The sequence below is a fragment of the Corylus avellana genome, chromosome 5 (assembly GCF_965113065.1).
Source record: "Corylus avellana chromosome 5, dhCorAvel1.hap1.2, whole genome shotgun sequence".
Classification (NCBI taxonomy): Eukaryota; Viridiplantae; Streptophyta; class Magnoliopsida; order Fagales; family Betulaceae; genus Corylus; species Corylus avellana.
Genome location: NC_142494.1, coordinates 15112701 through 15184480, shown reverse-complemented (window position 1 = coordinate 15184480; position 71780 = coordinate 15112701). Strand labels below are relative to the sequence as shown.

At 35.8% G+C, this 71780-nt stretch overlaps 6 protein-coding genes across 10 annotated transcripts in view; 5 read left to right on the top strand and 1 right to left on the bottom strand.

Annotated features, from left to right (window-relative positions):
* The window catches only part of LOC132181886 (uncharacterized), a 6321-nt gene extending 2711 nt beyond the window's left edge, over window positions 1-3610 (top strand). Inside the window, exons 4-5 of the mRNA XM_088516779.1 lie at window positions 2471-2907; window positions 2993-3610. Of these exons, the coding sequence (XP_088372905.1) occupies window positions 2471-2907; window positions 2993-3610 (1055 nt within the window). The remainder of the gene's footprint in view (window positions 1-2470; window positions 2908-2992) is intronic.
* Window positions 3611-20432: 16822 nt separating this feature from the next.
* On the top strand, window positions 20433-32826 carry LOC148585831 (uncharacterized). Its single transcript, XM_088516778.1, has 9 exons — window positions 20433-20595; window positions 22149-22322; window positions 28870-28934; window positions 28985-29210; window positions 30572-30700; window positions 30785-31026; window positions 31232-31375; window positions 31426-32482; window positions 32567-32826. Exons 1-9 carry the CDS (start codon window positions 20433-20435, stop codon window positions 32824-32826), a joined length of 2460 nt encoding a protein of 819 aa, XP_088372904.1.
* A 108-nt stretch (window positions 32827-32934) lies between these two features.
* LOC148585830 (uncharacterized) lies at window positions 32935-34749 on the top strand. Its single transcript, XM_088516777.1, has 4 exons — window positions 32935-33268; window positions 33481-33680; window positions 33783-33984; window positions 34502-34749. The coding sequence occupies exons 1-4, from the start codon at window positions 32935-32937 to the stop codon at window positions 34747-34749; spliced, it is 984 nt and encodes a 327-aa protein (XP_088372903.1).
* A 1026-nt stretch (window positions 34750-35775) lies between these two features.
* LOC132181028 (Phosphoribosyltransferase family protein) lies at window positions 35776-40867 on the top strand. Of its 2 annotated transcripts, none has more exons than XM_059594071.2 (7): window positions 35776-36006; window positions 37997-38312; window positions 39172-39267; window positions 39371-39439; window positions 39530-39658; window positions 40400-40496; window positions 40581-40867. In XM_059594071.2, exons 1-7 carry the CDS (start codon window positions 35879-35881, stop codon window positions 40709-40711), a joined length of 966 nt encoding a protein of 321 aa, XP_059450054.2. In that variant the 5' UTR covers window positions 35776-35878; the 3' UTR covers window positions 40712-40867. The 2 variants fall into 2 exon arrangements, with proteins under 2 accessions (XP_059450054.2, XP_059450052.2); XM_059594069.2 differs by having other exon boundaries at window positions 35777-36006; window positions 40578-40867.
* A 283-nt stretch (window positions 40868-41150) lies between these two features.
* LOC132180774 (protein MEI2-like 2) lies at window positions 41151-53980 on the bottom strand. 4 transcript variants are annotated; one of them, XM_059593716.2, is made up of 14 exons: window positions 53649-53980; window positions 52503-52559; window positions 52232-52378; window positions 51684-52153; window positions 49140-49298; window positions 48851-48967; window positions 48571-48722; window positions 44568-44659; window positions 43488-44433; window positions 43292-43376; window positions 43136-43204; window positions 42674-42853; window positions 41820-41928; window positions 41151-41675 (listed from the first exon to the last, which is right to left on the bottom strand). In XM_059593716.2, exons 2-13 carry the CDS (start codon window positions 52543-52545, stop codon window positions 41824-41826), a joined length of 2565 nt encoding a protein of 854 aa, XP_059449699.2. In that variant the 5' UTR covers window positions 52546-52559; window positions 53649-53980; the 3' UTR covers window positions 41151-41675; window positions 41820-41823. The 4 variants fall into 4 exon arrangements, with proteins under 4 accessions (XP_059449699.2, XP_059449697.2, XP_059449700.2 ...); XM_059593714.2 differs by having other exon boundaries at window positions 41151-41928; XM_059593717.2 differs by having other exon boundaries at window positions 41151-41928; window positions 52238-52378; window positions 53649-53979.
* Window positions 53981-57278: 3298 nt separating this feature from the next.
* Window positions 57279-61426, top strand: LOC148585829 (uncharacterized). Its single transcript, XM_088516776.1, has 4 exons — window positions 57279-57875; window positions 58176-58818; window positions 61143-61279; window positions 61391-61426. The coding sequence occupies exons 1-4, from the start codon at window positions 57279-57281 to the stop codon at window positions 61424-61426; spliced, it is 1413 nt and encodes a 470-aa protein (XP_088372902.1).
* Window positions 61427-71780: the final 10354 nt, after the last annotated feature.

Sequence of the window (71780 nt, the reverse complement as noted above, 5' to 3'; positions counted from 1 at the left end):
AGCAGTGCTGCCACCAAGAAGAAAACTAAACTACCCAAGAATCGAAACAAGCTTTGATACCATGTTATAGTTTGTATGAACGGTTTAAACATAAAAGGCGGAGGCTATTATATTATTCAACTTACGTTAACCTAATACAGGCATCCTATTATATAGGATTAGGGAAATACCATAAAGACTAAAATACCCCTAAAACCCTAATGACTCAAACCCTAACTCTTCTAACACTGTCAAAGTATCAAACATTCATTATTGATGTCGAACAATCGGCATCACTCGCAGAAACCCATCTAAGACCAAATCCTTAACCCAACCTTAATCTAGTAAGATCTGTTGTTGCAACACTATTCCTCAGCACAAATATAGCATTCATAGACATCTAATTAAGTACATCCTTTTTCCTTAAATCCCCAACCCTTCATTAAATCTATCACAAATCCTCAGCATAACCCATAAGTCTACATTTTAAGGTTTTAAAGAGTAACTAATCATGCAAGCTACAAAATATCATAAGCTTACTCATAATGTAAACTACCCCATACTTTAAACAAAACTAGATCCTAGATATAAATTCTAGGAACTCATAACAATAACCCAAAACCTTAATCTACGAGATTAACTCCTAGACAGTAGCTAAAAAGTGGCTTAATTAAAAGACTAAAACATCACTAGACCAACATTTAAGTAAATAGGTTACATTCTTTCAAACATGAAACCCAAAAGAAGAGTGAATTTAAATAGGTTACATTCACTTACATTCCTTCAGTAACTCACTCTAGGGTTTACTGAAGCTAAGGGGTGTCCAAAATGAGGCAAAGAGCAATAAGAGTGAATTTAAAGACTACATGCACACGCCATAGGGCTAAGGTGTTGAATTTTCATTGCATGCAAAGTCATTGACAATTCAGGCTTTCGCATCGAATGTTCGTAGTTAGTATTGTATCGATCGATCGATCTTTCTTCTTGATCATTCAGCCTTTCCTCTCGATCGTTTGGTAGCCAACTTTGATTGTTTGTTTTCCAACTTCGATCATTCACTATCCAACTTCAAATGTTCAGCAAACACAAAAAATCCTTAAAAGTCCAAAACTCCCCATCCTTTCCCTTGGATCCAACTCTAACGTCCTAGAATTTAGTTTAAGGAACTCTTAACCCTAATTAATACTTGGGGTATTACAAAAGTTGTTAAATAAGGTTTAGGTTTTTAAGGATGTTTTGACAACTTTTAATCTAGTTGCCCTATTTACTTCATTAGAATTTAAAAGAAGATTTGTATTTGGGAAAGGGGGTATGTCAAATTCTCCATTTGGAAAATTCCTAAGGGGTGAGCCGATGACTGTCCGTGCAAGGAAGCCAGGAAGGTAAAGTAGACTTTCCAGATTTTGGAGGTTCTAAATGGACCTGCTATTAAAAAAAATATGTGCATCTCACATGTTTAAATGACACATGTCATTTTTATAGATTGTTCGTTGGAAGAACTTACTTTAACCCAGTTTGAAAAAAAAAAAAAAAAAAAAAAAAAAAAAAAAAAAAAACTCTGTCCGTTCTAAAAAAATGTAAGTAAATTTTGTTTTTTTTTTGTTTTTTTTTTTTTAAAATAAAACCTTTGTATATTTTCAAAATTTCAAATATTCTTTTTAAATTATTTAAAGAATCTCAAGCGAGATGTAGAGAATTGAGCTCCTCCCTAGGTACCACGCCAAACCTTCAATCCTTAAACCAAAAGTTATTTTTGAAATAAATTTGGAAAAAATGAATTTTGAGTCTAAGGGTTCTGAAGTTAATATAGACCCTCATAGAAGGGCATGCACACTCTATGCCCAAGAGATGATTGGGCTCACTTAAGGCCCAACCTAATTCTAAAATAGGGGGTTGTTAGATTATACAAAGTAAATATCATAATTATTTATACTTTTTAGTAAATATGTGTTAATCATTATTTATTTAATTATTGTTAAGATTTAATTGTTCAAGTTAACTAGATAAATTGGTTTTTATTTATGACATTATAAAAATTAGGAATAAATGCAAAATTAGTCCTTCAAGCCTAAATTTAGAAGAATATTTTCTTGCGTATTTTTAAACACTTAAAATGTTATGATTATAAAGATAAGAATAATACAATTAAAAATAATAAACATGAAGTTATATTTGTTTGTGTAAGTCGAATCAAGTTTATATGAGCTTGAGTTTATACAAGTTTGATTCGACTCATATCATATAAACAACAATACTAGAACTTGTTGCATTCGATATGGACAAAACTTATCCAAAAGAGTTCACAACTAGCTAGCTAGCTAGAACACAAATTAACCACGTTAAAGCATTTCATTATCTCCATTTTCTTTTATTCAAATTTCAATATTATTTCTTTTTATGGATGTTGCAAGACAGTGAGAGTAATATATAGATATAGATTTAATAATTTTTTACCAAATGATCTTTGAATAGATTATTTTCCTCATCCTAGGGCACAAAGGGGTCTGGAACAAAGCGTTCATGCAGGCGTTAGCCCATCAATTAATTGAAGACCTTTGGAAAAATATTCAAATATTGCCAGATGAGCAATTCTCAAGCCTGGTTGAGAAACATTCCTCTTTTCTTTTTGATGCTGCTGAATTAGGGAGTGTTGAATTTCTAACCATACTTTTACGCTCTCATCCTGATCTCATGTTCAAGTTTGATAAACAGAATCGAAGTTTATTTCACATTTCTGTCTTATATCGACAAGAGAGTGTATTCAAGCTAATATACGAGATCGGCGCTCTCAAGGATTTCATTGTACTCTTTTGTGACAATAATAATAACAATTTGCTACATTTGGCTGGACAATTGGCTCCTTCAAATAGGCTAAATATCGTATCAGGGGCAGCTCTTCAAATGCAACGAGAATTGTTGTGGTTTAAGGTGTGCATTGATGTTATTCCAAATTCGTTAATTTCTTTTGGTTGCACTTTCTCTATATATAAAATTTACACCTTGGTTATTGTAGGAGATTGAAAAGATTATGCCCCCTGCAATATTCTTGCATGCGAAAAATTCAAATGGCCAAACACCTGAGGATATATTTACAGAGACACATAGACATTTACAAAGGGATGGTGAAAATTGGATGAAGGAGACAGCAAACTACTGCATGCTTGTGGCAACATTAATTGCTACTGTGGTTTTTGCTGCAGCCTTCACTGTTCCAGGTGGGAACCATCAAGAAGAAGGCACTCCAATCTTATTGAAAAGTAACTGGTTTATGACATTCTTCATATCAGATGCAATTGCATTGTTATCTTCTTCGACTTCAATATTAATTTTCCTATCAATTCTTACATCTCGTTACAAGGAAGAGGATTTCCTCAAATCATTACCTGCAAGGTTAGTGTTTGGACTCACTGGACTCTTCATCTCCATAGTAGGAATGGTGGTCGCCTTCAGTGCAACTTTCTTCTTGGTCTATAAGTGCAAAACGACAAGTATTCCAATTGCCATAATTGTTTCGGCTGGTGTCCCAATTATTTCATTTGTTCTGCTACATTATGATCTTTGGTTCGATATAATCCGCTCAACATACTGGTCTAGATATCTTTTTCGGCCACGTAAACATAGTCTTTTCTAGAAAATGGAAGATGCCAACCCCAAAAATTGATCAGTCAAAAAGGGAAGCCAATCGAGGAATTTAGCTAAAATCAAGACTTTTCAATTTTTGTCAATCTAAACTTTAATTTAATCTTCATTGGAATTATTCTTGTTTGTTGAATTTTTATTTTTGTAAACTCAATCATGATTGGGTTTTGACTAAAGTCATTAAGTCAATGTACCATTTAAACGTAGTCATTTGTATATGGCAAAGTAGTTTGTAAAGTGTCTATAACAGGCCCGCAGAAAACAAAAAATACCATTTAAAATTGAATTATTCAATATACAAATAAAATTACTTCACTGGGTATGTAATGGAAACATTCGTTTGTAAATGTTGCAAATAAAGGTGTTGATAGACGACACTTGTGGAATAGTTTGTCTTTGGTTAAGGCTACCAATCAATCAGATCCTTGTTTCATAGTGGGAGGTTTTAATGTTGTTTTATGAGCCAAGGAGAAGTGGGGGGCAAGGGAATTTAAATGTGTATAAAGCTGAGTTCAAGGATTGCTTAAGAAAAATTGAAGTTGCAAATTTGAATTTCTTTTGAAATTTTTTTTGTACTTGGTGTAAAATTTAACTTAATTATTTCTTTTGTTTTGTTTAGTGTGGATTTAGTTTTCCTGTATGGATTTAGTTGTCGAGTGTTGAAACATGTTATGGTTCTTTGTAATGTGTTGTATCCTCTTGGTCTTTTTCTGTAGCAAGATTTGATTTATGTGAAAAATAAAAAAATAAATAAGAATATTTGGTATAGAAGGGTGAAAAAAATTTGTTTTGTAGTATTATTTTTATTTGAATAAATGTAAAAAGTAATTGATGTGATATAAGAGCAACTCCAACAAAATAGTTAAAGGGTTCAATTTAGCTATTATGAGCATTTTTTCGTCTCTAGTGCATAGTTTTTTTGTTTTTTGTTTTCCTATTCAAAGTGGGGGGAGAGAAAGGGGAAATTATAAGAACACAAACAAAAAGAGCAGAGATATCCTAGTAACAGTCGAGAATTGGTCAAATAAGTGACCCGGTCCATCAAGCGAACCAAAAAAAAAGGTTCTTATATATGGTGACATTCCGTACCAACACAACCATTAGTGGTCAGAAAATAAGAACAAGTCCAACCAACAATAGTCGGAAAAGAGAGGACAAATTCTGACAAAAATAGAAAACTAGGCCAGTTCAAGGATCTAGCAAAAAAAAAGAAACACAGAGAATAGAAAATCATATGAAAAAATAAAAAGACAACAAATACTATAAAGGGACAACAGCACTAGTGGTGGACACTGCGGTGGAAGGCAGGCCAAACCCTGCAAGCATGCCGAGGGCTAAAGACGACGGAGAAAGCCACCCGCCGGCAATGATTGCCGAGAGGATACTGAGGAGAGACAGAAGAAGTCTCCGGTGCATAGTTACTTCTTGCTATTCATTTTATCATAATATTCAAATTTTTTAACATTTTCTCTCTCTCTCTCTCCCTTAATGGTTCTCTCTCTTCTCTTCTCTTCCTCCCTCAATGGCTTGGTTCAACACAGCCTTCCTCAATCCTTTGGAGACTAATTTATTGTTATTGTTTTGATGTCGTCCTTGTTGCCCTCATTGGATTTTAGACCAAGAGAGTATGACCCAAGAAGACATGGATTTCTCAACTACTTTGCTATTCCCTTATCAACATGACCCAAAAGGGCATGGCTGGTGATAAAAATCATACTGAGGAGTAGAGGAAGGGGGTCATATAATAGGAGCTAAGAATTTGGAAATGCTTCAAAATGATGAATGAAGACTAGAAAAAGAAAATAATAAAGAAAGATTAAAAAATAATATTTTAAAAATGTAGAGAATGAAATAAATCACTACAAAAAACCTGATGGTTTTTGACGTGACAAACAGTAACCAAATTTTGCCACGTCAGTAATTATTGACGTGCCACTCAACAAATTTTTTTTTTACGTGCTAAAAGTGGCACGTCAATATTTATTGACGTGTTAGATTCAATACGTCAGGATTTCTTGACGTGTCAATATTTGACATGTCAGTAAATTTAAATTCAATTTAATTTTTAAACATTTTATTTAAATAACTTAATATTTAAATATTTATTGACGTGGTAAAATTAGACACGTCAAAATTTCTTGACGTGTCAAAAAGCCACGTCAAGAAATATATATATCAAGTTTATTTATATTATATATATTTCATCTAATTTTTGTTTTTTATTAGGAAGGATTTCTATTTTCTGTTCTATTTCTTTTTTTTTCTTTTTTTTTTTCACGCAAAAACACTATTTATTTGCAAATAAAACAAAGAAACATGAAATGAAATTGTCGTTGTATGTACTAGATTTACTTCTTCTTTCTTCCTCGTCTTCTTCTTCTTCTTCTTCTTCTTTTATCGTCAATCAATCGGTCCATTTTACAAAGCTGTTTTGGCTTAATTAAAAATAAATAAACCATTAACTCTCTTTAGAGCTGCTTGCCTATGTTGCAGGAAAATAAATGAAAAAAATAATAATAAAATCTTATAAACAAATGCCGTGTTTTTTTAATTATCACACTCCATCATAGTCTCCCCAAATCAATAAATTTAAAGAGAAAATTTTGTTTCCAATAATGCCCCTAGTCAAAAGGCACGTTTATACATATAATGACAATAATAAAAAAACAAATTGTCCTAAACTTTCCCACCCTTATGGAGAATAAATCAAGAGAAATGCTATACATACTTCTAGTTATTCACTGTTTGACGTAACAATGAAAATTTTCATTTATTATTTTATCTAATAGTAATTTTCATTGTCATATCAGGAAGTGAGCAGCACTTGAAATGGAACACTTGATAGTATATGTAGCACTCCTCATAAATCAATGTCACCACAGACCTATGGCTACAACATCTCAAGAAAAGTTCATGGGCTTCTTCGAGAGAAAAAGTGGAATTCATCTTCAATGGGCGAATTATTCAAAGTTCAAATGTAGAAACTTTAGATGTAAAGCTATTTGTAGCTTGGTAAATTAATCGAAACAACAAATTTCTGTAGGGATCTTTTTCTCTTTTTTCCTTCAAATAATCAATTAACGCATCTCGCAACCTCAAACTTGACTTCTAAATATAATTTTTAAGATTTGTCCTTGTCTCTTAATTCCTGCTTCCTCCCTTCAAAACATAATTCAGATTAATCACTGTGTAGCTTACTTATAAAAAATAAAAAAATAAAAAAGAATTGGCATTGAGAATTCTATTAAATCACAACTTATTTCAAAAGCTTAAACTGATAAAAAATGATTGACTTAATTATTTAAATTACATTCTAACATATACTCACAAAAGCTCAAAACTATCAATGACTGTTGCTCAAGTGAAAGCACAGTTTACCATTGTTCTAAGATTCAGGAAGGACACAATGGACTTGAAGAAGGGGGCTGGGGTTGAGAAGAGTACCTACATCAGCTAATGTGCCTCACGGCATCTGCTCACTAAATACCCTCTACCATATATCTCGTTTTATACTTAGGTAGGGCATGATGTAGTGATTTATAAGAACATATGTTTCATGTTTCCCAATGGGACGATATTATAATAGTGAAGGTTTTAGAGAAGAGAAAGAACTCAATGATTGTCATTAGAGATTATTTTTCTCAGCTTAGATGACTTCTTAGGAAGTTTGATTTAGGGGAGTCAAAAGCGGATAATATTATGTTATTGGGGTGGAGTGTTACATTAGAGACATCTAGCGTGGACAAAAGGGGCACCCGTATTTTAAATTTAAAGTAAAAAATTAACCATACCTTCTGTTTCAATGGGTTTCCCGAAGTAATAATAAAATCGACCAGGAAATTTTGGTAGAATTTCGGGAAGGTGTACATCTTGGTTGGCCACCTTCCCAGAATTTATAGAACATTATGTCAATTTTAATCATTCCTTTCAATCATTTGACCTTCTAATAATCACATGTAGTGGTGAATTATAGAGACTTAATTTAAGACTTTGTTTAATTAATATGCAAATATAAAAAGTCTTAATATTGAAAGGAATGATTAATATTCAAACATCATAAACGTACATTGATCCCTTATTTGTAAGTTATAAATTCACACAACAAGAGGATTCAATCCGAATTCCATGGATTTAATGGGAAAAAGAGTTGGCAAAAGTGGAAACCTTGTCAAACTTCAAGAGAATCCAAATGAATAAGTAAAAAGTCATGACTTTATTTGTTAGACTATTTTTTCTTTCACACTTTTGTTTTCAGTTTTTAAAACAAATTTAATCATAATTAAACACATAACCTAAAACACAAAATATATTCAAAACGATTTTTACTTAATTCTATCCCACATAAAATATTTTTTCAAACAAAAAAAACATCCAAAAAGGATTAAACTTTTGGTTTAAGGAACTTAGATTTTTCTAGTTGAAATATAACGCATTAAAATTAATATTACCTAAAAACAAATTGGAATTTTCTTAAAATTCTGATTAATATGAAAGAAATTAATCTAATGTGTCAATAACCCAAGAAACATCCCAACCAAAAACAAAAGTTATACTCCAAAAAAAAAAGGGTAAATGAATAATAAATCCCTGAGTCAACCATCCAAAATTTAAATCTCCCTAAGTTTTTTTTTTTTTTTTTTTGGTCAATTGAAATGACAATAAAATCTCTACCGTTAAAATTTTTTAACAGATGTTAAGGCAACTCAAAACACACAATTTTACCCGATTAAAATATTAATTTTTTATTAATTTAATTTAAAAAATTAAATCTAAAAATTAAAAAAAATTGAAGGGTGGCCAGTTGCCACCCCTGGCCACCACCCAACCCCTATGGGGTGGCCGCAAGCCACCCCAGAGGGGGTTTGGGGTGGCCCGCAAGCCACCCCTCCACCCATGGGGTGGCTCGCGGCCACCCCAAACCACCCATGGGCGGGCCACCCCTCCACCCATAGAGCCACCCCATGGGTGGTTGGGGTGGCCTGCGGGCCATCCCAAACCCCCTGGGGGTGGCCGCAAGCCACCCCAGGGGTGGTTTGGTGGTGGCCAAGGGTGGCGCCACCCTTCAATTTTTTTTTTTTTTTTTTAATTTTTAGATAAATTAAATTAATAAAAATTAATATTTTAATCGGGTAAAACTGTGCGTTTTGAGTTGCCATAACGTTTGTTAAAAATTTTAACGGCAGAGATTTTATTGTCATTTCAATTGACCTATAGACTAAATTTTCAAAAAAAAAATAAAAAAATAAAAAATAAAAAATAAAAACTCAGGGAGATTTAAATTTTGGAGGATTGACTCAGGGATTTATTATACATTTACCCAAAAAAAAAAAAAAAAAAAAAAAAGAAAAAAAACTTCATTTATTGGATGTTTCGTTCTTGATTTTCCTCTTTTCAACTACGTTCTTTATTAATATCTTCTTATTTATAAGAATAACAAAAAATATTAAGAAACCATTTAAAATATTTGCAAAACACTCAAAATTATTTTAACCTTTATATATATCATATAAAAAATAAATAAATAAAAATAAACCAAACAAAAAAATCCAATATATTCTATACTGCAAATGACATAATAATAATACAAGCTGGCAACAACAATCCAAATTCAATGCAAAAAGAAACAAGGAAAGATTGTTTACAAAGAAATGATCATATTGATGCAACTAATTATTGAATTAGTAGATATGTCATGATATTATGGATTTTAAAGCTGTTATATTATTCTATATTCAGAAGTTGTATGACCCATGTCATTACCTACTAATGCCAAAGAGTGACATTTAACCTAGATTTATTGTATTTAGGGTCCCCGTAACGAACCTAGCTAGGTAGATGTTATAGAAAAACCTTATAAAATAACGTAGCTATAATTATTTTGTTTAGGGTCTCCACCAAACAAAATGTTTAAATTTGGATCGATTTTTTTTTTTTTTTTTTTTGGTTTTTCAAGATTAATTATATTAGATAAGTGTTAAAAATACACACTTTGGTACTATCCCCTTATATAACAAATTCAGATCCATGAATACTGGATATATTTGTTAATTAAATAACTAACCTAGTTTTGTTTTATTTTAGGGTCCCCATATATAACAAATGCATATATATATATATATATATATACACATGAATATTTATTATATTTGTTAATTAACAGAGAGTTATATTTTCACATAAAAAATTTAAACCTATATGAGAATATATAGTTTATATTTTTTATGTGGTTGAAATATTTAGGTTTATATATATGCATGTGCTTGAAATTAGGTTTATATTTTTTAAGTCTTATATATTTATTCCTAATTTATAACGAACCTAGCTAGGTAGATGTTATAGAAAAACCTTATAAAATAACGTAGCTAGAATTATTTTGTTTAGGGTCTCTGCCAAACAAAATGTTTAAATTTGGATCGATTTTTTTTTTTTTTTTCGGTTTTTCAAGATTAATTATATTAGATAAGTGTTAAAAATACACACTTTGGTACTATCCCCTTATATAACAAATTCATATCCATGAATACTGGATATATTTGTTAATTAAATAACTAACCTAGTTTTGTTTTGTTTTAGGGTCCCCATATATAACAAATGCAAGAATTACCCTTTCACCCATGTTTTTGACAAGAACAGTAGGAATATGGAAATGAATATTATTAAAACAGACATAAACATTGTTTAATTCAAAATCAATGTGTAATTTGTTTCCACTTGCAGAGTCAAGTTTCTGAGTGGATTTTTCAAAATATTTGCTAGGAATGAATCCTTCTTGAATGCAATTCAAATCAGAACCAGAATCAATCAAAGCAAAAACATCAAAAGCATAATCAGGAGAAATGGTAATTCTGACTTTCGAATACCATCTCGGAGGGACAACCTTACTGATTATACTGACAATCTTAACTTCATTGGACAAAGATTTATGACTGGATTCAGCCTCATCATCATGCTCAGTTGTTTCGTTATCAGAAACACTTCCAGGAAAACATTGGTTAAGATTTAAAAGCAAAAGCTTTTGTTGTAAATTTTTGTTTTCAGTATTAACATCTTGCAAGACAGTTTGCATGTTGACAATGTCTTTCTTGATGATACTAATCTCATGCTGCAAATCTGAGATAGTAACTACCTTGGATTTTTGTTTTGAAAATTGTTTCAAGGTGTCTTCAAGAGAGATTTGAGTGCTAAGAGGTTTTTCAACAACATCTTTAATCATGAGTTTCTTAAGTTTTTTAAGATACTCTTCTTTCAAATCAGGGTTTTCAATTTTTGAAATCAGGGTCAGAAGCAAATCTTCTTGTTCTTCTGATTTGGTCAGGACAGAACAAGTTTTTGGATTGCAGCAAGATTCAGTACAACCAAAATTGACACAATTTGCAGAAATATCAGAAGTAGAGTGATAATCAGAATCAGAGGAGGAAAGAAAATCATTATCAGAAGAATAATCAGAAAAAGCATTGTTTTGGAAAATTCTAAAGATTTTTTGCTTATCATCGTCATTGATGTTTAAAGCATTAATCTCTTTTTTAATCTTTTTGGGAGGCTTTGGGCACTTGTCAGCATAGTGTCGAGTTTCTCCACAATTGAAACATTTATTTTTTGAAAAATATTTTTCAAATTTAGATTCTTTACCCCATTTAGGAGGTTTAGAAAATTTAGGTTTATTAAATTTTCTTTTCTTGTGGCTATTGTAATATGGAGGGGGTGATTTCATGAAAGCTTTAGATTTCTTCCTTTGCTTTCTAGAGGGAGCAATAGGAGGTAATCCAAACTGTTTACAGAAATTTCTCATTTCATACTTAGCTTTCTTGGCGTTTTTAAGCTGTTGTCTGATCATCTTTTGATCGATGCACATCTTAATACCAAGTTTTTTGACAGTTGAAAACAAATCACCATAAGTCAAGTTTTCAAAATCAATGAGACCAGTGTCAGAACTGATCAATTCATCTTTCACTTTGTGAGCAAATAATGAGGGCAATCCATCAGTAAATTTTTCTTTCCAATAAGGTTTTTGACTATCAGGTCTAACCATGACACGGGAAAGAAAGGCATCTTGATACCATCTATAGTTAGACATAGTAGGGCATCGAAGATTGTTCAAATAATCAGAAAAATGGGAAGTGATATTGGAAGGAGTTCCGACAAAATGTTTGATAATTGTATAGATCAAGGAGTTAACACCATCAGGTTCACCCATACCAATTTGTTTATTGAAAATGGGTAATCCTTCTTCGTCACTCTTTACTGCTTTCCTGATCTGATCTCTTCTTAGTTCAGTGAGATAATTGTCCCACTAATTTCTAAGAGTACCAGAAAACCCAGTAGTAAGTAAATCCACAATATCAGCTTGGCTTTTATTGTGATTAGTGAGACAGGCATTAGCAACCATAGACATGTGATTCATCTTATTAAGCAGTTCTTGCTCAGACAAACCGTCAATATTCCATTCATACAATTTATCAGCAGAGACAGAGAATTGGGATTGGAGAAACCTTTCCTCAAATTGTAAATCAGGAGGAGTGGGTTTTGAATAAAAATTCTTTGTAAGATTGAAAGGTTTAGATCCGTCAAAGATCCTTTGGAGTTTTGGCTCCATTTCAATCTTGCCAAAGTTTTGTTCAAGAACTGTGATGTCAGAATCAGTAGATTCTTGAGAAGAAGTTTCAGAATCAGAAGAAAAAATTTTTTTGATGCCAAAGTTCCTAGCAAATATTTTGAAAAATCCACTCAGAAACTTGACTCTGCAAGTGGAAACAAATTACACATTGATTTTGAATTAAACAATGCTTATGTCTGTTTTAATAATATTCATTTCCATATTCCTACTGTTCTTGTCAAAAACATGGGTGAAAGGGTAATTGTTGGGATGCCTTTTCTTGTTTTACTTTATCCATTCTCTGTTGACGAGATTGGTGTTTCAACTGTTAAATTTGGTGTTAATATTCAAATACCTTTTGCTTCAAAATTTGAAATTAATGTTAATAGGTTGGATATTAAGTTTAGGCAGTCCTCAGACCTAAAGTTGGATAAGGACCCTATTACCACCAGAGTTTTGTCTTGTCTAAACACCCCCCTGAAGGTCGTGTTTTCCCAGAATTTTTTGTTCATACCTATCCCCAACACATGGCGCATATTATTATTTCTGCTTTGCTAAAAATAATTTTGACATTATTTTGCATATATTTTATAAAAGTTTTAACCATTTTGGTTTTAATTACTTTCCTTTTGAATTTTTGCAGTGCCACTATGGCTAGCAAAAAGGATAAAGAAAAAATTGGTTCAAAAGCTCTGACTATAAAATCAGAGTCCTCTCTTGCCTCTTCCCTGCCAATTTCCTCTGTTGCCATAACCAACAGATTTTCTCCCTTCTATCCTGATTCCCAAATGTCGTACTCAAGTACACTTGCCTCCTCTTATGATCGCTTTTCTGATAAAACAAAAAATCCCTTCATAAGGTATGATAAAACGTCTGCCTATATGACTCTCCCTTATTTCCAGAACTTGTTCTTTGTCGAACTCAATCGTTCTGCTTCTTCTAAATCTGCCGGAGATATTGCCCTCTCCTATTTTCCTCCAAATTTTCATTGGATCCCTGAACATCCTCAGAAAAATTTGACTTTCTATTCTGCTGTCTTAAAGCAAACTGATTCTGTCTCCTTCAAATCTATTCCTGATAAGAATAATCCACACAAGATACTTTATCATAGTGTCTATTTCAAACAGATTATCTCTGAAAAGGAATGGGGTAACCATCCTTCTGTCGCAAAATCCCTTAACGAATTTTCTATCCCTTGCACTTATTATGATTATGTCGATGCTTGGTTCAAATTCTTACTTTATCAAACCTCTGTCTTTGATCATTCCTGGTTTGTTAATTTTGACAAGAATTTTACCGGTATCCTTCCCCTCTGGTTCTCCAGATGGTGGAACCAATTTGGCCTTATCCCTGACATTCTCCCTCTCCAATTAGTTGAAGCTTTCCATTTATTCAAGAACAACTACAAAGTTGATTCTTATGGTTCTAAGTTTCCAACTATGGTTTATTTTGTCATTAAATACAAAATTCCATGGATTCTGAAATGGAAATATCACCTTTCAGAAGACAAGATCCAACGACAATGGTTTGTCAAATGGTGGGATAAATGCTCACTAGTTGATGACATTGTTATCTCTGTCAAAAATATGTCTCAGGCCCTCAAGGCCCCTGCTTTGCCACTAACGGCTAAATCCCCACTCTTGATTACTCCCAGCATATTTTCCTCCCCAAAAGAAGAAAAGTAAATATCCCCTGTTTCTTCCCCTTCTACTGCATCTAGCTCTTCCAAGAAGAAATCTTCTTCTAAAAAAGAGAAGATCAAAGCCCTTCTTGCTACCCTTGAAGATGATTCTGACAACGACGAAGAAGACGAAAAATCTGCATCGTCCTAGAAGCCTCTCCAGAAGCCCCTTCAAAATCCTTACTATGAAGACACACAAGAATACTATCCTTACCCAGGGATCGAAGACTTGTAAAAAGCCTCATGACGGCTCTTGTTTGGTCCTTAACGACCGCAATGTTTTCGAGAAAAAGAACTGCTACCATTCTATTGACGGTTCGTTCTCAGTTCACTGACCATGACGTCAGTAAAGAAAATTTGTGATCTTCAACGGGTCACTGTTCTTCATGTTTTGAAGTCACTATGATATATATATATATACACGCATGAATATTTATTATATTTGTTAAGTAACAGAGAGTTATATTTTCACATAAAAAATTTAAACTTATATGAGAATATATAGGTTTATATTTTTTATGTGGTTGAAATATTTAGGTTTATATATATGCATGTGCTTGAAATTAGGTTTATATTTTTTAAGTCTTATATATTTATTCCTAATTTATGTACGTAGAGAAAAATGGACATGAGTTGGATGACAAAGTCTAAGGGTACGAGAGAATACAGAGATGGGTGTAGAGTGTTCGTGGAGTTTGCAGTTAGTAACTGTAGAACCTCTGATGGATTCATCCATTGCCCTTGTAAGATTTGTCGAAATAACCGGCGCCACCTGCTAGGTTTCGTATTCAACCACTTGACAAAGAGAAAAGGAATGATGCTGGAATACACACTCTGGTACTATCATGGTGAAAAGCATATACAGGGTCCTGGTACAAGGTCTAATTCGAATCACCCGGCCTCAGATGCAAGTGCAAGCACAAATCAGGTTGGAGACATGCACGCAATGTTGCATGATTTATTCGGCATGCATGAAGTAGTCAGAGAAGACAAATGTGAGCCTCAGGTCATGGTGCAAGGGGGTGAAGAAATTGTGAACCAAGAAGCCGCTGAAGGTGACGCACTAAAGTATTACGACCTTCTTAAAAAGGTGGAGAAACCACTTCATATTGGGACCAAACATAGCAAACTAAGTACGACTATACACCTGTACAACTTGAAGTGCGTTGGTGGACTTTGTAACGCGATATTCTCGTCTTTCCTAGAGTTCATCAATCAATTGCTGCCTGAGAGTAATGAAACTCTACCAATTAATACATATGAGGCGAAAACGTTTTTACGGGACATGGGACTCGGGTATGAGAAGATTTTGGCGTGTCGTAATGACTATATGTTATTCTGGAAGGGCAATAAGGAGTTGGATTCATGTACCGTCTATAGAAAATCTAAATGGATGGATGCAATCAATTTAGAAGAGGATGGTCAACCCATATCGCCAGGCAAGAAACGTCCGGTGAAGGTGTTGTGGTGGTTTTCACTCATACCACGACTACAGAGGTTGTTTATGTCAGAGCATACTGCACCCTTTATGAGGTGGCATGCAAAAGGCTGCACTAAGGACCGCGTATTGAGGCATCCAGCCGACGGCGAAGCATAGAAGTCATTCAACAATTTACATCCGGAGTTTTCAGCGGACAGCAGGAACATAAGGCTCGGACTAACCTCAGATGGATTTAATCCATTTAGGAACATGAGCACATCTCACAGCACTTGGCCTGTAATGCATGTGCCGTACAACTTGCCTCATTGAATGTGCATCAAACAGACATCTTTCATACTATTCTTGATTATCCCGAGCTCAAGTTCACTTCGAATGGATATAAATGTCTACCTTCAACCCTTAATTGAGGAGTTACAGAACTATGGAATGTAGGGATACGCACATATGACGTCTCAAAGAAAAATAATTTTGTTATGCGAGCACAGTTGATATGGACAATTAATAACTTCCCAGCATACGCAGATTTGTTTGGATGGTCTACCAGGGGTAAGGAGGCATGTCCTTGCTGTATGCACTGGACAAGATCGAAATGATTAAAACATGGCCATAAATGGTGTTTTATGGGGTACAGGCGATACTTGCCCATGTATCATCCGTGGAGGCGGAACAAAAGAACATTTGCCGGCAACGTAGAACTAGAATGTGCCCCTGATGTGCCAATTGGAGATGAAATTATGAGCCAATTTGAAGGGATGGTGTTTGGGGATGAGAACGCAGGTCAGGCAAGGCCGGATAATAAAGAAAAAGGAAAGAAGCTGAAGACGAATATTTCTAATGTAGTGTGGAAGAAGAAAATTATTTTCTTTAGGTTGCCGTATTAGAAAGATAATTTATTGCGACACAACCTTGATGTCATGCACATAAAGAAAAATGTGATGGACAACATACTTGGTACAATACTGGAAATTCCCGGGAAAACGAAGGATAACCTCGCCTCCCGCTTAGGTTTGCAAGAAATGGGTTTAAGACATACACTTCATCCCTACACTGGCGAGGATGGTAAGATCTATATGCAACAAGCTACCCACACGATGTCCACCACACGATGTCCAAGGATGATAAAACATATTTTTTGAAAGTGCTAAGAAATGTAAGGATGCCCGACGGATATGCTTCGAACATTTTCCATTATGTACGACTTAACGACCGTACGATATCGGGGTTAAAGAGTCATGACAGTCACGTATTGATGCAACAGCTTCTACCTATTACATTGCGTGGATCACTTCCAAGCAACTTGGTTAAACCTCTTGTTGAGATGTCTGTATTCTTCAGGGGCCTATGTTCAACAACATTGACACAAGAGGATATTGACCGACTATAGGGTGACATCTGTATCACGTTGTGTAAGATGGAACAGGTTTTTTCCCTCAACTTTTTACTAGCATGGTTCATGTAGTCGTGCATCTTGTCCGTGAATGCCAACTCGGTGGACCGGTACAATATAGGTGGATGTATCCAGCAGAGAGGTAAAATTTATTTACGGATATTTCTGATTTCTACTTTTCACTCCAATACAAGACAAGTATTAACTGAACTGATTGATTGTATTGGTTCATATTTAGGAGCCTTGGAGTGTTCAAATCTAATGTGTGCAACAAAGCGGCTCCTGAGGGCTACATACCAACTGAGTTGGTGACGTTCTGTTCGAGATATTTAGATAACACACCAACCTTTCATAATATGATACAAAGAAATTCGGATGGTTCAAAGGGACATGGAACACGAGTCCGACTCGACCGAATCACAATGACATAGATTCACCGATATATTATGTTCAACTCGGACAAGTTCCTTCAATTGCGGACGTAAGTCGAGGTCCTTCACTGGCATATTGTATGTTCAATGAACTTGTACCATTAGTTTTGAATTATAATGAACCTAATTTCAAATTGTAGGATGCACATGGATATGCTTAGACGATCATGCAATAGGGGGCGAACAGCAAAGAATCAGTTGAAAACCTAACATTATGAGCTGTTCTGCGAGTGGTACCGTAACTACGTAAGAATAGTGTGATGTTTAACAAAAGAATTGTTGGAGTATATTTGCATGCTATTTTTCAAATCAACTAAAGCAACTAACCTTGCGTTTTCATTGTACGTAATATATTCACAAGTCGATCGATTGGACGATCGATCCAGGAAGGAACTTGGTGACAAATTGGTAATTGTAGAGGGCCAAGGGAATCAGCAATCAGATACAATAGATATGTGGTTAACGCCAAACTGTTTCGCACTATTGCATATAATGCCGGAAAGAGGACTCAAAACAGCAGGGTGTGTATACCGACTCTTGATGGTGAAACGTACTACGGGAAGTTAACGGAAGTATTTGAGATTGAGTACTATGACAGGACTAAGGACGTTATGTTCAGATGTAATTGGGCGGACAACACGAGGGACAAGAGGTACAAGGTGGACGAATATGGCATAATACTTGTCAATTTCAAAAACCTTGTCCACACGGGAGAGCTGATTATTGATGAGCGGTATGTGCTAACTTTACAAGTTGACCAAGTATTTTACGTACAAGATGATAGGGACCCAGATTGGGCTTGCGCTGTAAGGACTAAACCTAGAAATGTATACGACGTTAGTCAGGGTGAAGGGCCTCACGATGTATATGCTAACGACCATGAGTATGAGCCGCTCCTATCAACGAGAAATATTAATTACGATCCGCAGGATCATATCGAATACGTCAGACCCGACTTAGATCCAACCCAAGCGTATGTGATTGAATAAAAGTTGAATATATATATTGATTGGTAGATGTTCATTACATACACATTACATCAACACACTTAATTAAGCTGTGCATTGGGTAAAATCTGGTATATATCTTATTTTTAATATGTGAGTCATGTACACATAAGGTAGTGAATATTTCATACATTGTATACGTAATTAATAGCATGCGTGCTATTTTTTGCATGTTACCATGAGCGGTAGGGGGAAGACAAGAGCACGGAGGGGCTCGTCTTTAATGCGGCAGTCTATGTCGCATGAGTCTCCATCATACGACCTTGATGACAATGAGCAACAAGACGTTGCTTAGCTTATGGGGCTACAGGACGGGTATTGACCAGTATTTCCAGGTGATAAGGAAGGGGAGATCCCTCTCCTTAATCCACACGGTCGGGCAAGCATGGCCCAGATGGGGTATTAGCCCGATTCGTATCCGTATAGCGAGTTAGGACAGAGTTCTCAGGGCCATGTGGAGCGGCTATTCAGCCAGCATAGCATAGGTACGGACGAAAGTTTTTTTGAAAGATTGAAAGTTTTGAAAGTTTCTAATTATATTGGTGCGATATCAATTATATTTAACTACAACTACAACTTCATAAAATTCTAAACATTCTAAAAAAATACAAAGCAGGTGCCGAGGACAGTAGAAAGACATGACTGGTGGGATAGGTGCCACGGATGACCTGTAGCCCACCGACCCTACTCCCGCCGACCGGTCAGGCCCTCGACAGGTCTGGACGATAAGTAAGTGTATTTGCTCAAATGTCATCCATATAAGTCTTAATTACTTGTAGTTAGTATTCAATTCTAAAAAACTTACATCGGTAATTTTTAATTTGTTAGGTACAAATCAAGATGGAAACACCGTTATTGAGGTGGTCACCATTCGTGACTCGCATAGGTTGCTGGGGGCCCCCGCCGGCAAAATGATCATACTTGAGTTTAATGCTTCATGGCAGCCCGTCAGCTTTAGCGCCGCGAGGTTTAGACGAATGGCCGAACACGTCATTAGGAGCGTCAATTATGTCCGAATACCGGACGACTAGACGAAGGTACCATTGCGTACCAAGGAGGATATATGGGACGCCTTGATGGTATGTGTTATGTCAAACAATCCTAATGTATGTATATATACGATCTAAGTTGTACATATATATGTGTGTTTATATCTATATACATATACACATATATTTTAGGTTTTTTTAATTTATCAATTTTGAACTTGTGCAGGTAGATTTTTTCATCCTGCCCGAGTGCAACTTGGAAGCCATAAAGAATGACGTATTCCGAGATATGGACACCAAGCTGAGGACTTAGAGACACGAACTAAAAAAATATATTGCCATTACAACGGATGATACTCCCGCCACCGTACGGGTGAGAGTGGGGCAAGATAGGCTCTCGGAGTACAACGCCGTCGACTTAGAGATATTGTTGGAGAGATGATGTAGCAAGAAGAACAAGGTAGGTCATGAGTTATACTATAATTTTGTGCAGTGTCAGTAATTGTAATTGTGTTAGTATTAACATATTAAGAATATTAATTGTGTAGGATTATGCGGCGTATATGAAGAGCTTGCGAGCATTGAATAATACGTCCCATTGCATTGGGTCAAAGAGCTACGCGAGGGTGACACATGAGGAGGTCAGTGTGTAATTTACCCTATACTTATAGATGTAAACATTTTATCTATAGATATATTTAAACATATCTGTATGTTCTATTTTTTTCGTCAGGCCATACGTCTGGGCACCCCTCCTACTCATGCACAGAATTACATCCACACCTACAAGATGAAAGATAGTGCATATCCGAATGACATAGTGAAGGAGAGATGTGTATACTACTCACCTTTCATATGTTTTGCTTATTATATATATGATAATTTATTTGTCATTAACTATTATATGACCCACTGACCCAATAATTAATGTAACATACAGGAGAGGATGGAGGAGCTTATACCCACTGACCCTGCAGCATCGTCTTGCATGACAGAGGGGACGGTCAGGTGGGCGTCGAGCGACGCGTACGCCCAGGCACTTGGAAATAAGCCTGAGTACGCTGGTAAGGTTCGGCAGGCTGGACCAAATATTCTGCCTATGCGGGGCTACATACACTCATACTATACACCGTCACAGGCACAGTCACAAAACACCGGGCACTCCATGATCTCACAAGAAACACTTGACAGAGCGTTTGAGGCAGAAAGGGCAAAGCACAAGGAAGAGATAGATGCCTTGTTGACCGAGAATAATGCACGGGTAGCTTAGCAAGTGGCAGAGTAGATGGCGGCGAGCAATGCGTGGTTGGCTCAACAGGAGGCTCAAATGACGGCATTGTTTGACACCCGTTTTCGCCAGCTCGAGGAAAAGATGTGGTCGAGCTCTGTGCCAGACAGAGCTTCCCCACCCTTTGCGATTGTACTATCGTCAGTCGATAGTGGATCAGGTAATGACATTTTTTAACAATCAAGGTTGTTTTAGAACTGTCCCTATATATATGTGCTCTTCAAAATTAAGAGTTTGAAGATGTTGTAGTCATTCTCATTAATGATGTTGTAAATCTTGTTGAATTTGGTTTATATATCATGGTTGGTTTGGTGGTGGATGTGGGTTAGAGCTTTGCATTTGAAGTGTTTGGTATTATTAGATGGACCACTATGGTCCTTGTAGAATATTGTTTGGTGCATTTGATTTGATCACGAAAATATGTTGGGGGTGTAGATATAAATTTAAATTTGTTGAGTATGATGTCCTTTGTTTACATAGTGAAGTTACTCAATGATTGTTTGTTTTATCAGTTGCAGCTAGTGGATTTCGTTTGTTTTATCATTTGCAGGTAGTGGACATCATGGAGAGGATCCTATCGATGATCAGCATTGAACGTTTAGTTGGCCATTCGCACTTGTTGTATATAAGTTATTTTGTTGATGTAATTGTATTTGTGATAGTTTTCTTGATGTACGTAGTTAGATATATTTCATCTAACAAAGATAGTTTTATTGGTGTATATTACGTTATTTATGGTTGGTGTATAGTTTTTGTGGTTGGCCATTCGCACTTGGTATATATGTCATTATTTGTGTCTTGAAGCTAGTTTTGGTTGATAGTCTATGATCGACGTTAATGGATATGAATTATGTTATTTGCATGGATCGATGGATAAATTGTATATCAGGTTAATTGTAATCCAAAATTTGGGTACAACCCCGAAAAAATTCAAAAAATATATAGGGGAAAAATTGTAAAAATCACCAAATTTTCTAACGTGTCGTGTTTAGACACATCAGAAAAAAAATTTTGACGTGCCAGAAAGTGACACGTCAAAAAAATTTTATGACTTGCCAATTTTGACACGTCAGAAAATTCTGACGTGTTACATCTGACACGTCAGAAATTTTCCGTTTCTGACACCCAAAATTTTAACGCCGGACACACGTCAAAAACGCCTCATCAGGAAAAAATTTTGATGTGTCAAACCACCTGACACGTCAAAAAACCCATGTCAACAAAAAATTTGTTTTTTTGTAGTGAATAATCTGTTAGAGTTGGTAATAAAAAATTAGTAGTTAAAATAGAGTGATATTTTTTAATACCTCTTATTGCCTAAAAAACTAAAAATATTGAAAGTTGAATTTTAAATGAATAGCATAAGAGGCAATTTTTTGGTCATTGCCAAACATAGCCATATATCTAATGAAGGGACTACTACATTGGGCACGTGCTTCATATATATATATATATAAAGATTACAACATCACACCCTTGCAATTACATCAAGACTTTGTTTTAAAAAGTAAAAAAAAAAATACGTGTCAACTTTTGTTTGGCACGACTTTTTAAGTACTAAAAGTACTTTTTAAACTCTTTAACACAATTACAAACATATCTTTAATAAAAAAATCCCGCATTTCAGGATGTAGTCGACAAGGTATTCCAACTCCTCATAGTCATTGACGCAGTTATCGCCGTTCTTATCTGCATAATGGAACCCTACCTCAGGGCATAACCCATGCCAAAATGCTTCAAGTTCTACGAAGGTTGCCTTCACCTCATCCTTGGAAAGTTTGCCATCGTTGTTTGTGTGCTTACTCCTGAAAATTTTCTTTAACTGCTCTCTGTTGAAGGGAACCCCAGAACTGTTTGATTCGTACAGCCTGTACGAGCTCGACAAAGGTAAGACAAGGCATTTCGCTCTATGGTGATCGCTTGCTCTATGGTGAGCTTTAAAACGCAACATTCATATATATATATAGAAAGAGAGAGAGAGAGGATTGATAATATCTGCAAATTGTTCGATGGGTGTGGTAGGATTTTAACATTCTTTTGATTCAACTTTTTGGTCGGTAGTGGAACTACTTTTATACATGGATGCAGATTCCTGTCAAATGTTTCCGAAAAACTAGTTGATTTTAATCTGACATGTAAGCCATTTCGATAGTGGATAAGAAGGGAAATTCTACTTCTTTGTATAGAAACACATAATATGATAAATATAAAAGCGAAATAATAAAAATGAAAGGAAATAGAATAAGTTTTAATAGGTTACATATTTCATTGGTTTATAATTTAAGTACACTACTCTATTTACAGAGTTTTACATGTTATTTGAAATATTTCAAATACTAACATATCCTTTAAATCAAGGTTAACAAATATTATCTAAATTTCTTGATTTAGGGAATACAAAATTAATATTTATTCCAAATAATTTATATCCTTTAACACTTTGTATTGCCTTCTTTTCGATTTTCTTTATCCTTTATATTCTTAGATATTCGTTTACCCCGCCATGAATAGTTGGGAAATTTTTTGGTCCAAGGCTGATTTTGTGTAGCTTCTGGTTTATGTACAACGTTGTTTTTGCTGATTGTGTTTTGGGTTTTTCTTGGTTTGGTTGAGTGAGTGTTTTTGTGTTTGTAAGCTCTTTTTGTAGTTGGTTTCTATGGATGGTTCAGACTTCAGAGTGGTTGTTATCTCTAGGCATTTTCAATGGTGCTTTCTTCGTCTTTGTAGCATAGCAATGGAAAAATGCTACACATCCTTAAATTTCCACACCCTCCCTCGCATGGTATTAAAAAGTGAAAATTAATTACAAGGTTGATAATTTTTAGTTCTTGATTTGGGGAAGAGAAAGAGATAGAAATTTTCTCCAAAAAGAAAAAGTAGGACCTAGCATTTACACAAATCGTGCAAAATAACTGAGAAATGCCATATGCAATCTATCGTACGAGAAGAGGGATTTGGAAGAGTCCCTTTGGGCAAAACGGAGTGGCCGGCCACCCTAAGGGGCTCAAGCCACCATCTTTCTTTTTTTTCTTCTTTTGGTTTTGGTTTTTTTTTTTTTTCTTTTTTTTTTTTTTTTATAATTCCTAAGTATTTCAATTTTTTTAATTAACGAGGCATGCATTTGTACGTGTTTGCACAGAACTACCATCTCTACTTTTAGCCATTAACTAAGTAACATCATATAGTAGATGAAATTGAAATACACGAGTAATAGCATCTAACCTTTTTGATTCTAATTAAGGTTTATTTATTTCAATGTAAAAATATTTTAAATATTTGGTTGTGTTTGGAAAATTTGCCGGACCTACTACATTAATCACACTTGCAGCTGTCACATGTGATGGATGGCGTAAGTGTGCATTTTTTTTTTTTTTTTTTCATCTTAAGAACAATAATAAAAAACAAAAAACAAAAAAAAAAAGAAGAGGAAAACCAGCTCATTGCTATTCTTGAGCGAATATCTTCTCTGAATCTCTATGCAGGTATTTGTTCGTCTCATACTCTTGTGATCTCTTCTTCTTTGTGTTCATCATCTAAGTTAAATTGTCTTATTAATTAATCCAAGAACACTCATTATAATTAGCAAAATAAATACAATATTTCAATTTGAAGTAGGTCCAAAGTAGGTCCGTTACTACCTCCATTCCAGCACCTCCAATGATCCTCCGCCCTAAGCTACACCCCCTAATTTTTATGTTCTTCCACAGTGCTGAATCTCGTTGGGCGTGGGACTGGGCAGCCTTGATCTCCATGAACAATGCACCCACAGCTGAAGCAGAATAAGGGTAGTTTTTCATATTTGAACATCACCCACGAGGATTTCCAACCCAGGTCCAATGCTCTTCCACAATCTAATGGTTTTGTGATATCAATTGACACCCTAATTTAGAGACATCTCCGCCATCCGGCTCCATCACCTGCCACATTCACCCCAACCCCTTTAGTCATACACACTAGGGGCATATCATGTACGTGGACCCAAAATGGCGACATAGAAAACTTCGTCTGTGATGGAGGAGTATTCCCATACAATTCATTGATCACCAAGATCTGTCGATCAAATGACCGAGGTCTTCCCTCCAAAACCCTCCTTCTCTCCTCATCCTCCTCAAATTCAAAAATCCATAAATTGTCCTTCACTTCTTTAAAGATTACCCCTCACCTTGTACGCCATAGCCTCAACAAAACTTGTTTGAAGGCTTCTTTATTTGCTCGCTTCCCTGACCAAATTTTCCCCACTAGACACCTTGTTCCTTTCTCTCTTGCCTCCCCAATCTCACATTTGAAATATTTTGATACCAGATGATAAGTGTCAAATATTGCATATTTGGATCCCTTTCTTTACATTAGTTAATCCTTTAGCTGTGTCATTATTTAATATTTTGTGTTAGTTTTGTGTTTTTAATGTTTTGTAGGTCATTAAAGAAAAACTACAACTTTAAAGAGAAAAATGCAAAGTTTGAAAGAAAGCATACTTTGAGAAGACCTAGATGATGTGGTTAAGTCTAACCAAATCCAACAAAAGGTTAAATCGGATTAAAGATCAGATTGGATTAAAGTTCAAATTGGATAAAATTTCGAATTGGATTCAAATTCAGATTCTGCACATGTCTCAGTATTTTGATCATAGCTTTTTGTTCAAATATCAGATTGAAGTGATTCAAGCAGCATGGGAAAGCCAACTCAAAGTACTACAGTTCATTGTGAAATAGGATTTTCCTAATTCGGATGTTTACTATGCCAAAATCGCCCTGCAATTAAAAGACATAAATCTGGACGAATCCTATTCCGATTTCAGACTTCTATTTTGACTGAGAGACAGACTTTCAAATTATCTAGGTTTAATAGGGCTTTTAGGACTTTCCTAAGCCTATAAATAGACCTATTTGCATTCAAAAAAAAAAATACAATCCCAGAGAGCAAAATTCTACAGTTTTTCTCTTTTTAGTTTAGGTTTTCTTTAGATTTTTATGTGGAGCTAAATTCCCAACTAAGGTTGGGGATGAAGCCTCACGGATGAAGAACGTCAATACTTTCATGTAAGTCTTTATTTATCTAATTTTATTGGGTTTAATATTTCAATTGTTTTACTTATTTTCAATGTGTGGAGTGATTCTTGGATATATTTTGTGATTCAAGGATACACTTGATGATTTAAGATAATTTCATATAATTGATTGCTTGATTTTATTTGCTTAAATAATTGGATATCTTTTGTAATTTTCGGATACATCTGAGGATTTAATTAATATTGGATTCCTTTTGTGATTTGTGCAATGAATGGATACATGAGATGATTTTGATTAGCTGTTTAAGCATAGTAAAACATATCTAAGATTTTAATTGTGAGAACTTCAGATAAATATTGATAAACATGGAGTATGTTGTTATGATTCGGTGAGTGTGGATTCTCAAACCTCAGTCTTTATCTTTTGTTTTATTTTATTTAGTTTATATTTATCCTTTAATTTTCAAAACTCAAAATTCAAACTTTTTTTTGGAACTAGGTTAGGATAAAATTAGTTTAGTTATAATTTGTTCTTTAAAAACACAATTCCTTGTAGGTTTGATCTCGCACTTGCAAAACATTATATTGCAAACGATTCGTACACTTGCGAGTATTAAAATTTGCACAACACCAGACTTCTCTCCCTCATTAAGGATAATATTCCCACATAACTCCTCTAAGTCTTCCACCATACACACAATTCTATCAAGTTTCCCTCAAACAAAACCTCATTCTCAATAAAACCGATAGGAGACGACTCCCTCACACCTAGTAGTCCTCAGAAAGAAACCCTACAAAGGATGCGATTTTCTTTGGAAGTAAAATAAGGCAAAACTTTATTTGATTAATAAGCATAAATTGAACATAAATACTTTCGAAACACCAAAGAAATATGTGAGGATTGATTTGATTGTGTTAAATGTTTAGTGAAAGATTTTGTTTTAATTTGTATTCATAAAAAAATATTTTGCTTAGTTTGCTTTGTATTTTTTTTAGAATGTCTAGAATTATATGAACTTTTATTTGCATTGAAATATAATAGGTATTCAAACAGGACGGTGATAACTGCCCTGTCAACTGTTAACCGCTTATAACTACTAACGGTTAACCGCTAACCACTTTGGTAAGTGGTTAGCGGTTAATATAATAGGTATTCAAACGGGGCGGTTATAATTGCCCTGCCAACTGCTAACCGCTTATAACTGTTAACTGTTAACCGCCAGCCACTTTGGCAAGCGGTTATTAAAAACCGCTAACCGCCTAGGGCGGTTGCGGTTAGCGGTTTTAAAGGTAGGAAAAAGCGGTTAATAACCGCTTACCCTTATATATAATAATATAAATATATATATTATATTTTATATTAATACTAATTATAATATAACATTCAAAACGGCATCGTTTTGGAGTAAAGCTTTAGCCCAAAATGTTTAAAATAAGCCTAAAAAATAGATCAATTAAAGGCCTAAAACACTTAAAAAGCTCAAAAGCCCATATAAAAAAAAAAAAAAAATGGTTACAAAACTGCCGGTTATTGGATTGAATAACCACTAACCGCCTACGCGGTTGCAGTTATTAAAAAACGATAATCGCCCAAGGCGGTTGAGGTTAGCGGTTATAGCCAATAACCGCCGGTTATAACTGCTTGAACACCCCTTAATAATAGGTATCACACCAATCATATATATGTAAGCCGAAACCCCTTCTAGAAGTGCCGTAAAATTGCGAGTGAACCCATTTTTTTTAAAGGGTAAACTGGATTTTTAAAGCATAATTTTTTAAAAGGCTTTTTAAGAGTGAACCGATTTTCTAAGAAAAAACCGGTCATTAATTAGAGTTATTAATTGCATTAATTATATTTCAAGAGTTTTCCATATATAAATTAAGTATTATTAATGTCTGAATCAAATAAGGAAACAAATAATATAAATCAAATTATTATGTATAAATAATTTGATACGTTTAGGATTCTCAAAAAAATAAAAAACTATATATATAAAATAAAAAACTAGTCATTTATTGCATTAATTATATTTCAATATAATTAAATGCGTTAATTATATTTCAATATAATCCACATGTCATTAATTATAATGTAATCCATGTATTATTATTGCTAATTTTTTTCTTTATACTATTCATTTTAAATCATATATACTTATAGGAATAAAGATTTAATTTTTTTTTTTTTTAATTTAAAGAGGTGAAATATATTTGTATACGTCTTTTTAACCAATAATGAAAAAGGATGTGCCTAAATTTTAAAATTAAATTATAATGAAAAATTCTGCGCATAACACGGGTTATAATAATATTAAAAACTAGTGATTTGATAATCAAAATCTACTATTGTTTCTTCTTGCTATTATTTTCATTTTAAACTACTCATATGAGAACAAATTTTGTAACATTTTTTAATTTATATGGAATAAATTAAAATTAAGTGTCGTATTTTTTTAATTCGTTTGAATGGTTTTATGGAATTTATTTTTTCATTTGTATGATTTACTTGAATATTTTTTGAAATTTTTTGCTTTTGAATAAGAGATAAATTTATTTGATTGTTGTCTAGAAAAGAAATAGAAATGCTTTCTTTGACCAAAAAAAAAAAGGCTTTCAAAACACGAAAGAGATAATTAAGTATTAAACATGAAGTGAAATGATTTATTTGGTTGCATTAAATATTGAGTGAAATATTATATTTATTTTGTTTTTTTTTTTTTTTTAAGATTTGTTATTTTGCTGTGTATTATTTTTTAGATGTTCAGAATTATGAGTTTTATTTGTATTGAAATAATAGGTATGACAAAAATATCATTACAAATTTCTTCTAATTTTCTATTAATGTTTTAATAATCAGAATTCAAATTTTCTTGCTATTTTTTTTTCTTTATACACAATTTCATTATAAATTACAGATATGAGAACAAATATTTTAACTTTAATTTTTATGGATTAAAATAAAATAAATTGTCTTATGATAGTAATTATTATTATTATTATTATTATTATTTGTGGTTTATACATTCATGCAATGTTTTGTATAACTTTGTGTCACTTACTCACTATGTTTAGTAATATATATATTGGTGTATAACTTTAAATGTTTTCTTTTATTTAAATATCTAATATATATTTTTATACGTCTTTTTTAACATACAATGAAAAGTACAATAGAGATGAATTTAAATTTTAAAATTAAATTATGATGAAAAATCTTGCACATAGTATGGGTTATGAGCTAGTGTACTGTGTATATAATAGTGCAATATATATACCCAATAATCAATAATAAAATCAAAGAATAAATAATATTATTTAAATATAATTAAAACCTCATCCAAACAATTTGCCACAAAAGCAAAAGCCCTCGTCTCTCTATATTCCAGTGGAAACAAAAGCCCTCGCTTCTCTACTTTTCTTGAACAGTCGTCTTTCTCAAACGGCAAACCGTTCGTCTTTCTCAGACTGCAACTCGTCCGTCATCCAACCAGGTATCTCTCTCCATCTCTTCTATGTCTCATCTCTCTATTTCTGTGATTAGGTTTTTCTTGGTAATGTGAGTCCCGTCGAGGGGGAATTGGATGATGAGACAGAGGGTGTCGAGGAGGTAGTCCAGAAATTGGGGCTCCTAGGAGATGAACAGCGCATGTCACGTGAAGGAATGAGAAGCTGCTACGAAGAGTTGAGAAGCTGGACGTGTATGACAGTTAATTCTATTAGGAAGCATTGCTGCACGTGTATAATGGAAGTTGTTATAGTAGTTGATGGTAGTTAGTTGTAAACAGTTGTAAGCCTAATTGCCTTAACTGTTAAGTCTATATAAGGATGGTTAAGTACAAGAAGGGGTATCTTTGAAGAAGTGTACAAGCATTGTTTGGGGATTAGCTATCTCAAATTGGCCAAGTTGTTTAATAAGAAGAAGTCGTCCATTTTACTCTCAAAGTCTCTTACTTTCACTCTTTCTCTTTCATTTCCCTTTCTAAATCTGGTTTGGCAGTAACTTTCCTGTTACAAGTGGTATCAAGAGCCATTTGTTTTCTTTTCATGAAAACTAGATCAATGGGGCAAAATTCTGATTTGGTGCAGTTCAGGAAGGAGTTTAAGCAGTTGTAGGACAATTTTGAAGGGAGGAATGCAAGACAGGATAGTTTTGAGAAGAAGCAGGCTGATCAGTTTGCTTTCATAAGTGCAAGGCCGGATCGTTTGGAGGTGAAGTTGGATGAGAGCTTTGATCAATTGTTGAGTTCCATTAAAGAATTGCGAAAGGGAACAGAATAGAAAGATAAAAGTGTATCTTTTAATTCTATGGAGGCCAATTTTAGTTCAACTTCTAAAGGAGGAAGGTATGCAGGAGATAGTGGAGGTTTTCATGCAGGAGATGGATTCTACACTAAGTCCATTCGGTTGGAGTTTCCAAAATTCAATGGGGAGGATCCATTGAATTGGTGTTACAAGGCTGAATAGTTCTTTGATCACTATTCTACACCAGAAACTCAAAAGCTGAAGATTTCTTCTTTTCATATGGAAGGTACAACTTTAATTTGGTTTCAAGAATTACATAAGTCGCATTCCTTTTCTACTTGGAATGAATTTGCTCAAGCATTACAAACTAGATTTGGTATGGGGTCTTATGATGATCCAATGGAAACTTTGTCTAAGTTGAAGCAAGGGGGATTTTTGGAGGAATATAAAAAACAGTTTGAAGTGTTAGCCACTAGGGTGGTTGATTTGCCTGAAGCACATAACTTGAGTTGCTTTATGGGGGGTTAAAAGATGAAATTAGATTGGCAGTAAAGATGTTCGAACCTAAGACTTTGGTGGATGCTTATTCTTTAGCCAAAATCCAAGAGGATTATATGTTCAATTTCAGAAAGAGTACTAAACCCTAATGGAATGTCCTTCCTTATAATAATGGAGCCAAGAATTTTGGGGTTGAGAATAAGACTACTGGTTTGTGGGTGGGGGGGGGGGGGGGGGGGGAAGTCAATCTCTTTGCTCAACAAAAGAATGTGGAGAATGTTGCTAATGGTAATAATCAGATTAAGACTAATCCTCTTGTTTACAGTAAGGCAGTGTTACCAGTGTAGAAAATCTCTAATGCTAAAATGATGGAAAGAATGAAAAAAAGGAATATGTTACACCTATGATGCTAAGTGGAGCCGTGGCCATGTGTGTGCTTCACCAAGATTATTCTTGATTGAGGAGGTGGAAGAGAAGGTGGACAAGCTGCAAGAGGGGGAAGAGGAACCAGACCCAGGTGATTTTTTTTTAGAAGAATTTCTTGAAATTTCTTTGCATGCCATTATTGAAAATCCTACTCCTAAGACTATGAGGATTGTAGGTATGATAAAGAATCAGAAAGTAATAATTTTGATCGATTCTGGAAGCACACATAACTTTTTTGATCAAGAAAAGGTTAAAGGAATAGGAATTCAACCTGTGGTTAATGAATCTATCAAAGTGAAGGTCACTAATGGAGATGAGATTGTGAGTCCTAGTAAATGTAAGAACACAAAGGTTAAGTTGCAAGGTTATACTTTTGTTATTGATCTTTATGTTTTACCTCTGGCTGGTTGTGATATGGTACTTGGTATTTAGTGGTTGAGGACTTTAGAGCCTATATTGTGGGATTTTCTTAATCTTACTATGCAATTTGTGTATGAGGAAAGAACCTGTTTATTGGAAGGGTTGGCTGCTAATCTAAATTTTAGTATAGAAGATGATGAATCTTTTAAACTAAATAGGGGTGAGAACAAGGGTGTCTTGTTGTAGTTTCGAGATTAAACAGGAGCAGGGGAATGACTCTAGGAAGAATCAGAACATGGAAGTTGGTCCTATGGCTCAGTTATTGGAAGAATTTGCAGACATTTTTGCAGATCCTAAGGAGCTGCCTCCTAAAAGATCTTATGATCATGCAATTCATTTGAAGGAGGTGCACAGCCTGTTTCAGTGAGGCCTTACTGATACATTTTTTATCAAAAGGAGGAGATAGAGAAGATTGTGAAGGAGTTGCTGCAATCTGGAGTGATTAGATGCAGTCAGAGCTCTTTCTCTTCTCCAGTGTTACTTGTGAGGAAGGCAGGTGGCAGCTGGAGTATGTGTATGGATTATAGAGCCTTGAATCTGCAGGTAACTATCAAGGAAAAATTTCCTACACCAGTTGTAGATGAGTTGTTAGATGAATTGTGGGGAGCTAAATGGTTTTTTAAATTGGATTTGAAATCTGGTTATCATCAGATTAGGGTGGTTGATAAGGATATCCATAAGACTGCATTCCGCACTCATGAGGGTCACTATGAGTTTTTGGTGATGCCCTTTGGCCTTACTAATGCTCCATCTACTTTTCAAAGCCTTATGAATCATGTTTTTAAACCTTTTCTCAGAAAATTCATCTTAGTTTGTTTTGATGATATTCTGGTTTTTAGTAAGGATTTGGAAACTTATAAGCAGCACTTAAGAATCACTTTGAATTTGTTAAGGAAGAATCAGTTATATGCTAGAATGTCAAAGTGTAAGTTTTGTTATGAGGAAGTGGAGTATCTTGGTCATGTAATTTCTGCTTCAGGAGTTAAGGCTGACCATGAGAAGATTAAAGCTATGGTGGAGTGGCCCTTTCCTAAAACTCTTAAGTCTTTGAGAGGATTTTTGGGACTCACTAGTTACTATAGAAAATTTATTAATGGGTATAGATCTATTGCAGGCCCTTTGACAGCTATGTTGAAGAAAAATGCTTTTTCTTGTGAGGAATTAGCTGTTAAGGCATATAACAAACTCAAGGCTGCCATGACAGCAGCTCCAATTCTAGCACTTCCTAACTTTTCACAACCTTTTGTGATAGAATGTGATGCTAGTGGCATGGGGATTGGGGTAGTTTTAATGCAATCCAACAGGCCAATTGTATCCTTGAGTAAAGCCTTGAAAGGGAAAGTTGTCCATATGTCCACTTATGAGAAGGAATTGTTTGCTTTAGTGATAGCTATTCAAAAATGGAGGCCTTATTTGCTCGGGAAACCATTCATTGTTAAAACAGATGATCAAAGTCTGAAGTTTCTTTTAGAACAGAAGGTGGGCACCCCTTTTTAGCATAAATGGATCACTAAGTTGATTGATTATAACTTTACAGTGAAGTACAAGAAGGAAGTGGAGAATAGAGTGGTAGATGCCCTATTGAGAAGGGATGATTGGGAACCTGAGATAACATTATCTCTTCTATCCATACCTATTGTTAGTTGGATTAATAATTTAAGGCCTGAGTATGAAACTAATGTGCAGTTGAAGGCTTTAATGGGGCAATGGGGGAAAGGGGAGTTAGATCCAAAAAAGTTTCTCCTTAGGGATAATTTGCTGTTTTATAAGAGGAGGATTTACTTTGGGAGTTCTTAGGCCATAAGAGCACAAGTTTTGCATTTTGTGCATAGTGGCCCGATTGTAGGCCATTTAGGGTTTGAAAAAGCATTGCAAAGAGCCAAGAGGGATTTTTATTGGAACGGGATGACTACTGATCTCAAGAAGTTTATTATAGAATGTGAAGTTTGTCAGCAATCTAAGTATGAGAATATGTCTCTTGTTGGCTTGCTGCAACCTCTTCCCATTCCTAGCAAAGTGTGGATTGATGTGTCTATGAATTTTGTGGAAGGACTACCAATTTCTCAAGGGAAATCAATGGTCCTGGTGGTGGTAGACAGATTGTCTAAGTATGGCCATTTTATTGCTCTTTGCCATCCATATACAGCTATTAAAATAGCTCAAGTGTTTGTTCAATATGTCATGAAATTACATGGAATGCTTACTTCCATTGTTTCAGATCGAGACCCTATTTTCACTAGTGTCTTTTGGAGGGAGTTATTCAAGCTGTAAGGTACTACTTTGAAGTTTAGTACTAGTTATCATCCTCAACTTGATGGCCAAACTGAGATTGTTAATAAGTGTGTGGAGACTTATTTGAGGTGTTTTGTGCAAGAGAGGCCTAAGCAATGGTTGTCTTGGCTGCCATGGGCAGAGTATTGGTATAATACTACTTGGCATGCTTCTACTAAGATGACACCTTTGAAGCTGTTTATGGAATTCCCCCTCCACGGTTATTCACCTACATTCCGGGGACTACAAAGTTGAAGGTTGTAGATGAAGTTCTTCGATCTAGAGAACATATTATATCTTTGTTAAGAAGCAATCTGCAACAAGCTCAACAGAGGATGAAAAAGTATGCTGATTTGAGGAGATCAGAGAGAGAATTTGAGGTAGGGCAGATGGTTCATCTAAGGCTACAGCCCTATAGACAACAATCTGTGGTTATTAGAAGATCTTTGAAGTTATCTCCTAGGTTTTTTTGCCCATTTCAGATCATTCGTAGGGTAGGGAAGGTAGCCTATGAGTTAGATCTTCTAGTGGCAGCTCGGATTCATCCAATTTTTCATGTATCTCAGTTGAAGTTGAAGTTGGGTAGCAAGAATTTTCCTATTCCTAAACTACCTCCAGTGGATGTGCATGGGGTCCTTCAACCAGAACCCTTGAAAATTCTGGCTAAAAGGTGTAAGAAGCAAGGTAATCGTGCAATTACTGAAATTCTGGTTTAGTGGGTTGGTCAAACTGTTGATGATGCTTCTTTGGAGGACTTGTTTGCTTTACAGCATGCTTATCCTCACCTTGTGGGCAAGGTGCTTTAGCGAGGAAGGCTATGTCACATGAAGGAATGAGAAGCTGCTACAGAAGACTTGAGAAGCTGGAGGGAAAGGAAGCATGAGCATGATAGTTAATTCTGTTAGGAAGCATTGCTGCACGTGTATAATGGAAGCTGTTATAATAGTTGATGGTAATTAGTTGTAAGAGTTGTTACAATTAGTTGTATACAGTTGTAAGCCTAATTGCCTTAACTGTTAAGCTTATATAAGGCTGGTTAAGTACAAGAAATGGTATCTTTGGAGAAGTGTACAAGCATTGTATGGAGATTAGCCATCTCGAATTGGCCAAGTTGTTAAATAAGAAGTTGTCAATTTCACTCTCAAAGTCTCTTACTTTCACTCTTTCTCTTTCATTTCCCTTTCTAAATCTGGTTTGACAGTAACTTTCATGTTACAGCGCATCGCAGAATTCTTCGAGGAAGAAGAGGAGGTGGAGCTTGAGAGGGAAGCCCTTTTTGTGGATGGACGAGAGGGCAAGGTTGAGGAGGGAGGGGATCGGGTAGAGGGAGCTCCATTTTTGCTGCCGAAAACCTCTGTACTGGAAGTCGTCGATGAGCGTCTCCCAATCTTGCGGGGAGAGAGGCTTCAACGGCGGTGCCGTTGGTGGCAGCTTCTCTATAATGGCTAGTGCGTTTTGGGCTTTGGAGATGGCCAACCTAGGTTTTGAAGTAACTTTTTTTTTTTTATTTTTATATAAATTTAAATTAATTTAAATTAAATTATCCTTCTTTCTTGTTTTCTGGTTAGTACTAGAAGTATCTCAAGCCGTAGAAAGTCTCTTTTCATGCAAAAAAAAAAAAAAAAAAAAAAAAAGAGTCATATACTTGACAAATTTTTTTTTAAAAAAAAAATTTATAGTAGAGTCGTTTATGTTTCAAAAATAAATAAAAAAAGTTCTTAATAAAAATAAGTATTGTAGGAAATTCGATTAGATTCCATTTTATTAGACTATACCAAACAAAGAAATATGAATAGTTATTCCATTCCACACTTGATTCCATTCACCATCCTATTAGACTGGAATAAGAATAGGTATTTCATTCCATACTTCATTTCAGTGTTTCAACCAAATTAAGGAATAGGAATAGCTATTTTATTCTACACTCTTTTATTCTTAAAAACAACTATTCTTTTTCCTGATAGAATAGTCATTCCGTAAACCAAACAAACCATTAGAGTTTTAGATACGAGATCCTCCTGAAAAGCTCTCCAAAGAGAGAGACTAGCTCTTGTCTCACTGACCCAATGTAGTAAATTTTATTTTATCCTTAAAAAAAAAATGAATACAAAATTAGTAATATTATATATATTTCTGTCTATATTATTAAAAAACCATATAAAATGGAGCCCGCATAGTCATCCAAGTTCTTTATTCCAAAGGTTGAAAAAAAAAGAAAAAAGAAAAAGAAAAAAGAAAAAAAGAAGGTCCCCACTACTTTGAAGGTCCGGTCCATAGCAAAAGCAACACTGCATAATTAACGCTTCAAACGGTGGAAGTATTTTTATACGCTTTGTTTGGTCAGGAGAATGGAATAATTCACGCCCGCCCCATCCACTGGTATTCCTATTCCAAGTTTTGCACCAACAAGGCATATTTCACACCGTTCCCGGGCTATATAACTCAAGCAACCAAACACCTCTCACCAATATCTCAGCCCCTCTCTCTCTCTCTCTCTCTCTCTCTCTGTCTCTGTGTCCCTAAAACCCTCTGTTTCTCACTTTGTAAAGGCTCCGAGAGGTAGGAGTTTGGGCGCTAAATGGCTTTATCTCAGTCTCAGACAAAGAAAAAGCAAGTGCACCTCTTCTACTACCCGGAGTGCGAGGACCTCGCCCGAAACGTCGCCGCTCAGTCCGACAATATCACTCTCCAAACCATCAAATGGAGGTCTTTTTCTTCTTTCTTCACTTGTTTATGTGCTTTATATTGTTATTCTGCTATAAACATGAAATGGGCAGTTTTGTTTTCTTTACAATTTTACTATAAACAATGAATTCCTGTTATCTCATTAAGTGTTGCTGCCAATCTATGTATGTTCTTGCCAATACCCAATAAAGGTTTGTGTTTTATAAGAGTTTGTGGAACTTGAAACACATCATCAACCTTTTCAATTTGCCTTTCTTTTTTTTTTTTTTTTCTTCTTCTTCAAAGCTTCCCCTTTGCTTGTTATGGTAATCACATTACCACCACAGCTACTCAAATTCTATTTTCACCATACTTGATAACCCTTGCAAAAGATGTTTCCTTTTTATGTATCTAATGTGTGACGTAAATGTGAAATTTGTTTTTGTGTTTTGAGGAGTGTTTTGCATTTTGGAATGATTGTTTATGTTTTTGTTTTGAAAACAGAAACAAAAACAAAAAGTTTAGTAGACAGAGTCTAACTTTTCTTGCATCTGTGTTCAAATGCTTCTGGAAATTTTCGTACCTTTTTTTTTGTTATTTGTTATTTTTTTTTTTTTTGGAACGTTCCCATAGACTGGGACCTATCTCTTAATTTGGGATTGATAACCTGCAACTAATATGTGGTTGGGTTTAATATAGGCTTTGGTCAAATCTGAAGTTGCAACTGCAAGAATAGCTTTTTTTTTTTTTTTAAATAAGTAATCGAGATATTATTAAAAGCGTAAATCGAGATATCATTAAAAGCATAAGGCGTCTCTGGATACACATAGAGTATACAAAAGAAGCCACATAACTAGTAGGAGCAAAAATAACTAAAAAATCATGATAATTAATTACCAAAGGAGAAACTAAAGTAGCTGTCCAAAGATTTAGGGTGTTGAAAAATAAGGACTTAGTCTCCTTCAAACTCCTCTTACGTTTCTCAAAACTTTTATCTTTTTTTTTTTTTTTTCCTTTTTTCCCTCTAAAGACACAACAAAAAGCACAAAGGTACCATTTTTCATACAACAACATTTCAAGTGCTATGGGTAGTCCACCAACAAACAAGCATACAAGTCGGTTATTTGTCTAGGCATAACACAAGACAGCCCAAACCGTCTAAAGAAAACATTCTACATAGCACATGCAACCACATAATGAAGAAGAAGATGATTCAAGCACCTATTGACAACACCTATTGACAACAATGACTTGCCGTTTCCAGAGATTGTTGATGATAAGGATCTTTCTTAGGGCCGTCGACCAAGCAAAAAAAGCCACCCTCAATGGAGCTTTAGTCCGCCAAACACTCTTCCAGAAAAAACGGTAACCATCATTTTAATTCATGACAATGTAAAAGGATTTAACACCAAACAAACTTCTTTTGGAAGGGACCTACCACAACTTGTCCTTGCCTTCCCATTTCACTCTCCCTAAATACAACACCCAGAAAAATGATGCAAAGACATCCATCTCCCAATCATGAGCCGCTATAGCAAAGCTCACGTTCTACTGAATGGGATCTCTAGGAATTTCCACATGATCCACAATGAAAACATCCTTTGCGCACATAATACCAAATAAACCCATAAAGGCTTCCTTAAGGACCTTATCTCCAAACCATAGATCATGCGAAAATGTAACTTTGTTGCCTTCTTCCACCTTAGATCTAGTATGACTTGAAAGCTTCACTTAGCCCTAAATCTGCAAGAATAGTTACAAAGAATTATTGCAACTTCAATTTTTTTTTCCTGACCAAGGGATGAATAGACTGTTGGTGGTTACTCCTAAATCTGCTTACTATTGAAAATGAAAAAATAAATAAATAAATTCTGCTTTCTACTTTGCAACTATCCAGAAAAATTTTCTTACATAGTTGTTTTTTATTTTATTTATTTTTTTATGATTTAAAATTTATGCTGTTTGCAGTAGGAATTTAGCTAGTCTCGTATAAGGGTGCGTCAGAGGACTGATAACTTCTATGCATATGCAGGAATTTTGATGATGGATTTCCAAACATTTATATTAACGATGCACAAGATCTGAGAGGTCAACATGTTGCCTTTCTTGCATCCTTCAGCTCCACAGGAGTTATCTTTGAGCAGCTTTCTGTCATATATCTACTCCCACGGCTGTTTGTTGCTTCCTTCACATTGGTCTTGCCTTTCTTTCCAACTGGCTCCTTTGAGCGAATGGAAGATGAAGGGGATGTAGCAACAGCATTTACGTTATCAAGGATGTTGACAAATATACCTATATCGAGAGGTGGCCCTACTAGTTTAGTCATCTATGATATCCATGCTTTGCAGGTTTGTTCTATCTTTTGTGGAAGTGATCAGATTTGATTCTTTTGTCCTGATAGGGTTTTTTTTTTTTTTTTTTTTTTTCTTAATAAAAAAAAAAAAATTTGGTCAACTTTTTTTGTTTCTTAAAACTTTCTGGAAAATTAGTATCTTTGTCAGACTTTTTTTATAAATGGGATCCGGATGAAAAATTAGTGATATTTAAATGTTTATTGCTATATCTACTCTTTCTCAGTTGGGGTGCATGGGGCTGTTTGGTTGAAAAAGTTTCTCAATATTTCATCTAGCTGAAATCTTATTTCTTTTCCTTTTCTAGTGTAAGAGTTGTATACTTGACTGGAGTTCTATATGTTTAGCACAATATCAAAATTGGAATGATTTTTTAATATAAGACTAATGTGAAATTTCCTTTTGTTTAGAATTTTTATTGGAGACAAATATTTTCCAGTGTTTCATTAATTTCGTCTTTTTTTGCAGTTATCTGAATATTAGTTGTGCTGTGTATTCTCGCACATCAGAATTTGATACTTGTGTTGTAGAAAACAGTGAATTTAATTATTAATTAATATTCTAACAAGAAATAACTAAAAACCCATGGGTTATCAAATATGGAGTTTTGGTGCATTTTACTGTTAGAATGAAATCTTATTATTATATAGATCCTTGGGTTTTATATGCATTTAGTGTTTGTCACTAAGTGGAGATTGCATAAGATGTTTTCTATACTATGGTTTGACCAAGTTTCAGTTTGGTGCGGAATATATCATCTCTTGTTTAGCACCGCCTGAATGGTCTTTGATATTAGTGTTAGGCATGAAAATGGTGATAATCACATTAATATATTCTCATTTTCGTTATTATGCAGGAAAGATTTTATTTTGGGGACCATGTTTTGCCTTTGTTTGAGACTGGTATTCCTCTCCTAAAGCAGCGTCTTCACGAACTTCCTGATGCTGACAATGTGAGTTATTATTATTTCTTGATTCTATAGCACCTCTAGTAATATTTTCTAGCCTGTTAAATTTTCGATATCCTGGATCTTTTTAATCATAGTTCTCTTCCAGATTGTTGTTGCATTTCCAGATGATGGAGCTTGGAAGCGATTCCACAAGCTTTTGGATCATTTTCCCATGGTTTAAATTCTTTCCTCAAATAAATTTGACCTTCAAGTTTATAATCCAATGTTTTTATTATCTACCAAAATTTTTGTTGTTAAATGGCAGGTGGTGTGTGCAAAGGTTCGTGAAGGTGATAAGAGAATAGTACGGCTCAAGGAAGGAAATCCTGCTGGTTGTCATGTAGTCATTGTTGATGATTTGGTCCAATCTGGAGGCACCCTGATTGAATGCCAGGTACACTTTAGGAAACCATGCTTGAATAGACTTTATATATTTGATAAATTTATTATTATTATTATTATTATTATTATTATTATAGTCTTCCGAAAACGTAATTCAGGACTTGGATAAGTTTATGTTCATTTAAGATTCTCTCTTTTTCCTTCTTTAATATACTGTCATTTTGATTAAAACTTTAAATCTTTCGTGATGTCCCAATCTGAACTTTTTATTAACATATGTAATCCATGTACCTCCAAGCATGTAAATGATAGGGACATGAGACAAACATGGATTCACGGATTCGGTGAATCTTGGAAATATAGGATAATGAATAAAGTTAGTGTTTGTCTGTAAATATGACCTCTGGTTTTCCTTTTTTTATGTTCTTCTTGTTCGTTTAGTGTTAATAGTTAGAAATGTTGTATCATGACATTTAAGGTGCATTTGGTATGCAAGAGTATACACTTGCGTCATACGGCTCCATTCTGGAATCAGGACCTCCACCTTTCCTTTGAGCAACGGGTCCTTGAACTAACCTGTCCTGTCCCCAGAAGGCGGTTTCTTTTCATTCGTTCATTGATCCAATTAATGAACAACAAAAAAAAAAAAAAAGAGCTTATTTTTCAATTGTTTTATCTTTTTAAATTTTCTCATGTTCAATATAGATACATATCATGCATATAAAGTTGTACCAATCCCGGAACTAACATTCGCTTCTTCTTTTTCCCCCCCTTGCCTTTCTGGTTCTGCCAGAAAGTTTTGGCAGCTCATGGTGCAGCAAAGGTGAGTGCTTATGTGACCCATGGGGTGTTTCCTAAGCGCTCATGGGAGAGGTTCACCCACAAGGATGGTAAGTACTTTGTTCCTATCCCTCCTCACCTTTTCTGTTGAACTTGTACGATTTTTAATCGACTTTTGTTTTCAATGTCAGAAGGCTCGGAAAAGGCCTTTGCCTACTTTTGGATAACAGATTCATGCCTTCTTACTGTCAAAGCCATAGCAGATAGAGCTCCTTTTCAAGTGTTGAGTCTTGCAGGATCAATTGCTGATGCTCTACAAACTTGAAAAGATATTTGTAGGGACTTAAGAAAGATACACATAGAAGAAATGCATCTCTGAACACAACCTGATTGTGATTTATTTTAGGCAAAACAGTGTTCAAGAAGCCTATTTCGTGATTTATGTTACTGACGCAAAAAGCATCAGTGCTGGTTTGAATGTCGTCATGGCATTCAGATTATTTTGGATTTGAAAAATAAGAAGAAAAAAAAAAAAACCTTTCTCACATGGGATTTTTAATTTATAATTCATTGAAGTTGAACATTTTGTCATCCGCACTTGCCGTACCTTTGAATCCCCAAAGATAGGATGTGGGCGATTCTTTGTGTTATGGAGTGATCTTCAAAAGTTTGTTCATCTTATAAAACTGCATAGGGTGTCCCTTCAATGATTGATGACTCGTTTTTTAAGACTTCGCTTTTTACTTCTAACAAAAAGGCAAAAATATTAACAAACAACTCAACACTTAAAATTACTCACTTTTATGTCATATCACAACAAAAATGTAAAATTACATTCTAAAGAGCAATAGCAAACAAGCCCTGAAACTGCAACGACTTGACCATATTGATGACTATATATGCCTTTGAAGATAAAAATAAGCTCCAGTGAGTAATAAAACATATGTACAACAATAGCTTATTTACTAAGTCACACAAGAACATGATGGTTCTGTCTGTCTTGCTTCTGTACAAAGTTTTTTTTTACAGCCCCAAAAAACCCGAAAAGACATTTACACATTAACAGGTAATCATATTTGCAAATGTTGTTGAAAGGCAGACCCAGATCAAAAACTGAGATACTGCACAAACCGGCATATGGCTGCATAAGACTTCACAATTCAGCAATATGCTTCACGTTATTCTTCCCCACCCTCCCATCTCCCTCTGGTTAATTAACATCTTGTAGCTCTACATATAAACAAAATGCTCTCCGGCTCTTCCTTCGATACATCCTCATGAAATTTCTCCTGTACCCATCAATGGAGAATGCCAACAATTCAAACAATTATACAACCGTTACTTGGTCCTCTTTCGACTTTATACACTTTACCTAAACAACAGTTAGCAACTATTAGCCCCCATTTCTTAAGGCTACAAGTAAGATGCCATACACTTTTAATTTCTCTCCAGCTTCTCATCTGGGCTATCCAATGAATCTCCTGAATAAGACCCATCTGGTTGACGAATGCATATGTTTAAATTGCTGGAAAGGAAAGGTTCCTGGGGTATACAGAGAAAGAGAAATGGTCAGAAATTATACATGGTTTCTGGAAGAAACTTCCAAGGGGCAATGACTTTCAATCAATCTTGCCTATACTTACCTATGTCTTATAAATCCTGAAAATTATACATGGTTTCTGTAAAGTGTGAGCTGCTAATAAAATGATTAAGGATAACCGGAAATTACACTAACAAAGAAATCGCTTTCAGATAGTCCGTCATCAAAGCTCAAACATAACATGAAATAACTAGACACAGATGAATACTAAGCTGGTATCAATGCATGATTGACAAAGCATCTTTTCATGAAGTTAAAATTATTTAATTTAATAATGGCTAAAATATATATCTGGTCCTCCAAAATTACCCAAATTTCAATTCCATAGCTCAAAGAATTTTCGTGTCACTTTGGTCCTTGTTTTACTTCAGTCATTTTACCCTTAAACGCTGTTAACGCCATGTGATATGTACCCTTTTTGATGATGTCACACTACGGATTTTTTTAATTTGTTTTGTGCCATGTCACTAGAAAAGTTTACACATCAGCATTTTCCATCCTATTATGTGATGATGCCATGATGCCAAAAGACTAAAATGACTCATTTTAGAAAATACATTAACTAAATTGACATGAAATATTTTTGAGGCACTCTACTAAGAACGTTCCAAGTCGTCAAGCATAAAATTTCACGTACTTTTGTCATGATCATGGAAAAAAAGTCGTACAAGTCAAAAATATTATTACCTGATCACCAGTCTCTTGACCCTCCGAGTGGAAAACAATTGGCCGACACCGCTTATCTTCATTCATTAAGCTGGAATTCTGAAAGTGAGTCACAAGGGCCGCCTTGCCCTGGATTCGTGCATATGCAAGTGAAGCCACTTTTTCACTATTGAACTTCTCCCACTTCTTTCCGTGAAATGCCTGGAAGAATTTTAAAGGTATAAGTTCTTGCAAATTTAAAGGATTTCCATTATTTCAATTCAGAAGATAGATTTTGTGAATTTGTGAATTGTCAGTTAGATATAAATACAAAGAATTTCCTCTTTAAATATAAAAAAATCACAAACCAGAATGACCCACAACAAATAATTCTCTTTATGGACACAAGCAAAATAAATTTACTTTTACCGAATTAACATAGAAGGATATCTCAAGTCTGTATTGCTACTCCTTGAGACAGAACAAAGGAAACAAAATTTGAACCTCATAGAAGGGGATAATGTGTGAAGGAGAAACCATATTGATGAAGGCATAACCCACATTGCACTTATTCTGCAACAGACAATAGTCACCATCAGTGGTAATTCAAGTTGACGAAATGTAAGAACATTGTATCATACATTCTTGTAGTGGTATTACCTTAAAATCAATTGGCAAGTAGATAAAATCATAACCACCGCGGTGATTTTCATCAATAGCAGCAAGCAGCATCTTTGAAGTGTACCTGGTAGGAAGACAACAGAAGCAGAAAACCATCAACAAATTCTGACCACCTCATTTAAAATCATGGAGAAATCGTAATAGTTTCAAAACAATAATCATATTTTCTTCTTACTTATTAGGGATGTTTTTAATCATTAAAGTAGTCCTAGTATCTTCCCCACTGATAATTTTATCTAAATCAAGCTGGTACTGCTTCTTGCTATCGATCTGGTTCCCGCCATTCTCAACAACTCGCCGACTTCGACCACGTTCACCTAACCCCTCATTGCTGGTTGCTCCAAATCCTGGATAAGAACCATTGCCAAGGAACACGGGACCATGCCTTGGGAATGACATCATTCTGAAACCAGGCGAATTATTTTCAGTCACATTTCCTGAAAGACCTACACCAGCGCTCATAGCTGCATGCCCACCAATGTTCATCACATTGTTGCGATTTAAACCCACCCCTGCAAATGCAACTGGATTCATGAAGGATGTGTCTGGTGACTCTGGGAAGAAGCCAAACTGCCTATCAAGAGGAACGCCAGATGGAGCAGATCCGACATGATGTTGGTTATGTGAGCCAATAAAAGAACCTTGCCGACTAGTGTATGGAAAACCCTGACCCTGTCCACCGGATGCAAATGGGTGCCCCACAGATGGTGTTTTCCAGGCAGAAGAATTGGCACGCTCAGAGTAAGGACCTGGACTTCCCCAGAGAAACTGAGGACCAGATAATGTTCCAATGCCAGATGAATTCGGATTTGATTCACCAAATGGAGACAAGGGGCCCGGACTTGTGCTGAACTTCTGCTCAGAAAAGGAACGGGAATGTTGATAGGCTGCTCCTTGCGTCAATCCAGTGTCAGGAAATATCTGGTTCACATGGTTAGCACTTCCAGTGTCCTTACCAATTGGTGCAAGTTTTGCAGAGTTAGATACATGATGTTGGAGAATTGAAGCCAATCCAGGCAAATGGTTGCTGCTCACAGGGCTCAGATTACCTTGACCTGGGGACTGACTAAAAGCATGCAAAGGATTATGATCACCTGGGCTACCAAATTGTGGCCAGTTACCTGTCATGGAAGTCCCAGTAATTTCAGCTTATAACTGACAACATGTTTCTAACAAGAATATACAAGGAATTAATAGGAATAAGCAAAAAGGTTTTAGTTGCCAGGAATACAAAGTTGTTAAGAGATAAAAATACCTGGAGGAGAGTTGGTCATTGGTGAACCCACGTAATGTCGGAAGCTTCGGATTTCATCTTGTTCCAACTCTTGACTTAGTTGTTGCATCAAGCTAAAAGATCAGAGGTACAAGTAGGTTAATTTCTTCACAGCTTAATAGATCAAGAACAATATGTAACAAGACACCAATTTAATTAGGAATTAAGAAAGAAAAAGAATAACATATTATGATCCTAATTCACATACAAATAAATTGGAAGAGATATTCAAAAACCCATAATAAAAAATATTAAGGGGTAGAAAGTTTGAAGAGGCAAGATAGGAGAAGCTAGACAGCTCACAACAAAACTACATGTTGCAGACGCTGTTGAAACAGAAGCCAGAAATTGCACATGGCATAGGAAGTTTCTGATAAACAAGTTGTCCATGAAACAAAAATGTTCATCATGTCATCACTGGAAGCTGACTAATATCTGTAACAACTTTATTTCCTATTTTCCTTTATTCATGGTTCCCCAGTTCAGGTTTGCAGCTCCAACTAAAATATATAACAATTTGCTGCGTCATACTTCTATGTTGCATCAGGAATTAAAAACAGATTGAAACATCTTCAAAGAAAGAATTGCATAACTTCTTTTTTTCTTAGACGCCACTGCATTGAAGGCAAACTACATCTTGATATTCACTTTCTTTTTCTTTTTTAATAAGTAATAAAAATATCATTAAAAGTGAAAAGAAAACTTAGGTAAATGGGAAATATACAAGAAAAATGCCTAGCTAGAAGAAGAAAAAAGAACAAAAAAATCATGAAAACTAAGCATCAAGGGAGCTACAAATGCAATTGTCCAAATATAAAGAGTAAAAGAAAACGGACTTAAGCTCCTACAACAATCTCTCACGATCCTCGAAACTTCTGTAATTTATTTGCCTCGAAAGGTACCACAAGAAACAAAAAATCACAATCTTCCACACAAAAGCACTCTGAGTGCCATAATCAGTCCAACAAGTGAAAAAGTCCAGCACTTGACTACGCATAACTCAAGACAACTAAAAGCGACTAAAAAAAAGCATATTCCATAAGGCGCAAGCATCCTCACAATGGAAAAGAAGATGGTCCACAAGCACATACAATACCTATCGACCACAATGACATGCAGCTTCCTAAGATTATTCATGCCTCCATGGTAAGGATCTTCTATAGACCCACTGTGCAAGTAAAAAAAAGCCTCTCAAAGGAATTGTAGTGCACCAAATACTCTATCAAGGGAAATGAATGTTGTCGTTACAAACAAGGACATTGTAGAAGGAACTAACAATAAACACCCCTTACTGGAGGGAGCCTACCAAAATTTGTCTTCACTTTCCCGTCTCACTCTATAGCAATACAACAAATTGAAGAACAAAGCAAAGACATCCCCATCTCCGAATCGTGAGCTACTCTAATAAAGCTTACGCCCAACTAAAGGGAACCACTACAGATCTCTATATGAGTTGCTACGGAAACAATGTCCAAACAACCAAATACTATACAAATGCGGAAAAGCTTCCTTAAGGGCCTTCTCCCCACACCACATTTCATAATCTAATTTTGGAGTCATCTCCTATCTCAAATCTGGTATGACTCCTCCAACCCCTCCTAATATTCTTCCATAACCCCACCTCATATGGACGAGGAAACTTATTAGAACACCACCCACCCCATGAACTGCTAAATTTAGAATCCAGCACAACTATCCATCAAACTTTTTTCTCATGCACATAGTAGCACAATCATTTCCCTAAAAGAGCACAATTGAACATCCGCAAGTTCCAAACCCCCAACCCTCCCTTAGAGATTGGGGAGCAAACCTTGGACCAAACTAACCAAGTGAGATTTGAACTCTTCACCTAGCCCACCCCCTAAGAAATCTTTGATGAAGCTTCTCTATATGGTTTGCAACACCAATAGGAAGAGGGAAGAAAGACATAAAGTAGTAGGTCAATTGAAAAGGGTGCTATTGATAAGGGTAACCCTGCCACCCTTAGACAAATACATCACATTTTCTAATTAGCCAACCAACGCTCTATCTTCTCAACAACACCATTCTAACAAATTATACTTGCCTTATAGGAGGCCCCTAATGGAAGACCAAGATACTTCAAAGGTAAAGAAAAAACCCTACAACCCAAAATGCCAACCAAGCTACCCACTTTAACTACATTACCCAAAAAAACCAATTCCGACTTAGGCAGATTAACCTTCAAACCGGAGATAGCTTCAAAACATAAAAATAAAGCACACAGATAGCAAAGGTTATTGAGATTGGCCCCACAAAAAACTATAAGTATCATATGCAAACAAGTGTGAAATGTTAACCACACCAGAGTGCCTAGACCCCACAAAAACACTGAGAGAAAATCCTCATCAATAGTTGCAAAAATCATTTTACTTAAGGCTTTCATGACAACAACAAATAGAAAAGGAGGCAAAGAATCTCCCTATCTCAAACTACTAGAGCTACTAAAGAACCAGATGGAGAGCCAATCACTAAAACAGAAAAGTGCATGGATGAGATACAACGCGTTATATAAGAGCACCATTTCTCCCCGAAGCTACATCTCCTCAACAAATAAAGTAGGAACTCCCAATTGACATGACCATAAGCTTTCTCAATATCCAGTTTGCAAAGCACCCTTGGTTCACCAGATTTGATCCTACTATCCAAACATTCATTTTCTATGAGCACAAAATCTTGACATTTACTTCTTTCGAGGATTTGATTTTTAAGTCTACCCGAGAGGAGGCAAGCTGGTTTCAATAAGGACTCTTCCAAATTGCCTTGTTTAATAATTATCTTGAAGAAAGTTTTCAATTAGAATATCAAGAAGAATACCACTCCACCCATTTGTTAGTCTAGAGCAAATTGATCAATTTTCTGAAAACCTGACTGTTTGTTGAACCAAAAAAAGAGGATCAAGGGTCAAAGCTTCAGCAGTTGGCCCAACTGTGTTCAGATCGTGATATCATAAATAAATTAAATTAAAAATAATAATGTTATGAATCTAAAATATATATATATAAATTATTATAATTATTTTTTAACAATTTTCATAGGATTTGTATGAAACAATATAATAAACAAGGACGAAAGTATGTTATCGTAGATTGTAAATAGTAAAAGCATATGTATATAATTGTGAAAAGTTTTCTTTGAGGTATGCTGAAAGCATTTTATTCCCGCCTAAAGTTATACAAAGCCTAAATATATTACTTACAGTAACAACAACATTAAGGTGTACCATGATATTAAAAAATTTCAAAATTGGGTTCAAACCCCCCAACACAAGAAGCTTTTTTAGTTATTATTGTAAAATAGCCTAATCCCACTGAGAATGGTAAAAATATATTAATAACAATAAAATTACTACGGAGCTGTGGCTCATTTGGTGACACCCAATCCTGATATTGTGAGCTGCCGAACTTGTGTTTCAAGAACCACTCCAGCAGAGCTCTTTGACGACATTTTTTCACATAGCCCAACCATGAGGCTAGTTTGACCCACACCCTCGCCAACAGGTCTTGTGGTCGATCCTGTTGGTTAACAACAGGTTTGGATGGTTATTTATTGAAAACAGATCCTAGAGGGCACTGGCTAGCATCGGGACCCAATTCCTGGGCTGCGAAGTCCGACTGCATCGTCCAGTTCAGGTCTCAAAACATTGAATAGAATCATATGCTAAACTACAATAATACTTGGTATTTTCAGTCACTTCCATACAGGCATTTCTTGAAGAAAAGAAAAGGAAAAAAAGGAAAGAAGAAAAAGATTGAACCAGAGTAAGGCTTTGGGATTAGAAGCTGAAATGAACAATAAAAAGTTCCCTTGTTGATCAATTAATTTCCTTTTCTCATGAGATCCAGAATTTTGTCCTTACCTCTGGACATTGGCTGGGGTGGTTATATGATCAGTGCCAACAACAATGCATAAGCTCAAATGTCATAACAGTAACAGTAACAGTTAAGGAAAGTAACAAAAGACTTACTTTCGACGTGCTCCACCAGGGCGGCTAGGTTCAAGCTTTATGCGTTTCCCAGCTATGTCACTCCTATTTAATGCCCTAAGAGCTGCCTCTGCACCTCTAACATCGTAAAATTCTATGAATTTATGGTGTCTCTTATGTGGTGTTTCGCGGATCTGCATTTCATCCAAAGGAAGATCTTTTTACTTACAGAACTAAACAGAATAGTGCATGTATATGTACAAGGATGAGTGAATGAATATGAAAAAATCATATGTAATAATGATACATGTCCAAATAGTACCTCTTTGACCTCCCCATAAGCCCCAAATATTTGACGAAGGTCATCATTTGATACTGATGGATCCAAATTGAACACCACAAGAGTCCCTTGGTTAACATCCTTTTCTGATGGGTTATCCTGGAATATAGTGAACAGATAAAGTTACATGATATAGACATAGATAGAATCAATAGTACCAAACAGAATCATTTTTTTTGATAAGTAATAGTACCAAACGGAATCATTTTTTTTGATAAGTAATAGTACCAAACGGAATCATAAAAACAAACATTAAACATTCTTCTCAAACCTTGGGAATTGAAAAATGAATGTCAAGCTTTCTTCGTCTCAAAGGTTTATTTTGTAATGCACGCATTGCAGTACGAGCATCTCGGATATCATAATATGATATCATCACAAAGCCCCTGTGCTTGCATGCTGTGTATAAAGTTCTGATATCCCCATATTGCTACCAAAATAAAATAAAATAAATAAGAGCAGTTTCATAAACAATAAGTGTAAAGAGTAACAAAATATATATAAAGAAATGTTTATATATATGTATAACAATTAAAAAAAAAAAAAAAATGAACATAATACTGTCAAACCCCAATCACAAATTTCCCATCTCCAACAGATGCGCGCACACTCACACACCCACAAGGTTAGCAAGACCTTTCAGTGGTACATAATAGCTACCATGAGGAATTGCCATCTACATATCCTGAAAGACCTCAATATTACATAGAACTAATCTTGCCAATGTGTTCCCTTCCATATGCATGGAATTTTTGTTGGTTTGTCATACTGGGAAACATCAAGGATAGTTGAAGGGAAATGGGAGAGAAACAAAAGGGAAGATGATTTCATTTTACACTATTCAGTTTGAGGGAGGGGGGTGGGGAAGGGAGGAACATGCAAGGGATTACCTGTCCCCCCTAAGTCCACAATTGGATTCATCACAATCGGGGAGGAAAGAAAGGAAAGAGAGAGTTGAAAGGGTTTACATTTAAATCATTTTCTTCTAGTGGGCTCCACTATGTGGTTTCCTTCATTTCTTCCTTGACAACCAAACACCCAGAGGACACTAGAAAGTAGAGGGAAGGAAAAAGAGTAGATGATAAAAGTAAAAAAATAAAAAATAAAATAAAAAACAAATAAAAAAGAGAGGACAGAAGAGATATCAATTTTCCATCATGAATATTTGATAAGATGGAAGGAAAAGTAGAAGGGCAAAAAAATGGCTCTCATCTTTCCTTGTTTGGCATGGAAGAAGGATGAGACAAACAGGGAAGAAAGTACCATATTTATTAGCATCATACACTTTATAAGAAACAAAAATATTAGGAATTAAAAGGATGAGGCATAAACTCTTATAAGACACCACCCACTCCCACTTCCCATAATTGGGAGGATTCAAAAATGTGGGCCCAGATGGAGATTCCCCATCTCCCCTTTTCCTCCCCTCCCATTTCCAAAACAATGGAAAATACCATCCTCCAGATTTTCCTTCCTCCCTTCTCCATCCCTCCCGTTTTCTTTGGAACTGTTCTGTCTGTGTCCTCTGATAACAGGTTTCTGTTAAAAAACACTGAGATGGAAAACTATAACTCAAATTCGTTTGGGTACATGTTTCAATTACTAGCTTTTTTGAAACTATAACTCAAAATTGTTGATTTCTAAGAACACCAACACAATGATCATTTGTTTTCAGTGAGAAGATGAAAAACATGGAAACAGCCCATTCACTACTGGCAATTTTATAGCAGAAAAATAATATATAGCAATTTTGTAAATAAGAATGACAATTTCATAATATTGGCTAATCTTGTTAGTGGCAAAGCGAAAATAAAATCAATTTTCTATTTCAAATTTCAGCTGCCTCATCTTATACACACATCTTCAAGGATTTTTGTTCAAAAACTATTAAACAGTTCTATAGTCTCATTTTTAAAAACATGTTTTCTAGCATAAAAACCTGAAAAAAGACCCAATCAAGCCCAAACACCATAAGTGTCAGTTACATATCCAATTTAGCTGGATACCTCCAAGCAAGAGTGGCATCCATCAGATAGGAGGCATGTTATGATGATTAAAATGGAAGAACTCATGTTTTTCTTTAATTTATAGGGCTGGCATGCTTCGATTACATGTCTGAAGCTCCAACTCATGTGGCCGCCCTAACCTACCCTGTACCTCCCTCTACCCATACTCCTTGTGTTCTGAGTTATGGGAAACAGATCGGAACAGTAAAGTAGAAAAACAGTTAGATGGAACAATGACATCCTCTTCCAGAAAAGCATATGATTTATAGAGAATTTCCCTTTATAAGAAGAATGAATACTATCTCAAACGAGTATCTAAGAGTACAGTTCTGCAAAATCATATTTGAAGAGGTTGCCACCAGCGACAAATGTTTTCTATAAGCAAAGATGCGGTAAAAGATGCCAAAAGCTGGTCCAAAACTAGTACAGAAGGGTTATCACAAGAGAGTCACCCCAAGGAAAAAAAAAGAAAAAAAATCTAGGGAGTGAAAATATTCTTTCAGTCAGCAGTCAACATGACCTAGACTTTTCCCTACATATACAACCTGTCAAATCTAATATGGAACTCGAAATCTGCAAAAAGTGAATGAAAACCTTATTAGATCTTTCCATCTATACATTTTTTAAGCAGGTTTTCAAAATACCCAAGAGACCACGGTTGTGAGTTTTGAATTTGCCAAAGAATTGCATAACATAAGCCAAAATTTTGACTATGATAAGCAAAGCAAAATGGGAATAGGCAGTGACAATTTACTGAAGTGGAAATAGAGTGACAATTTTGATGAAGTGCGTAAACTTATGTAAATTACCTCAAAGAGAGATCTCAATTCAGTGTCCTCAACATTACTATTGATATTCCTGACAAACAATGTCCTTGATGGATGCTCCCCATAGGGATGTTCCCCAGCCGCCGCTGCTGCTGCTCCCACACCGTTTGGAAGTGTATAGTGACCAATGCCATTTGAAGCAACACCATCAGATATGCTTACCTTTGACATACCAATACTGAGGTGCTCTTGTGGCTCCAATTCCATACCCCCTCCACTGCCAAAAAGATCATCTTCCAAATCCTCAAGCTGACTAGGCAAACCACTAAGGTCAAAATCATCCATTATGCCAGCTAAAAGCTCATCTTCATCATCAGGTAGCATGTTTCCTATTGCATTTGCTTCAACCTCGTCGAGTGGATCCTTACACTCATTATCTTGGCCAACTTTATTTAATTTAGACAAGTTATCGTCAACAGATTGACCACCAAGTTCTGAATCAGTAAAATTCACTGCATATCAACAAAAATTACTTCTTAAAAGTCATTCTAAGCCGTAAGTATTTGCAATATCTTGTAACAGGAGCTTACACATACACTTTTCATGGGGGAGGACAGGCAATGAGCTAGAAAACAAGCTCACATCACTTGATGTATATGCACTAATTCCACGTGGGATCCCCCACGCACTAGTTCCCACTTTTGCAGGAATATCAACTGAAGGAATCTTGAATTGACCTACAAAAGCAGTCATGAAGAGTTAATCAATTGTACAACTACATACATAGTTACACAGTTAGACGCAAGAAACATGTGTACATGTATGTTATTAGCTTTCATCAGCTGAAGAAAAAGGAGGCACCTTCAGAGTGACCTGATGTAGAATAATTCAGGTGTTGATCCATCGCTTCAATTTCAGCTAACACAAGGTAGTGAAAGAAAATTGGAGGTTAAGCTATTATAAAACTATCAACTCTTTGGAAGTTTTTAGAGGCATTAAAAAGATATACATAGATACAGATACACGCATCAGAGAATATGCAGCAACTGATAAGGAGGAAAGAAATGTAAGATGAAGCAATCAGCTAATGTTGAACTTTGTTGAAGTCGAGTGCATGCACCAATTATTCAAAATGGTTGAAGTAATTGCATCTGGACAAAAATAGTACAAAAGCAGGAATGCATAGTCCAATAATTCATCAACCATAAATGTGATATATCCATACAACTCTCTATCAATCAGTTACCTAAACATATTCTATCGTTACTAATGATTTATCATCATTCATTCTTCCAGATATTGACCGTGATCATGATGAAGCATGAGTTTCCAAACAGTTTAGCCTATTGGAGTTGAGATCAAGCAACATTTGCTCTCTTCACATATTCAAGGTTGACAGTAAACATAGAATTCACCAAACAAACACCTAAAACTCCTGAAAATCGATTAATGGGCAATTAAAACTTGGGTATGGGGCTAATAACAGGATCACATCACAACCGTCACATAATTTAAATTACAGTAACTACCAGTTCTGGCTAAGTAGCCCATAAGTTAAGGGTTGAAGCTGAATCATAAAGAAGCCCATATGACATGTATAGTAAACCAAACAGACCAAAGGAAAAAAATAAAATAAAAAGAAAACAAAGAAAAAAAGAGCAACAGACCAACTCAGCCGCTCTCATAGAATTCACCAGGTACAGAGTCAACACAGTTCCAAGCTCAAAAAAAGAAAAAAAAAAAAAAAAAAGATCAAACCAGAATAGTCCAATTTCAGCACTTCCAGAACTACCCACCACGCCAAAACCCATATACTGTCATCATTATTAACCTTTTCCATGAACAATAACTAAACTTCAAAAATATCAAATACCCACTTGCTATTTTTTCCAATCACATCAGAGATTAAAAATAAATAAAAAAATAAAAAATCCCATGAAATCAGAATTACCAACAGAATTCAGAAGCATACAGAGAGAGAAAGTAGAGATATAGAGAGAGAAGCACCTTATAGAGAGAGAGAGAATAAACAGAGGGAGAAAGAGAGAGAGAGTGGTTAAAGATAGGCCATTCTTGAAGATGGGTGCACTATTTGTGAGATAGAAAAAGAACGCTTAGTCTCTGATCAGTGATCAAAGATAATCAATCACACACACAGAAACAGAGAGAGAGACAGAGACAGAGACAGAGAGACAGAGAGTTTCGTAGAAGCAGAGAAATTTATTTCTTCTACTCCTCTACTTCCTTCTCCCTCGCCGGGAAACCAGAGAGAAATAAAAACTGCAATAAAATCAGAGAGAGAGAGAGAGAGAGAGTAAAAAAGAGGAAAATGATTGGAGGGAATGAGTGCAACTACAGAAAATTTATTTATTTATTTATTTTCACAGCAAAATAAAAAAAAAATATATATATATATATAAACTCTTACTGCTCCTAGTCTTTTACCAATACTCACATCAGAGCTCTCTCTCTCTCTCTCTCTAGAAACAAAAAAATGGGCTGCAATGGAATCCTGTTTGGCGTCCGTTGACACAGCCAGCCGCATTTAGTCCAACACTTTCTCGTCTGTTGCGCCCACTGCTTCTTCAAGTAACATAACATAACCCCATTTATCTCCCAATCTAACTTCCACGCCTATCACTATGATACGCTTATTAAAGATTCCCCGTATCCCAAAAGAATCATTTCCTTTTTTACAATATCTAAATAATATTTCCATAAAAGTATCCCTATCTTTTTTCTTTTTTCTTTTTTAAATCTTTTTCTCTTTTATGTTATTCTAAAAATAATGTGATTTTTAAAATAATTAATTGATCAAAATTTAATACACAGACTCAAAGATGATTTGAAGAGCATATTTGGGATTGTGTCTGAAAAATAGAGTTCTTAACTCAAAAAATGTTTTTTTGGCAAAAGTTACATTTTTAAGTTTTTCTCAAAAGTACGTTTTAGTCATTTTTAAGCTTTTTGGACTCTTAAAAACGCTTTTAATTTCTTTTTATCAAACGGATACTTTTTTTTTCTTCAAATCAATTTTTTTAGTGTTAAACGCAATTTTAAACTCCTCAAACACACACCTAAATAAACCCTAAAAGTCACATCAATTTTTTAATGATACAAAAAGGACACAAGAGAATATTGCTCACAAACTATCAATTGTTTTAATGACAACAATACATTTCTTAAAATTAAAAAACAAGATCTTAAAATTTAAAAAAAAAAAATTAAAAAATGATCCTTTGGTTTTTCACTTCTTTTTTTTATTATTATTATTTTTGTTTATTTGTTTTTTTTTTATTTAGAAAGATATTTTTATCTTATTATAAAAAATTTTATGATTATTTTTGTCTTTTCACTAATTTTGGAGGACATTATGACTTTTTTTTTTTCTTTTTTTTTTTGTAGTTTAAGCCTTTAAGGGAAATATTGAGAAAATTAGTAATTTAAGAAACATTGACAATTAAATTGTACTTTGAGAGAGATATGTTTACTTTTCCCTAACATTCTTCTCTTACAAAATTATCACTCTTATCACTTATTTCACAAATATTAATTTTAAAATGCAATATAAGATGCATTGAGTTAAAATCTATATTTAACTAGGAATATCTATATTTGTGGCTATTAAAATCAATTAAAAGTTTAATAGTGATTTTAATAGCCCCATCATTCTTAGTAGGACATATGTAGGCCACCTAGAATTACTCAATTTGTAGAGAGAAAGTGTCATTATCCATATAAATAAATATTATTTTGAAAAAACCTTATTAATATTTTGCCAAGCCAACATAATTTTAATAATAAGTTGGGTTTGTGTTTTTGTGAGTGTGTCGGCGCAGCTTTTGCTATTATTAGGTTGATTTGGTAAAAACTATTTGCAGTAATTGCGGAATCATTTTAAAGCCCAAAAGAGAAATAAACTTCATTAGCCTATTAGGGCATAGTATCGGTCAAAACTTGACTTCTTTTTGGCTTTGAATGTTGCAAAAGCTACAGCAATTTTGATCAACGTGGGGCATTGAGTTTTCGTATCGGTTGGGAAGTCTATATATATATATATATATATATATATTTAATAGGAGAAACTTGTAATTAAATTATAAAATTATCAAGTTACAGTCTATTGGTCTCGTTCATTTGAAAAAGGAAATTGAAATTTTTTATTTGATTCCCTTCAGATCTTTATCATTAGAAAATTTTCTAGGAATATCTATATTTATGGGGAGCATGTTGGAAGAATATCTAATATTTCAGTAGTGATTCCCAAATGGATCATTAGGAGGATCTGCGACAACTGTGAACACGAAAGCTGGGAAATTAATTGAAAGTATGGAGGAGGGACCACAAGCTGTGACTAAGATGGCGGAGGCTGCTCCCTCAAGCTGTGACTAAGATGGCGGAGGCTGCCCCGCCAACAGATATGAGTCTCATTAGTTGGAACTGTCGGGGCCTTGGGAACCTCTGAACAGCTCATGACCTTTACCAATTGGTAAAGGAGAAGAAACCCGACTTTTTATTTCTCATGAAAACAAAGAGGAATAAAAAGAAGATGGAGGTGGTCCGCGTAAAGATGGAATATGCTGGTATGTTCATGGTGGATTCGGTGGGAAAGAGTGGCGGGCTAGCGTTATTATGGAGAGAGGCCGAAGAGCTTGAAATAAAAAATTATACACTCCGTCATATACATGATGTTGTCAAGAACTCGACCTCTGGAACACAGTGGACACTAACTGGTTTCTATGGCCATTCGGACTGGAATAAAAGGAATGAATCATGGGAATTACTACAACATCTAAAATTCTATTCCCCTGGGGCATGGTTATGCATAGGGGATTTTAACGAAATTGTGGACCAAAGTGAGAAATCGGGTGCGAACTCACGAAGAGAAGGACAAATGGAGCTTTTCCGGACTGCACTCGAGCAGACCAACTTGAGTGACCATGGATACATGGGATCCAGGTTCACTTGGACCAACTGCAATTCAAACGGAAGTTTCATCAAAGAAAGGCTAGACCGGGCAGTGGCGAATAGTTAATGGTGCAATATGTTTAAAGAAGCAAATGTCAAGGTCCTAACTGCACGATCCTCGGACCATAAGCCTCTGCTGCTAAGTTTGACTGACCGGTTGCAAGGGCATGTCACAGGTAGGAGGGGTTTTAAGTTTGAAATGAGCTGGACACTGGATGAGGATTACCATAAAATCATAGAAGAGGCATGGAATGTCGAGACATGCAGAACGGCATGGCAAAAACTCCATCAATGCAGCAAAAGTCTTATATCTTGGAGCAAATGTGTGCTGAAGCATTGAGCCACTTGTTGCGGAAAGCGGAGAAAGAGTGTATCATTACCGGGTTGTCTACTGCTAGAGGAGGACCAAGGATCAAACACTTATTTTTTGCAGACGATAGTGTCCTCTTTTGCAAAGCTAGTCTTCGGGAGTTGGAAATTATACAAGCAATGTTGGAGCAATATGAGAGGGCTTCGGGTTAGAAACTAAATAGGGATAAGACCTCTCTATTCTTCAGTAAAAACACCAACCAAACATTCAAGGACCAGCTTGTTGCCATGGTGGGGGTAAACCCAACCGATCATTATGAGAAGTATTTGGGGTTGCCGACAATGATTGGCCGATCCCGGATGGCGTCTTTTACGAACATCAAAGGTCGCATTTGGGATAGGATAAATGGTTGGAAAGAGAGGTCCTTATCGCACGTAGGTAAAGAAGTGCTTTTGAAGGTGGTGCTTCAAGCCATCCCCACCTACACTATGAGCATTTTTAAATTGCCAAAATCCTTATGCAAAGGGATTAATTCTTTGTTCTCCAAATTTTGGTGGGGAAACCAGGATAGCGGATCCATAGTTGCTTGGATGAAATGGAGTAAACTAGGTTTGGCAAAACAAAAGGGCGGGTTGGACTACAGAGACTTGGAGCTTTCCAATATGGCCTTATTGGCAAAGCAGGGATGGAGGATTTTGCACCATCCTGAGAGTCTGGCAGCCCAAGTTCTTAAAAAGAAATATTTCTCCAAGGAGTCGTTTCTCACTTCCAAACTAGGGGGTAAACCATCCTATATGTGGAGGAGTATCTGGAGTACAAAAAAGCTAGTGCAAGCTGGTATGTTTTGGCGTGCTGGGGTTGGGAACATGATAAGAATATGGGGTGACAAATGGATTGACTCTACCAGTTCGGGCTTGATACAAACCTCTGTGCGAATATTGGATGAAAATGCCACGGTTTGAGCACTTATCGATGATTCAACACAGTGGTGGAACTTTGAGTTGATAAGGGAGATATTCTCAGAGGATGAAGCTAAGCGCATATGCAGTATGGTTCTCAACCCCCAACGTCAAAAAGACTAACTTGTTTGGGCGAGTACTAAGAAGGGTATTTTTACGGTACGTAGTGCATATCATCTTGCACAGGAGCTTATAATGGCAGAGCAAGGGGGATGCTCCAATGAAGGAATAATGAACAGAATGTGGCAGACAATATGGAAGATGAATTGCCCACGTGTGGTGCAACTGTTTAACTAGAAGTCCTGTAACAACATATTGCCCTCCAAAGAGAATCTGCTGAAACCAGGAATCACTCCTGATGCTCTGTGCCCCATCTGCCAACTGGAGAACGAATCAGTGGGTCATAACCTTTGGAGCTGCTTGGCTGCCAAAGACGTATGGCTGGAGTGTACTCCGAAGCTACAGAAGTGCTCTAGTGTTGTTGATGAGTTCTTGAATATCTTTCAAATGTTTCTGGAGAGATTGTCCGAAGATGAACTAAGGTTGATGATGTGTGTAGCTCGACAGATTTGGTTCTGGCGCAATAGTGTGGTATTCAAGGGTGCTTTCGCTTCTCCTAGAGATATAATCAGTGCAGCACGCTCCCCAGTGGAGTTGCACGATCAAGTAGCTCAACGCAAGAAAATTACAGCACCCACTGTTGAGATCAATTGTAACAGGAGTGCAGAGCGGTGGAAGCTACCATGCCTTGGTTTTGTTAAATTCAACTGGGACGCTGCTTTGGATATCAGTGCCGAAAGAATGGGAATTGGCATAATAGAAAGGGACCATGAGGGGCGGGTTCTGGCTATGCAATGCTCAACCAGAAAATTCATCACCAATCCCACCACAACAAAAACGGTAGCTACATGGCATGCGGTGGTCCTGGGGTCCAGCTTAGGTGTGACAATCCTAAGTCCCTTTAGAGTATTTTTAGTTGACTCGTAGATATTTTTTAAAAAAAGGGTTGGCTTAGGTTAACAATGAGAATGGACGAATTAAAAATATATAATAATAATAATAATAATAATAATAATAATAAGTAAATAAAATAAAAGAGTAAAATATAAATAATAGTAATAATATATATGTGGAGTCCTAGGCGTCAACAAAAAAAAAAAAAAAATTTGAAAACCCTAAAGTCTAAGCGCCGCCTATCTTTTCTCCTTGCCAACCTTATTTATACCCTAGTACTACGTCTCTCTCTCTCTCAGTAATCCACGCACACCAAGTCTAGGTGCAATTTCCTCCTCAACGTGAGTGTCAGCTCTGCAGGTATGACCTTGGACTCACAACTTTTCTTCTTAGTATTACATATACTCATTCAAAGGCAAGTGGAGTGAAAGTCATTGTTCATTGTAGCCTTGGTTACCGTGTTGGCTTGTAGTGGGGCAGGGGGGGTTGATTTTTACTCTATACGTGATTCCATTGCATATCTCACACCTGCTTGTCCTTAGAGAAATCAAAGTTATGACAATATGCCAAACTCACAGTTTTAAAAACCAGCCCTCTTAATTGTTGTTTTAACAAGTTCTCCAATTAATATTTTTTCTTCTTTTCCACTCTAGCCGTAGACTCTCACTGACAGCCATGGTTATGTATGAAATATATATATATATATATATATATATATATATAGTAGTACTTTAAAATATATCAATATGTACATCTGATGGTTCAATATATTTATAATGATTCAATATATATATATATATATATAGTAGTACTTTAAAATATATCAATACATATATATATTCAAGTTGTTCATATATATAGTTATGACAGAGGTATATTATATACACGCATGGTAAAGTTATATATATATATATATATATACACATAGCATGCTGACGGACGTATATATATATATATGGTATTCAAGTTGTTCATCTATACATATAGATGGGGCAGTGAGCAGTGTGTATATATATATATATATATATATAGTATGGAAGAACTTAAAGTATATATATATAAAGGAGTATTACTAAATAAAATAAATTCTGAAAATTTTATGAGAAAATATACCTAAATACCTAAGTAAGTTCATTCTCAATTGATTAGCAAGCCAACTCATAATAGTAGTAGAACGTTTTGTTGTGACGCATATGAGGGTAGTAATGTGTCTGTATTTCCTTCAGGAGATTAGTTAGCAGTCAGAGGAAAATTTTACTGCAGTCAAGAGGTAAGTGAATTTATTATCCCTTCCATAAAAATTATCATGTCATGCTATTTATGCAATTTTGTTTTCAATTGCAAATGATTATTTTGTTTATATTATAAAATTTTGCTACATGCATGACAAGTTTGAGAAAAAGAAATATTGTGAAAATAGTGATGTTTATAAAGAGAATTTTGAGACAATGATCATAAACCCTCCTACATGTTGCCCTAGAGAAGTACAAGCAATGAGAAAAGAATGTTATAAAATGAGGGCACATGTAGGGAGGAGTGTATTTTTGGCCCAAGAGAAACAAGAGAAAAGCTCGGTACCGATGCTAAGGATGGAGGCGCAACCACTGAAGGAGGCTTTGCCAGAAGGTGGTTCCATCATAGTTTTATTTTTGCCATGCTGAGTGCACCCAGAGTTAATCGGCTGGCCAGGGGACGGGGCTGCGGCCACAGTATCTCATCCCAGGTCGCAAGGACCGCGCAACCCTAGTATATGGGGGTAACAGTATACATGGGCCCTAGTATGAGATAAAGACTATCATAGATTTTATTGATGAAAATATATTTTATTTGCTTTCTGTTTTCTTTAAAAATATACTGGGAACATATGTAGTTATGAGTTCCATTTTTCAAAACGGGATAAGGAGTAAAACTGCTCATGGCTGTGGATTTCACTTACTGGGCCCCCTTTGGGCTCATCAGTTTTTATTTCTTGTTTCAGGTGGTGACCAGGCTGCACTAGGAGGCCGGAATGGGGGCGGGCGTATTTAGGATTTCTTATGATTTCATATTAGTCAAGTTAATAAGTGCGTTGGCACAGTTTCTTTCAGAAATTGATAGATTTATTTTAATAAGGATATCTCTCTCGTTGTGAGACATATTTCTGTTAAACAAGAATATTTCAGTTTAGTTATTATTTTTAGACATGATATTCTAGACTTTCATGCATTCATTGTTATACTAGTATTGTTTAGTTGATAAACCTTATGGATCTTTGCGAGTAAGAAAATCATTAACAAACCTAACCCTAACGGGCTGGGGATGTTACATTAGGATTATCTCATTTGGAGCTAGAGGGTGATGCAAAGGAGGTGGTGGAGGCTATAAAGCAAGTGGGCAGCTGCTCGGGGAGGAATAGACAAGTGTTGAATGATGTGAAGATATTGCTCAACAATTTCCACGTATGGCAGGTGACTCATGTTAAAAGGGGGGCCAATGTGGCAACCCACACTTTAGCCAAATTGGCGCTGTCAATAGGGGTAGAACAAATATGGCATGAGAACTTTCTGTTATGTATGCAGGACATTGTCCTTGAGGAAGCAATTATCATGAATTAATAAAGATCATAATCTTTTCTTAAAAGAAAAAAAAATAATAATAATAATAAAATAAAAAGAATATTTCGGTAGTGATTCATGTTATAAATGTTGGTTTGTATTCCTTAAATCAAGAGATTTTGATGATATCCCTTAACCCTAATTTAAGGGATATGTTTATATTTGAAATATTTCAAATCACATGTAAAGCTCTATAAATAGGGTTGTGTACTATGTTATTTTCTTTTTCTCTCTAGGGCTCCCAACGGAAAACCTAGAGGAGGAGTGTTTTTTCTTCGGGTCCAATCTAGGATCGTGAAGGCTTAATACCGGCAGATTGGGAGAATAGTATCTGGGGGAGGATGGTGAAAGATCTGACGAAGCTTTGGGGCAACTTTAACCTATATGAGGAGGAAAGCATTGAAATAGAGGTACACGAGGAGGAGTTCACTGGTATTGTTTTTAAGGGGAAATCCTGCCTGGTGGGAAAACTTATGTCAAAAAGAAGTATTGGAAAAGAAACAATTAGATCTACCTTGATTAGGGGATGGAAATCGACTAGATCTTTGGTGTTTTGGGTGTTTGAAAATATCTGTTTGCTTGACTTTGAACACGTGGGATAAGGATCAGGTAATGGAAGGGAGGCAGTGGGTTTTTGAAGGTAACATATGTTCTCAGTCGTAGATTTTTATGGGACCACACCACCAACCCAACTGAATTTCAATGTGGCGGCTTTCTAGGATAGGATGTATAACCTTCCTCTGGCTTGTATGGGTAGAGAGATGGGAATCAAACTGGGTTCTCTTGTGGGCGAGGTGGAAGATGACGACACTAATAAAGAGGGAGAGGGATGGGGAGAGGATTTGAGGGTGAGAATCCAAGTCAATGTGTTGAAGCCCCTTGTATGGGGTAGATTGCTAAAATTGAAGGAGAATTCGAGTTGGATTGCATTCCAATATGAAAAAATCCCGACGTTCTGTTTTCAGCGTGGAATCATCTGCTATAGAGAGCTAGGGTGTTTGAAATGTAGCAATTAGCGTAGTTAGGAACCGAGGAATCAGTACGGCCCTCGGTGGGACAAGAAAAGGGGGCGCAGTGAAAAACCGACCACGACTTCCGACGATAGTGCGGAATTGGGAAGTGACGGTCACTTGCGAGGGGAGATGCAACCTTCATCCAAACAAGACAATCCCTTTGAGGAGGATCTACATAGCACGAATAATCGGAATTCCATGCAAGGAATACAGGAGTGTAACGCTAGCATTAATGATTCAACTAAATCACCAGCTGAGGCGGGATAGATTAATGCGGGGGGAGCTACCAAGATGGTAACAGCCCTTAGTCACGAAGAAAATCCTCATCCAGAAGGTAAGGGGAGGCAACCTATTATGGAAAGATTTGTCGAGGGGAAGAATAAAAATGTGAGCCACAATTATGGAGTTATGAAGGGTATACACCCATACCAGCTGGATGGGTCCTATAGTAGACAAACAGGACTTCTAGGAAAGAAAACCATGTCAGAGGGGGTTGAAAAGGAAATGGAGAATATTGAAGCCATAACTAGTAGACTGGCACGTGGAATGCAAGTGAAACATGAAGGTGAACCTAGGGCAGGCAATCCGACATGGAAAGAAGGAGCCCGGGTTGGTAACAAAGCCCAACTGAGGGATACGGTGGTGAAGTCTAAGTCTAGAATTCGGAAGGCAAAGACACTAGGCAGATCTGAGGAAGAGGACAACCATAGAAAGAAAGGGAAGTGGCGGGCATATGAGCAAAATGAGATTGAGAAGGTGGCGACTGTTCAACAGCCCCGCCAGGCGCAATGAGTATTGTCGAGGGATTGGGAACCAGGATAGTTGACCTTTGCCATCTTGTGAAAGAAAAGAGACCCAAACTGGTTTTCTTAATGGAAACCAAACTACAAGCACACCGGTTGGAAATCATTAAAGTTCGGGCAGGGTTTGATAGTGTGTTTTGTAATGGATTTGTAATAGCTCGACAAAACACCCGTCTTAATAAGATTGATGATTTACTACAAAAAAAAAAAAAAAAAAAATGTTAATGTTTTCATAAACCAAAAGACCAAAACCCTTTATTAGTAGCCCAACCCCATAAGTTTTTAAACAAAACCCAAAACCACCCCTCACTGATCGAACGTACGCACCTAACCTATAGTGCGAATGTACGCTAGGGGGACCACCACGAGCGTTCATTGACCAATCTTTGAGCCAATGGACAATATCCCAAAATGTACGCCTACACCCTTTAATCCAACATGTAATAGTACCCAAATGTTTGCCCAAATAGTACCTAAACTTTCGTTGACACTCTGAAAAGCAATTTTAACCCATTCTCCACCTTTTCAGAGCAAGGCACGCCCCAAACCCCTATATAAGCTCTACGCTTCGATCATCAGCCACCCCCAACCTCAGAAAAAACCCTAACAAGTGTGAGAAGTGACTTGGAGAGAGAAGGAAGAGAGTTTGATGCTTTACTATCTTCTAAGGTAATCTCCTGACCCCTCCCTCTTGCCTTTTTATTGTTGTTACTAGTATTGCAAGTTTTAAAGATGCCTTGACAAGCCCTTGCACCTATTTCCTTGCAAGAACCAAGAATGTTTCAAAGAGTTTTAAACCCTCCTTTTATTGCTTTAAGTTACATGATAGCATGATGTGTTATTTAATTTTAGATAGAGGCCCCAAAACACAGTTTGGAGCTTTTGGCTGAGAGTCTTAACTCACTAGTTGAATGTTCGCTCTCGAGCCAAGCGTTCGCCTAGGAAGCATGTCATTCCCCCCTTAGCTCTAAATGTGTAATATTAGGGTTTAACACCCCCTTTTCATTAGAGCATTCCCAGGAGCTTCCTCATCATTTTCCCTACATTTAAGGATCCAAACTACTTTTTGCTTCCCTATGTCAAAATACACGTCAATAGCTTCCCTTAATCATTCCCTATAGCATTAAAATATTATTCTTTTTATTTTACTTTTTTTATTTTATTCTTTTAATTTATTAAACAAACTTTCTCTCTTTCCATCATATTTTCTTCTCTCCGATGGTTCCTTTTCGTTCTTTTGGATTTGATTTTCAAAATCCAAAAGTGGTAGATTTGATTTTTTTTGGATTCTTTTAATTTTTTGGATTAGATTTTCTTCTCTCTGATGGGATCGGCGGTGATGGCCTCGAACACCGCTGAAGCTTTCTCCTTCATAGGCATCAACTCAATCTCAAGAATCCGAAGCAGACGCCCCAAACCCCCTTCTTCGAACACGAAGCAGAGGCCCTAGACAATCGAATTGTTGTGGTTGAAATCCAGCAAGTGAATCCTTCTTTGGCAACCAAGCTTGCGGATTTCTCATCTCTATCAAGGAGGTGAAGCAAGGACTCCAGAGATTTGTTCTTGAACTCGATCTCGCTGATTTGCAACCTTGTAAAGAGGTCCTTGATGAAAAACACCAAGTCTTTTATGGAAGAGCAAGGACCTGGGTGAGAGAGAAAGATGGCGTTTGACTGGTGGAAGACCCTGGTGTCGTTTGGCCTTTTGGTGAGGTGGGAGAGAGAGACGTGAGAGGAGAGAGGAGAGAGAATTTTTTTTTTCAATATAATAATCATAAGGATCACTATAGTAGAACCCAATACATTGGGTTCCACTGTAGCATCTGATGGGTTAAGGAACCATTTAGGGAATCTGCTGTGGGACATTTTTTGTGATTTTTTGGACATATTCCTTATATATAAGGAACAGACTCCTTTATATGGAGTCTGCTGGGAATGCTCTTAGATAGGACCTAGTACGTTACTCGTAGAAGTTCTCTAGTACTGCACATAACGATGTGTCATATTTCATTATAGCAGGGAATTGTGATGTCGGAGGACTCAACCAAGCACACGAGGTAAGTAAAAATTTATGACTGCTGCAATGCCCCAAGTTCTAGAGGTAGAGTGACTGGGAGAATTGCAACATATTCTTAATAAATAAAAAATAAAAATAAAAAATAAAAGAAAAAAAAAATCTCCTACCATATGATCACCATAAAAACATAACATCACCAAAGTATTATAAACTCTCATTATGAAATCACAAATACATAATGTGCTAGTATTCAATAATCTCATAAGCAATAAAGTTACATAGTCTATGCTTATCCCAAGCGGTCTACTCTATGGAATGGAGTCCCAGACACTTCTACTGCTACTGTTCCTGCTAGTCCACAAGGCAATAAGCCTAAGTGTCCTAGTCATTGGACCCGATGATCGGGTCTTTAACAATTAAGAGGCCCACCGGTATCCTTGTCCTCAGTACTACAATATATAAGGTAATCTGAAAAAGATGTATAGGAAGAAGGGGTGAGTTCGACAACTCAGTAAGTTGCCACAACACCAAGATGCTATAAAACATGCTATGCAGATTTTTTTATGCCATAATCTCAGTCATGCACAACAATAATTAATAAAATGATTACAATTAAAGCAAGAATAGCTAATTATAAAATGAGTAAGCACTTCCTTTTACTTTTCTTTCAAAAGAAAATCATGTTTTATCCTTTGACTCGACACCGCAATTTTACCATGAGCAGCACACGTTAGCTTGTCCTGAAGGACCTATATGCTCATCTTGTCATCACAGGGGAGAGCTACCAGGTTGGAAACTTCCCTAGGTGAAGGCCACCTAGCCGATAGCACACACCTTCTCGTAACTGTCTTTCGGTGTGCTTGCCATGCTACCCATGCGGTACCGATTATGACTATAATCATGCCTTGGGGTTAAACATTTATGAACATGAATGCACATGTAACATTTCATATGATCTTGTAAGCTCTTCTATAATGGCACAATATACCATGAAACTTTGTGAGCTCCTTTCATTCATTATCACATTAATGCATAACTCATAAAAATGAGGTAATTGTAATACATAACATTCTTAAACAATGACATATGATTGAATAAAACTTGGCATTAAAATATGAAAGGAAGTGCCATTGAAAGTCATGTAAGTGGATTCTCTATAAAATCCCTAACATTTTTTCAAAGATTTAAAATAAAATCTGTTGGGGTTTTTGGTGTTATATCCCTTTACCTGGCATTGCATGCCCTTATTTTGAATCCGCATCCAACTCACAATTCCTACAACGGAGGTAAAAAGTACCTTAGTCAGCAATTCGTTTACAAGTCCCAATCATGCATCACTTTAGTTGCTAAGGATTTTAACTCTAATCTCTATCCCACCATCGTCTCTCCTTAGCCAAAAAAAAAACATTACAATGACATCAAACCCTACCATGCTTGATTTATATGCCTCCCATAGAATTCTAATAATCAACTCTAATAAAGCCTTATTCTAATCAATTGCTTTACACCAAAACACCCAGGTTATAATATTCTTATCACTTAACAACCCAAAAATCATTATTACCAAAGACTACAAATCAAAACTCATTCGCAATTTCGTTCAACAAACCCACGAATTAATAATATCCATCAGTAGAGACACCCATGAATCAAATTTGTTAACTGCATTAAAAATTCATCAACAATCAACCAATTTCGGAAAACTCTTCAAAAGCTAACACTAAAAGATATGAAGTTGAAAATATTACCTTGGAGAGTTCTCATATTTTTCTTTCTTCTTCTTCCCCTTTCTTTCTTGTCTTCCTCTTTCTTTCTCTTCTCTATTTCCCTTCTTTTCTTCTCTTTTCTTTTCTCTAGCATACCCTCTCAGATCCCTCCCTCTCTCATGCTCACTTGAGCTGTGAGCAATTGAGAGGATTTGCTCTCCTTAAATGTTTGCCACATGCACTCAACTCCTGCTGTACCACAAGACATGTGTCCAGTATATCTTAAGAAAAGGACACCTTAAAACCCAAGTGTCTACCGAGAAAGCAAGGAAAACATGCTGAGTAACAGCTGTAACTCTAGGTGTCAATTAAAAGGGCTTACTAGGCATGCAATGCTTACATCTTAGCACTTAGGTGTCTTGGCATGAACCTATTAAGATGTAGTCAAAATTTTCTTATGTGGATAGATTATTTAATATCAATGATTCTCATTATGTTATTAGTGGTGCAGCAAGTAGTAAAGTAAGTAACGACCTCTTGAAAGGATTGCATTTAAGTTGATATTTAAAGACTAAGGTATAAAGGATCTAGAATTGAAGTACTTGCATGAGTTACATACCTAAGATTAATGTCGTTGTCAGATAATGGTTAAGAGGAGATTTTGAGGTCCTAACTAAGGTTAAGAGTTTTTATGGAATGGATTTAGAATATTCTGTAACTTGAGGACTAAATTTTTAAGAGTGTGGATTTTGTTAACACTACAATAAATCTTGTGATAAGTAGGATTTATGATTCTTACAAAGGGATATACATTCCGTACTGATATAGTTTAAATTGTTTTATTAGGATGTGTCTTAAATTCAAGATACGAGAAAATTCGTAATGATGATATATTGAGGACTTTGAAAAGAATGCTAAGATTGGTTAAGATTAAAATTATTAGAATTATATAAATAATGGTCATAGGAGTAGCCGGATGATTATTTGACCATCATGAGTATTGAGTTACACATACCCTCATATCTAGACTATGTACATTTGAGATTTTTGTGGTTGGTGTTTAATGATTAATGAAAGGATTTTAAGTTTCGAATGAGACTAGGAATTTCTTGCAAAAATTGGGTTTATAAATCTGCATGATTCTATAATCTTCACTATAAGGGTAAGATGGATTTATGATGTATATGTTTGGTAAAGTTGGACAAGTAATTTATCTAGATATATGGGAGTCATAATATTTGAAATATTGTGGTATTTGACATTAGACTTTAGTTAAAGACATATTATATTTTGAGACATAAGGAGGATTTGCAATTTTATTAAGATTTATATAGAGTTAGGTAAGTAGACTTAATGTGAAAGATGATGGAAATTGCTCCCAAACGCTCTACCTCTAGAACTTGGGGCATTACAACTGCTTTCCTTAAAAACATGAGATATGTCAGCTGACTGAGCATGCGTATAATATAAGCATGTCTACATTTTTGTACAACTTGGTAACTACTTTAATAATTGGTTGATAGGATGCATTGTATGACATGGTACATCAGTACGTGCTGTATAATGGCCATGTGCTTACTATATAGACTTGATTCTATGGTCAAACGTGTATGGATGTGTTATATGGGCATTGGATCCAATGGTTATTTCATGAACGGCACAGCTTTAACAGGTGGGTCATTACATGACGTACATCATTAGTAACGTGGGCCACCCGAGGTCGGACTCGGTCGGATTGCTAGTGTTATGGGCGGTAGCGTACAATGGTCTGAGCACCAGCATTGTATTACAGGTCCTTCAGGACAACGCCAACCCTACTATGAATGAGTAATATTTCGGGTAGACCATATATAATAGTTATGTCTTATAAAAGCATTAGTTATCTGCATTAAAATACTTAAGCGATTGCCTCTGGAAGTACACCATCTTTTATCAACAAAACAATACTTTTACGGTGTATTAACAAAGACAACACATCTTACAAATCTTTACCAAATTGCACGTTTAAGTCTATAAACTGGCTCATGTCGTACCCAACTATGGGTTTACTTACTAAGTCTTTGGACTTACACTACATCTTGTGATGAGTGCCAAATATTGCATATCTGGACCCCTTATTTTGCATTTGCTAAACCTTTAGTTTTATTATTTTCTGATGTTTTTGTTAGTTTTGGTGTTTTGCAGGTTGCTAAGGGTAAACTACGGATTTAATGTAGAAGATGCAAAGAAGTTAAAGAAAATCACTTTTGAAGTTGGGATCAAGCGAACCACATTGGCGCTTGAGCTCATCTGCGCTCGAGCACAAAAGCCTTATGCTCGAGCACGTCTACGCTCGAGCGCATGTGCGCTCGAGCAGGGACAGCAGCGCATGAGCGCACCCTGGCCCAGAACCGAATATGCAACACCCATGTACTGCACCACAGGAGCCCTAAAGCACGCCCCAGTACGCTCAAGCGCACCTAGTGTGCGATCGAGTGCACTCAGCCTGACTTGGAAGCGCCGAAACCCTACATTTTTAGTATTTATAGCATTCTTTTCTTTTGTAAACATACGTTGGGAGGCGCCGTTTAGAGCATATTTTTCGACCTTTTGTCGTTCTTAAGCTCTGAGGACATTTCCCTTTGTAAGTTATTCATTTTAATATTTTCAATTGATTTGATTATGTTGTTTTTAGTCATGAGAGGCTAAAACCTTCAACTAAGGTTGAAGATAAAGCTTCGTCATTGATAAACAATTATGTTATCGTTATTTGTTCGTACAATTTCGATTTTGAATAAAAGTGCGTTATATTTCAGTTCAATTAGTTGATTGATATCTCTTAATTGAATGTTATGATTGTTATGTATTAAATGTTGGATATTCGGTGTATTTCATCCAATGGATACATTGAATCATTCGATTGAAATTGCATATCCATTGTGATTCGTAAATCAAATGGACACATTGGATAATTTGATTTCAATTGGGTATTCGTTGTGATTTGTTAAAAAGGGTGGATTCATTGAATGATTTAATCTATATTTTTATGAAACATCTAACAACTTATAGAGCTTTATAGTTTGTCAGTTGTATGAGCAAATACGAGGATATGTTGTTTAGATTTGGTGAAGTGAATTCTGAAACCTTAGTATTTTTATTCATTTGATTTACAATGAGTTTTCATTTAGTTTATACTTTTGCACGACAAAATTTGGAACTAGATTAAAATATGATTAGTTTAGATAGAAATTGATTCTCACAACGCAATTCCTTGTAGATTCAACCTCGCACTTGCACACGCTATATTGCAAACGACTCGTGCGCTTGCGAGTACATTTAAGCTCACAACAAGTTTTTGGCTCCGTTGCTGGGGAATTGTTTTGTTTGTGAAAATTGATTTTTATTTAAATTGATTTATTTTTCTACCAGTTTAGGTAGATTTTTGTTTTATGTTCTTTTTACAATTTTATTTTATTTTTATTCATTGATGTGTTTGATCTAATAAAAAAAAAAAAAAAGAGGATGTTTTTTGTTTTCTGTTGCTTGCTCTGCCGAAGGAACCAGATACAGTACGCTCACTTCAGCATGCTCAAGTGCATTCGAGCACAAGGGTAGCAAGTGAGCCACACCTATGCTCGCCCATTCCGCGCCTGCGCTCCAGCGCACTGCTCACGCACGCTCGAGTGCACACCATTACCGCTCAAGCGCACCAATGTAGCATCAACAGACCAGCAGCAGCTAAGTAGAAAGTATTGCAATTTCTTTTTGGTCCATTTGGTGAATATTTTGTTTTCTGTTTTGTTTCTTTTATTTTTGTGGATATTGTTTTTGTTAGTTAGTTTATTTTAGCATTCTTTTTGTTTGGTGTATGCTTGGTCAAAGATCATTGAACTTAGTAGTGATACCTTTAGATCCTGAACTTGAAAGAACTTTTAGGAGAAATCGTAGAACACCTGCTGAGTTAGAGACTAGTGTTGAGATGGGAGACCAACCTGAGAATATACCAGAGAATGTAGACCTCACTAGATCTCTGAGGGATTTGTTCACACCCATTACGACAAACTCTCCTTCGTGTATAGTTTTGCCCCAACTAATGCCACACATTTTGTCCTTATACCTCATGTTATCCAACTCTTACCGTCATTACACGATTTATAGATGGAAAACCCTTACACTCATGTGAAAACGTTTAAGGACATCTGTGCCACATTCAAGTTCCATAATTTTTTAGAGGAGTCCGTCCACCTTAGACTTTTCCCTTTCTCTCTTCATGATAGAGCCAAGGCATGGTTGGATTCAAACATGCCCAGGTCCATTACATCTCAAGAACGCTTGTTGAGCAAGTTCTACAATGAGTTCTTCCCAATGTCCAAAGTCAATGAGTGCAGAAAGGAAATTAGTTCTTTCCCTCAGGAGGAGGACGAGAAATTTTCTGAGAGTTGGGAGAGATTCAAGGAGTTGTTGATAAAACGCCCTCCACATGGATATGAGAGATAGAGGCTCATTCAGCTTTTCTACCAAGGATTGACTCCATCAAACCGTAGTATGATCGAGTCTATGAATGTGGGAGCATTCTTAAGTTTGACAGGAGATGAAGATTACAAGTCTTTGGATAAGTTGTCCGACAACTCGCAGCAGTGGGATTTTTCAAGTTGTCGGGATAGATCTACCCGTGCTCCCAAGAAATGAGGCATCTATAAGGTGAATGAAGATACTGATTTGAGGATGAAGATAGATGCTCTCACCAAGAAGGTTGGCGCTCTTGCAGTGGGTCAGCTCATCAATGCTGCCAACATATTCAATGTTGATAGATGTTCCATCTGTGCTAGTCATATGC

Coding starts and splice junctions, on each gene's coding strand:
- LOC148585831 (XM_088516778.1), top strand. CDS start 20,433: ATGGCGGCGAGCAATGCGTGGTTGGCTCAACAGGAGGCTCAAATGACG. Junction 20,596..22,148: donor GTCAGTCGATAGTGGATCAG/GTAATGACATTT, acceptor ACCCTACCTCAG/GGCATAACCCATGCCAAAAT. Junction 32,483..32,566: donor TGTTAAAACAGATGATCAAA/GTCTGAAGTTTC, acceptor ATAACTTTACAG/TGAAGTACAAGAAGGAAGTG.
- LOC148585830 (XM_088516777.1), top strand. CDS start 32,935: ATGACTACTGATCTCAAGAAGTTTATTATAGAATGTGAAGTTTGTCAG. Junction 33,269..33,480: donor TCGAGACCCTATTTTCACTA/GTGTCTTTTGGA, acceptor GCTTCTACTAAG/ATGACACCTTTGAAGCTGTT. Junction 33,681..33,782: donor GATCAGAGAGAGAATTTGAG/GTAGGGCAGATG, acceptor TGCCCATTTCAG/ATCATTCGTAGGGTAGGGAA.
- LOC132181028 (XM_059594069.2), top strand. CDS start 35,879: ATGGCTTTATCTCAGTCTCAGACAAAGAAAAAGCAAGTGCACCTCTTC. Junction 39,268..39,370: donor AACTTCCTGATGCTGACAAT/GTGAGTTATTAT, acceptor GTTCTCTTCCAG/ATTGTTGTTGCATTTCCAGA. Junction 39,440..39,529: donor TTTTGGATCATTTTCCCATG/GTTTAAATTCTT, acceptor GTTAAATGGCAG/GTGGTGTGTGCAAAGGTTCG.
- LOC132180774 (XM_059593714.2), bottom strand. CDS start 52,545: ATGGATCAACACCTGAATTATTCTACATCAGGTCACTCTGAAG. Junction 49,299..51,683: donor AATTGAGATCTCTCTTTGAG/GTAATTTACATA, acceptor TTATTTTGGTAG/CAATATGGGGATATCAGAAC. Junction 44,660..48,570: donor CCTGGTGGAGCACGTCGAAA/GTAAGTCTTTTG, acceptor CTGATCTTTTAG/CTTGATGCAACAACTAAGTC.
- LOC148585829 (XM_088516776.1), top strand. CDS start 57,279: ATGGCGTCTTTTACGAACATCAAAGGTCGCATTTGGGATAGGATAAAT. Junction 57,876..58,175: donor TATTGGATGAAAATGCCACG/GTTTGAGCACTT, acceptor CTGTTTAACTAG/AAGTCCTGTAACAACATATT. Junction 58,819..61,142: donor GGTCCTGGGGTCCAGCTTAG/GTGTGACAATCC, acceptor ATGTTACATTAG/GATTATCTCATTTGGAGCTA.